The 71,336-nt window shown below is 46.0% G+C and overlaps 1 protein-coding gene, 1 long non-coding RNA gene and 1 other non-coding gene across 6 annotated transcripts; 1 reads left to right on the top strand and 2 right to left on the bottom strand.

Annotated features, from left to right (window-relative positions):
- Window positions 1–31,072: 31,072 nt before the first annotated feature.
- On the bottom strand, window positions 31,073–31,236 carry LOC128109201 (U1 spliceosomal RNA). Its single transcript, XR_008217741.1, has one exon. It is a non-coding gene; the product is annotated as a U1 spliceosomal RNA (small nuclear RNA).
- A 2,983-nt stretch (window positions 31,237–34,219) lies between these two features.
- On the top strand, window positions 34,220–60,718 carry Hopx (HOP homeobox). 2 transcript variants are annotated; one of them, XM_052735238.1, is made up of 3 exons: window positions 34,220–34,472; window positions 53,501–53,657; window positions 59,927–60,718. In XM_052735238.1, exons 2-3 carry the CDS (start codon window positions 53,514–53,516, stop codon window positions 60,002–60,004), a joined length of 222 nt encoding a protein of 73 aa, XP_052591198.1. In that variant the 5' UTR covers window positions 34,220–34,472; window positions 53,501–53,513; the 3' UTR covers window positions 60,005–60,718. The 2 variants fall into 2 exon arrangements, with proteins under 2 accessions (XP_052591198.1, XP_052591199.1); XM_052735239.1 differs by lacking the exon at window positions 34,220–34,472 and adding an exon at window positions 53,071–53,302.
- LOC128108558 (uncharacterized) lies at window positions 42,459–53,082 on the bottom strand. Of its 3 annotated transcripts, XR_008217516.1 has the most exons (3): window positions 50,420–53,082; window positions 49,623–49,711; window positions 42,459–48,930 (listed from the first exon to the last, which is right to left on the bottom strand). It is a non-coding gene; the product is annotated as an uncharacterized LOC128108558 (long non-coding RNA). The 3 variants fall into 3 exon arrangements; XR_008217517.1 differs by having other exon boundaries at window positions 42,459–48,906; window positions 49,623–53,082; XR_008217515.1 differs by having other exon boundaries at window positions 42,459–49,711.
- Window positions 60,719–71,336: the final 10,618 nt, after the last annotated feature.

The following is a 71,336-nucleotide window of genomic DNA, read 5'->3' as shown; positions in this document are numbered from 1 at the left end:
TAGTAAGCGCAAGGCCCTGGGTTCAGTCCTCAGCTCTGAAAAAAAAAAAAAAAAAAAAAGAAATAGAAGGACTTTTCCTGTGAGTTCAGCAGCTCCAACAGATTCTGCAGAGGTAGAGGTACCAGCTCCATCACCTACCTTCCAGCCTCACAGAGCAGCCCCAGACCTGCAGCTCCAACCAGGTGGCCTCCACAGCAGGCCGGTTCCTCACGTAGGATGTGGAATCTTTGTCTCTGGAGAATGGCGCCTATGTTTCAAGTCTGGCCTAGTCATCGCCAGTGTCCACCAACAGTGCGTCTTTAATCTGACGCGAGCCGAGAAGTAGGCTTCTTTGGTCTCATAAGGATGCTGAGAGATAAGCTAACTCATTTCTAGAGCCTTCTCCCTCCTGTGTCAATTTTAGTTTGGATCAGCAATTAGCAGTCAGAACTAGGCCACTCTACTCAGACAAGTGCAAGACAGCAAAAATCCGGGACCTCAAGCATCAGGGGGACCTGAAAGATTGTTGTCCTACCTTCACTTGCTTTTGACCACTATAGGAAAGAAAAGAAAAGAAAAAAGAAAAACCCTGGGCAGTCTGGTTTGGAATAAAAACACACAGCCTACAAGATTTTTGTAAAAATTAACTTTGGCCAAAGCATTTCAGAAGCCAGTGACTTCTAAACTAAAATGTGTAGCAGGAATCTTAAAAGTTCTTATTGATAAAAACAAACCCGGTGCCAGGTATTGGGGTGAATGCTGGAAGATCAGAGAAGCAGAACAAGCCTCAGCCACCTCACCTCGCTAGTTCCTCAGCTGATCCTGTTTCTTCAAACTGGAAGACTCTGTGTCCTCATCTGAATGGATCTCAGCTGAACTGCTTCTCGAAAGCCTGAAAGCTTAACCAGCCTAGTTCCTGGTTTTCACGCCTTATATACCTTTCTGCTTTCTGCCCTTACTTCCTGGGATTAAAGGCGTGTGTCACCATGCCTGGCTGTTTCCAATGTGGCCTTGAACTCACAGAGATCCAGGTGGATTTCTGCCTCTGGAATGCTAGGATTAAAGGTGTGAGTGCCACCATTTTCTAGCCTCTGTATCTAGTGGCTGTTCTGTTCTCTGACCCCAGATAAGTTTATTAGGGTGCACAATATTTTGGGGAACACAATACCACCACAAAAATGGGCAGGTGCGTGGTAGTAAGCCTGTGTAGACTGACAAGTACATGCCAGTGAGGAAAGGGGACAGTCTCTGTAATCCTAGGAAGGTGGTAGCCAGGAAAGGCATGTGGTACCCGGATGAGGGCAAAGCGCCTCCCAGAGAGGAGGGAGACAAGAGATTCTTGGCTCCATGAAGAAGCTAAAGAAAGCAAGAAAACCAGGCAGGAACTGCAACAATATCGGAGATGTCAGATGATCTGTGGGGTGTCTGCCCTTGCTTAGCGACATAGCCTAGAGGAGTCCTTGCAGAGCATGGGAGCTTGATTCTGGAATGAAAGCCCTTATCCACAGCTTTGTGGGGCTTGGCGTCATGTCCCCGCAGTAAACCACAGTCTACAAGTATTATATGGAAAACTCTAAGAATAAGTAACTCCTGAACTTTAAATGGCAGGCTGTGTCAGGAACTCTGGTCCCATCAGTTCCCTCCGGCCTTGGATGTGAATGATCCCCTCATGCAGTGTATCTCATCCTACCTGTCAGTGTTCACTTAGCACCCAGGCATTTCAGCTCTCAGGCCTACTCTGGTGGTTCGGTTACTGAGAGCTACAGTAAGTTCAGGTTGTTGATCCTGAGCTGTGCTTAATTTATGAATGAAGTTATCTTATGTGTGTTTGTATAGGAAAACATGTGGTGTGCATTCAATGTGGTGCTTTCTATGGTTTCTGTCATCCTCTGGAGTCCTTGAATTCCCCCCATGGGTAAGAGAGTATGTCCAGTGGGGCATGGTGGTACACACCTTTAATCCCAGCACTCTGGAGGCAGAGGCAGAGTGGATCTCTGAGTTCTAGGCCAGCCTGGTCTACATAGTGAGTTCTAGGCCAGCCAGAGCTACATAGTGAGACACTGGAGAGAGAGAGAGAGAGAGAGAGAGAGAGAGAGAGAGAGAGAGAGAGAGAGAGAGAGAGAGAGAGAGATTGATTATGTCCAGACAAAATATTATATTCTGTTAATTAGATTTCTTTTCTGACGACCTTGTAGAATGCACATTAGCAAGAGGCCCAGACTGGGTCCGTTTGTCTCATATTTCAGCTGTTCCCAGGAATATTTAGCAAAGGACAATGTGGGTAGAAAGAGTGATGCTAAATTGCCTTGGGAATTTGCAGAAGGGCGTGCTTCTGGGCAGGAGGATGATAAAACTAATGTGTGCTTATTGATTATTGTGGTAGGAGAAGACTCTGTCCTTTGCGTTTCACAGGTATTAACTTAATCTTCCATGGTGAGTATTTTTCCTACTTAATGGATGAAGAAGCATACAAAGAAGTTAAGTAATTTGCCCAAGGTCATAGAGAGTAAGCCGGGTTTCAAACTCATACTTCCCAGCCATGTCACCTTTCGTGAACTGGAAGCAGCACTCTGTCTTCATTAGAAACTGGGGCAGACGCATGCCGTGAAAGGGAGGCAGGTTTGTTTTGACCCGAGTGGTTTACCCCCAGAGAGCGGTGCAGCTCAGTGCGTGTAACAGGAAAGATTTGGGGCTGGAAGCTTCCGAAGGAACAGAAAAACAAACTGAAAGTCCTTATAATCAGGTACTTCCGTAAACAAGCTTGGTTGCCCTAACAGCGCAGGATGTGCTGGATCGTGTGTAGGCTGCGGGTACATAGGCAGGAAGTACATCAGAATGTGTGCTTGCCCCTGATTGGACAAAGGTAGGAAGAAGGTACATAGCCTTATGGATTTTGCCTTTATAAGCCCCTGACTCATATAATTTGGCGTCATACACTGGGAACCCCAGGCAGGGACCTGGCCATATCCATGGTCCTGGTCAGTATTTAATAAAGCTTGCTTAAAGTTGGGCTCAAAAATTGTGGTAGTGATCTTGTTCTTGCCCACTGGGATTAACACTTCCTTTACTCTGACATCAGGAAACCACACAAGCGCTCTCCTTTATAAGTTGCCTCGGCCATGGCCTTGTATCACAGCAGGAGAAAGGTAACTAAGGCCCCTCTGGCTAGGCCTTCTCACTTCCTGGCCTCTGAACTGGGAATGCACAAAAAGCTGGCCCAGGTCAGGACTGGACACGAATTGCTGAGTCGTGACAAAACCGTCCACGGCCAGCTCCAGATGTGTTTCTAATCTGGGGCTGGGCTTCAGATGGACACAGCTGGAAACATCCGTTCCTGATGCAGAATACAATAACTCCCTGGAGGGACTGTGGGGGCAGTGACGCCCCATCCTGCCTAGTGTCTGTCCCTCCGCAGGGTGTGATCCCGGCTGTCAGTTGACAGTCTATTCTGCTGGCCCTCACATCCCCTCAGGAGCAATCTATGTCTCTCTAGCTCTTCAGTCTCATTCCACTCTGCTTCGTATGAAGAGATTTCTCAAAGTGGAAAAGACTTACATTGGGTCATTCTCTATCAAAAGGAGTTTTGGGAAATACTAGCACTGGAGCTGTTCGTGGTCACCAGAGAGAAGGCTAGCTGTTCCCAGCTCCCCGGCCCACAACATTGTGTCCTTTAAGGTTCGTGTCAGCTGGGCAGGGACATTCAACCGTAGCTTAAACAAGATTGGGCTGTATTTTTATCTCAAACAAAAGCCCTGGTAGGAAGCTAACAAATACACGCCTATGATATGGAAGCAGGAGAATCAGGAGTTCAAGGTCATCCTCAGCTACATATGGAATTCAAGTCCAGCCTGGGCCTTGTGAAGCCCTCTGTCTTAGAATGAGGAGTTCGAGGCTTGGGGGGCTGGTTAGAGGGGGCTGTGGTCCCTTAACTGCTTTGGATTTCTGCTTTGCTGCTATACTGTAGTCCATGGTGGCCCTTCAGCCACGACATCTGCCTTCTAAACCACAGGAAGAGCAAAGGAGAGCCGGCAGGCCAAAGGGCAAAGGCCACCACTTCCTGGAAGCTGCCCCCAGAGCAGTGTGCCTTACGCTCTGTTGGCCGGACCTTAATCTCCCTGGCACATCTTGCCACAAGGGAAGATGGAACATGACATCATACCTTCCAGGGTTCTCCGCAGAAACAAAACCAATGGCTGTGTATGTGCTCGGAAACTGCCTCCCGGGGTTACAGAAGTTACTGAGTCCAAACCTAAAGCATGCACAGGCAGACTCGTCGAAAGACAAACTATTGTACATTCAGAAAGATCCAGTGATGGGGAACGAAGCCTGAAGCAGCCTGCTAAACAGTTCTCTCCCGATCCACAAAGCCAATCTCTCTTTTTTTTTTTTTTTGGTCAAGCAAGCTTTCAATGGATTGGATGAGGTAATGAAGGGCTTTCTTGCTGTGTTCAAAATCTGCTCAATCAATCTCATTGAAAAACGTCTGCATAGAAATTCCTGGAATAATGTTTGGCCAAATGTCTGGGCCCATTACGGGCCATCCAAGTTGACACAGAAAATTAACCATCATGGCATCTTTATTCGAGTCAGCCAATGGCACGGTCATGTTAGGCCAAGTGGCAGAAACCTGCAGTGCCCAGGACAGATCTGACCAGCTTCCTGCTCTGCGAACAGGGCCACCCTCACTCACACACACTGTCCTTGCCTGCTTGTGCGCTGCCATGGCAAAGCCAAGTATGAGCAATGAGGCCACAGGCCAAACCTAGAATACGTCTTGTCTCCAGCCTTTCTGGAAAAGTTGTCTGACGTCTGTTTTTGTTTTCGTTTGAGACAGTATCACTTGGTACTCCAGACGGCCTTCAACTCATAATCTTCCTGCCTCCACCTCCTGAGTCCTGGGATTTCAAGCTTGTGCCACCATCTAGAGTCATGGCCTTTGCTGCAAGTGGCTAGCTGCTTTAGTTAAACACTGGAGGTCTGAAAAGGATGCAGAAGGAAATCGATGATGGGCAAACAGCAGTCGCAACACACAGGAGCATAACGGGCTTACCGGTCTGGTCTTCTAAGGAGTCTCTCAATTGTTCAGCAACAAATGTGCTTTGAGCAGCTTATGAGACACTGAAGGATATAAAGATTCGAGAGCCTTCTCCTTTGCTTCAGGATTGTCCTGTTGCAGGACTAGGAGGAACCAATGGTCCTTGATCTCACAGGGGCTGAGCATGAACTAACCACCAGCCACATGACTCAACTCCTCAGACCTTCATATTTCTCATCTCTACCAGGAGCAGGGTCCCATTTTGTGGCTGGGTTGTTCAGGAATTTAACAAGGTCACTTACGTGGTATCTAGACCATGACAAGCCCTCTCACTTCGCTTTGATAATGAAAGAAATAGTATTACGTGCACTTCACGAGCATGCCAGGCCCTCTAAGGACTCCCTGCATACTAATTCATAGTCCTCATAACGGCCTTATAAGGTGGGTGTGGCCATTACCCCCATTTTCTGATAAGGACATGGAAAGTTCCGGGATCTCACTGGTTCACAGAGTTGGTGGTTAAAATACAGCCTGTCTGATTTCGGAGCCCCAGAACCTCACCACCAGACTGTCCTGTCCCTACATCTCCTCTGGTCACAGCCCTTGAGTCGTCTGTCTGTTTAATCCTCTGGCTACAAGGCATTCACCGGTAACAGGAAAACCTAGCGCATGCTTGAACAAGAGGCTCATTGACAATACAAGGCCGTGGAGAAGGCGACAAGCAGGTCATGTCCCTCAGATAAGAGCAGTTTCTACTTCCCTGGAGTTGGCGGGGAAGGGGTCAGTGGGGATGGGGCCAAGTTGAGCCATGACAGAGGAGCAGGATGTAGAAGACCTGAGGACAGTGTGCCAGGCATGGTGGGGAGAGAGCTGCTTGAAACTTCATCAGATGAAGAAGGGACTTGAGTGTGGGTATAAAAAGCTGCAGTGTGCTCGAAGGCTTTGAGCAGGGAACTCCGGAGATTCGGGCAGTTTCTTTAGGAATGAATTGGTGGTTGCAAGAGGTGTGGCAGGCAGGAGGTCAGGCGTTCAGAGTCCTTTGGCATGATCTAGACGTGAGGTAATGAGAATCTGAAGTAATGAAGCCTTAGCACAAGGTGCCGATGGAATGACAGGGATGTGAGAGACATCACGGGAACTGGGAGTCACCGAGGACAGCTGCCAGGATGTGAGCCTGGACACTGAGAGGCTATTGTTTGGAACAGGGGAGGCTGAGGGGACCTCCATTTGCCCCAATCCTCTGTGGGGTCTCTGTATCCACCGAGCCCCTCACCATCCAGAGGTACCAGCAAACCCTTGCCCAGCTTCGGCTTTCTTCTCTGATGCCAAGTGTTGCCTCTGGCAGAGAGGGCTCGTGGACAGGTGAAAACACAAACCTTGTCTAGATCGAATGAAACCTGCTCTGCCCATGACTAGTATTGCAACCAAGGGCACATTTTGTTTTCTTTTTTAATTTAATTGCAACCTACTTGGTGGGGGCATTTGGCACAGCGTCCGATGCATAGTAGATAGATGTTCTATAATGAGGTCTAATGAGCTGTGCTCACTATATACACTTCTCCAAGTGATTTGCATATACTGTCACCCTCACTATCTGTGGTAGTGAGTGTGGTCCTAGGACTTCCACAGGTACCAAAATCCGAGCGTGCTCATAGCTCCAAGGTAAACTGGCACTGTATTTGAATATGAATGAGCTTGTCATTCTGCATACTTTAACCCATCTCTGGATTAGTTATACTACCTAATATAATGTAAATAGTTGCTGTATTGTTTAGAGAATAACGGCGAGGAAAATATGCATGCTCAGGTGTAGCATGAACCTTAAAGGTACTTATTAATAAAATTAAACCTGAGGCCAGTTATTGGGGTGAATGCTGGAAGACCAGAGAAGCACAACAAGCCACAGCCACCTCACCTCACCAGTTCCTCAGGTGATCCTTTTTCCTCAGACTGGAAGCTTCTGAGTCCTCATCCAAATGAATCTCAGCTGAACTGTGCTGCTCAAAGCCTAAAAGCTTAACCAGCTCTAGTTCCTGGTTTTCATGCCTTATATACCTTTCTGCTTTCTGCCCTCACTTCCTGGGATTAAGGCATGTGTCACCATGCCTGGCTGTTTCCAATGTGGCCTTGAACTCACAGAGGTCCAGATGGATTTCTGCCTCTGGAATGCTAGGATTAAAGGCGTGAGTGCCACCATTTTCTAGCCTCTGTATCTAGTGGCTGTTCTGTTCTCTGACCCCAGATAAATTTATTAGGGCACACAATATTTTAGAGAACACAATACCACCACACTCAGGGGACAGAGAACCTAAAAATGTTTTGAGAACAGGGGAGATAAGTCACTAGGGAAAGGTGCTTGCTCCTAAGCCCTTGACAACCTGAGTTTGATTTCAGGACCCACATAGGAAAAGGAGGGAGCCAACTCTTGCAAGTTGTCCTCTGCTCTTCACATATGCTCAGATACACACACACACACACACACACACACACACACACACACACACACACACACAAACACACACACACACACACACAGAGAACACGTATTTTCAAAAATGTAATGTAAAACAAATGTTTAAAGTAAAAAAGTTACTGTCATTTGTTGTTAGTTAAGATTGAAGATGCAGACTCTAAGGATATGGAGGCCGACTATATTCATTCATTTACTCCTCCCACGAGAACGCGGTTCTTACCCCAAAGCATATGAAGAAATAGAGCACACCGTGGGTACAGAATTTGCCAAGGTCACCGGGTGTACTTAAGGTTGAACTGGGTCTGCACTCTCTGCCACTGTCTTGGACTTGTACCAACAAGGAAAGCTACTGTCCATACTGACAGGGAAGAAGGGCAGAGTTCCCTCTGCTAGTGTCCATACTGACAGGGAAGAAGGGCAGAGTTCCCTCTGCTAATGTCCATACTGACAGGGAAGAAGGGCAGAGTTCCCTCTAGGAAGAGTATGACAGTTCTTAACCAGAACAATAGAAACTCCATCTTTGAGAAGGACTAGGACCCCAGGCTGGGGCTGGTCTTGATCATCCCTTTTGGTCATTGGATCCTGGGAAAGAGTATAAGAGGAAGTAGTCCCAGGAGCCAGATAGGGTTGAGTGGCCGGCTGTACAGGGTGTGTTCTGGAGGTCCCGGAGGCGTGGCCTTCAACAATCAGCAAAGAATTCTTCCATTATCTTAACTGTGAGTGTGGAGATGCAGTGTGTTCTCACTAAATACCAGTGCTAGTTATTTACCAGTGTTCTCTGATCAGCCTCGGGGCAAAACAAACTGCGGGGTTTTTAAGGACATTCTTACATTGCACATAGTGCGGCTTGTAGGTGTATCTTATTATAAAAAATGATGCTTAGATTATTTTTAAAAATTGTTGGGGCAGCTTGTAGTAATAAATTTTTAAAAATAAAAGAATTGAGACACAGGAAAGTAGGGTTGGGGATATAGTTCAGCTGATGGAGTGTTTGCCTAGAAGGAATAAGACCCTGGGTTTGGTTCTCAGTAACACACACACACACACACACACACACACACACACACACACACACACACACCACTAAATATGAGTACGTCACAAACGTTGTTGTATGTCTACAAGTGTTTGTGGTGTCCTGGATGTTAGTGTCTATCCAAAATTCCTACGCTGAAATCTTAACCTTCAATGTGACAGTGCTAGGATATGGGGCCTTCGGAAGTTAATGAAGTCCTAAGGGTAGAGCATCCTTATGAAGGAGACCCTGCAGAGTACTCAGCCCTCCTTTGCCATAGGACACATAACACAAGAACTGTCCATGCACCCTCCCTTGACACCCCCAGAACCATGATCTTGGACTTTCCAGCCTCCAGAACTGAGAGAAATATGTTTGTTGTTTGCCTATAGAATTCTGTTAAGAAATCTGGAAGCAGACAGGTGGCGGTGGTGCACGCCTTTAATCCCAGCACTCAGGAGGCAGAGCCAGGTGGATCGCTGTGAGTTCGAGGCCAGCCTGGTCTACAGAGCAAGATCCAGGACAGGCACCAAAACTACACAGAGAAACACTGTCTTGAAAAACAAACAAACAAACAAACCAAAGAAATCTGGAAGCAGGTAAGACAGTTTTATAATTGAAAACCTAGACTGAGCACATAGCAAAACCGAGCTCCAAATTTGACTGTGAGATACTGTCCAAGATAAAATGAGAAATAGGGTGAATTTCCTTACACTGATTATGAAAACTGACTTAAATTCTTTTAAAAGTTTGTTTTAATGATTTTTACCTTTTGAAATTATAATTACATCATTTCCCCCTTTCCTTTTCTCCATCCAAACCTTCCCATGTATCCCACCTTGCTCTCTTTTCAAATATTAATGACCTGTTTTTATTCTTTAATTGTTGACATATATATATACATATATATACACACATACACGTTAGTAATATATACTAATATATCACTAAACAAATACAACCTGCTCAGTCTGTATAATGTTACTTATGGCATGTTTCCAGGACTGACCATTTGGTATTGGATAGCCAATTGGTGTGCTCTTCCCTGGGGAAGGCTGTTTCTCCTGTTCTCGGCATTTCTTAGTTACCAACAGTTCTTTTGTTAATCCCAAAGATGTGAGGAGAAAGACCACCATCCCACATCACCATGGTCAAACTATTAAAGCAAGCTTTTTCACTCTTGTAATAGGCTGTCTCCCCCTAAGGCTGGGTTTGAGAGGTCAGCACTGGATGTGAGGAAAACAAGGGTTTTATAGCTCAGGGGCAGGGGGTTTCCAAATGGGGGGGGGTTGTCGGGCAAAATAGGCAGTAGTAGAAGAAGAACATACACATAACAAGTTAGTCGTAACGAGCTTCTGAAACAAAGACATGATTGCAAGGTAGTCATAACAAGGTAGCCATAACAATCCTTTGAAACAAAGGTGGGTTTGTACGATGGTTATAAACAACCTTTCGAAACAAAAGACATGGCTGCCATGTCCTGGAACAGGCAGTAAATACAGAACCATTTGTAGTTAAGGTTAGGAGTGGGGGGGCATAGCCCAATTCTTGAGAAACAGTGATTTAATCATAAACAGGAATGAACCTAGTTTGTCTTAACTATAGAATGGCTTTTAAGTCTAATATGGAGGCATGCTGGTTCATCACTTTGTCTAGGGTTGAGGACCCATAAGGCTCCCCCCTCCCCCATTTCCATGTTAACATGTCTGTTGGTGCCCTTGTTCGGATCATGTTTGGATAACCACGTTGGTGAGGTTTCATGGGTATAGCTTCTGGAGTTTCTAGGTGATATGATCTCACAGCAGACACCCTGTTCCTCTTACACTCTTACTGGCCTCTCTTCTGAAATGATCCCCAAGCCTTAGGTTGTTTCTGTGACTGACCTAAATTCTTAAATCCTTATGCTTAGCATTTAAATGTGAGGATCAACACGGCATACTGATATGAAACCAACAGGCTTTCTTGTTCAGAAAGAGGTTGGCTTCATGTTCCATTGCACAAGAGCACCCCACAATAAAAGGGACGGACACACACCTCTCTGGCTTGCTTCTGCAGAGTGGAAAGCCAATGGGCTTTGACTGACAGAAAAGCAGGAACAGAGTCAGCATGACCTCAGAGGAGGGGAATGTGTTTTGGAGAGTGTGCTTTTTGCTTCAAGGACCTGCCTAAGTGTAAAATGCTAGTCTGGGTAGGCACTTCACCTAACATAATCTGCATGCCAGTGATTTCTCTGCACTCAAGCATAGGTAGAACGTGGCAATTAGAGTTCCTTAGAGAAAAGCAAGCTACTTTGTAAGTACTAGAGAGGGTTGTGGAGCCTTCCAGCTTCTCCAGGAGAGGCAGGCACATAAATGGTCTGAAATTCTTCCCTTAAGCACCTTGCAACATTAGGAACACAATGTTAGAGAACATAGCCCTATGACCTATGACAGGAAACACAGCCTTGAACAACACCATGCAACTTTCAAGCTACATAAAGAGAGAGATTATGACTGTAAATCTGTAAAAGGAAAGGAGGCTAATGTCTGATAATCAATTTGATAGTATTTATTTTTGTGGTGCTGGGAATTAAACCCGGTCTGGAAAATTCACTGCTAACATCTACTAAGATGAAACCAGAGATTTCCAGCTTGTTTCTAACGTACTAGAAGGAATGGCTTCTGCCTCACTTCCTTTGTTCCCGTGACAAGTTGCCCAGATCTCAGCACCCCACATAGACCAAAGTGCCCACCTGCTGACTCAGAGGTTCCCCTGAAAATCCTGGGACTCTCCAGGGTATCAGCAGCACTGACACCCAGACTGCTCCCAAGGGGTGTCAGCGGGAGCCATGTCCCTTCACTTCTGCTTCCTCAGGATATAAGCAAAGAAGAACATGGACACATGGTTTCTAGAAGAAGGAGAAAATGCCACGGCCGTGACAGCCCGTCCCAGGATAGCTTCGGTTCCTGAAGCGCCTGTCACTTGGATCTGCCCCCGGTTTCCACCTCACACAGGGTCACCTTGATGTTTTTGCTTTATTTTTGTTGGCTAAAAATGGCAAGAATTCTCACATCTCACAAGATGTAACAGGAACTGACTGTTTGATGGTTGGATGATAATTTGAAAATGCCAAGCCCAAGTGCTGGGACAGGAAAACCAAAGATTTGTGGCTTCCCTTAGAAGGCAGCTGGATATGTCTTTTCTCCTTTTACTCTAAATAGTCAAAAAAATTTCACTCTAAATATTCAATAGGTTTTTCAACATCTGGGCAATTGTTTCTCTCTTTTGAAACGCTTATGCCCATACTTGGGTGTGTACAGCTGTCCGTCCGTCTGTCCCTCCCTCCCTCCCTCCCTTCCTTCCCCCCTCGCTCCCTCCCTCCCTCCCTTCCTTTCTTCCTTCCTTTCTTTTTTTCTTTTTTTCTAAGACAGGGTTTCTATATGTAGTCCTGGCTGCCTTGGTACTATGTAGACTAGGCTGGCCTTGAACTCAGAGATCCACCTGCCTTTGCCTCCCAAGTGCTAGAATTAAATGTGTGCCACCACACCTGACCAGCTGTCCTTTTCTTAAGCATCATTCTCTCATTTCCTCCCTTAATGCCAGACTTAACTCTGTGTTAGAACCTTAACTCCAACTTTGCTTCAAAAGAAGAAAAAATAAAATATCATACTGGGCAGGAGGGGGGCAGAGACACCAAGTCAATGAACTGGCCCTCCAGCCTCTTTTTTACAAGTGAGATTTTTGTTGACCCGTGGGTGACAGGGAACATAGCCTTGAACAATTCTGTGCAACTTCAAGTTACATGAGGAGATATTATGATAACAAGCGATTACGACTATAAAGATGTAAGAGGAAACGAGGCTAACATCTGATAATCAACTTGATAGTATTTATTTTTGTGATGCTGGGGTTTAAATCCAGGACTTCATGAATACTAAACAAGTGTTCTGCCACTGGGCTGTGGCCCCAGCACCGATAGCTAATTTTATTAAAACGGATATTCAATCCCAATTTGATGGAATTAAGAGCCCATATTAATTGCTTTTCCCATCACTGTGATAAAATAATGGACAAAATTAGCCTAAGGAATCAAGGGTTTATTTTAGCTCAGGATTCACCCGGACAGTCCTCAAGTCATCGAAGGCATAGAGGCATGAGAACAGGTCACTCTGCAGCCAGGCAAGAAGCAAAGCTACATGAATGTTGGTACTTTTCTCTCTCTCTCTCTCTCTCTCTCTCTCTCTCTCTCTCTCTCTCTCTCTCTCTCTTTCGAGACAGGGTTTCTCTGTGTAGCTTTGCGCCTTTCCTGGAACTCACTTGGTAGTCCAGGCTGGCCTCGAATTCACAGAGATCCGCCTGCCTCTGCCTCCCGAGTGCTGGGACTAAAGGCGTGCACCACCACCACCCGGCTACTCCTCTCTTTTTTAATTCAGTTCAGGACCCCAACCCACAGGATGGTTCTGTGCACACTCAGGGTGGTTCTTTCCTCTTCTGTTCAACCTCTGGTAATATGCCCAGAAGTCTCCAAGGCAGTTCTAAATCTGTCAAGTTGACCACGAGGATTAACCATCACACAGCCTTAATGGAAACCTTGACTTAAACTTTAAGGAAGGCTTCAGGAGGTTAGAGAATAACAAAAGCTGTTGGGACCCAGCCCCAGTAACCTTCCCCCAGAGTCCCTGGAAGAATCTACAACCAGCTAGGAATCTGTCTTAGGAATATCAAATGAATCTCTTCACATTGTGCTCTTTTGGTCCACTCACTTTATTGTTCTAAGTAAGCTTCCTCATCTCTCTGCTGTTCTCTCCTTGTTCTCCTGCTTCTCTAAATCTATAGCTTCTTTTCAGCTCTCATTCTTAGCTCCTCTCCTGCCTGACTCTCCATGTATTTATTTCTAACAGGAGACTCCTCGCAATCCTGAGAAAAGTTTCAAAATCCTCGAGGTCATATCACATTGCTAGAATAGATGATACGGAGCAGAGTCATTACCATGGTAATGCAAGGTTCCAAGGTCTCAGGACCAGAGGGAGGAGCCACAGTGCCTGGTGCCACAAACTCTGAAACATAGCTTTTTATCAGGAGACTTGGCAAGTGAAGAATTGGCAGGCTGTTCTTAGGGTGTTTTGTGTTAGTAGCCTTGGTGAGACACCTGCGACTCTGACCTTGTGCATAACTGTAAAGTTTTAAGCTTATGAGCTATATACAAAGGTCTTTAGTCTAGTTTGAACTTGCTCTGAGGTATAAATGACCTAATGTGTGCAGTTTGTGTTAGACTGAGGAGAGATTATTATTTTCTGTGTTAGTCTGAGCAACAGGAACAAAGCAGACTTTAAGTGTCTACATATCCTGGGACAATGGATCTGGCTATGAAGCATCTCTTAGTATATTTTCTATATATCAAAATTATACAGCTAAGTGAAAGGTCATCTTCCTGACCACCCACAGATATATGTGCCCATAAGATTGAGATGTAATCATGAGATTACATATACACATCTTATGAAAATGCATGGTAATGAGGTGATGGTTAGGATTCTGCCGCCACTCCAGCTGCATGACTGCACATGCGCAGTTCAGGAGCTAAGTAAGGGGTCTTGTGTCTTATGTTTTTTTTTTTTTAAACATTTAATTCTTTTTTTTTTTTTTAGATTTATTTATTATGTATACAGTGTTCTGCCTACATGTGTCCTTGAAGGCCAGAAGACAGCACCAGATTTCATTATGGGTGGTTTTGAGCCACCATGTGGTTGCTGGGAATTGAACTCAGGACCTCTGAAAGAGCAGTCAGTGCTCTTAACCACTAAGCCATCTCTCCAGCCCTTGTGTCTTATGTTACCTATGTGCTGTGTGATTGCGCTAATGTGCACAGCGCAGTCACACAATTAGTGCATGTGTGGTGTAGCTCTGTAAGCCCACCTGTGCATGTGCACAGGAATCCTTAAAAAGCCGGACACAGACTCCTCCTCTCTCTTCTCTGTTCTCTCTCTCTTGGTGTGGGATGGTCTGTATGTCAAATGTGTTGCTCTGATTGGTCAATAAATAAAACACTGATTGTCCAGTAGCCAGGCAGGAAGTATAGGCGGGACTAACAGAGGAGAATTGAGAGAACAGGAAGGCGAAGGGAGACATTGCCAGCCGCCGCCATGACAAGCCGCATGTGAAGATGCCGGTAAGCCACGAGCCACGTGGCAAGGTATAGATTTATAGAAATGAATTAATTTAAGATATAAGAACAGTTAGCAAGAAGCCTGCCACAGCCATACAGTTTGTAAGCAATGTAAGTCTCTGTGTTTACTTGGTTGGGTCTAAGCGGCTGTGGGACTGGCAGGTGACAGAGATTTGTCCTGACTGTGGGCCAGGCAGGAAAACTCTAGCTTCTCTCTCTCTCTCTCTCTCTCTCTGCTCTCTTGCACGTGCTTCTTCCTCAGGCCTTGTTCCCTTGTCCCCACCCCAGCCCCCTCTTAATAAAGCTCTGATACTGGGTTTTGTTGTGGCTTGTGCCTCATGACCTTTCTGCACAGTAACCAGCGCCACTTATCATTTTTAAACAACAGAGATATCATAGCTATTATTGCACAAGAAGTTTACAACAAGAAACAACCAATTAAAAAAAAAAAGAAAAGAAACAACCAATTCATTCAAAAGGCAATAACTCCAACACACCTTGACTGGTGCCTTAATCCTCTACCAGAACCCTTGGTTCTGTTATATTGGCCTTCTGAACACTAGTTGTCACCTGCTGTATACTCCCATGGCCTTTTGCTATCAGCAGTTCTCAATAAGAGAAGGTGTCACGTAGCATGAAAGGAAAAAACAGATAGAAAATCCTAGATTTTTCACATGAGATTGGGCCTGGCTCCTCCATTCACATTTTCAAAATCGTAAGAGACACACTTTGGGCCCAGCTTCAACCCTGCCCATCCATATGTTGAATTCCTCACACTCCAGAACCTCAGGATGTGACCTTGTTTGGAAACAGGATCATTGCATATGTAATTGATTAAGATATGGTCACAGTGCAGTAAGCTAGGCTCCTAACCCACTGTGGTTGCTGTCCTTACAAAAAGTAGGAACTACACACACGCCGCCCCCCCCCCCCCCCACGGGATGTGACATGTGAAGAGGAAGGCCAAGGTCAGGTGATGCATCTACAGTTTCAGAGCTCCTATACCCACAAGCAAACCATCTGAAGCCAGGGTGGAGGCATGGAACAGAATCAGCCTGGCAGCCTTCAGAAATAGCCAACCCTGCTGACACAGACACCTGGACTTCACACTTCCAGCCATTAGATCTATGAGGGAGCATGCTCTGGTATGGACTGAATGGCGAGCACTGCTGCTTAACAAAGTTCCAGCATTTCGACTTTGTGGATCACAATTCTCCAGCACTCTTTTACTTTCACTTTTAGTGATTCTCACTAGGTGTTATGGGAGTTCCCTGATGCCTTTTCCTTTGGGAAATTCTGTGCACACTTTGAAGGATGAAAATGTATACAATGGCAGCCTCTTTAAACATAATAATTCTTTGGAAGAAATCCCCGCCACCGTGGAACCATCTAGCATGATAACTCTGCCTACTCCCACACAAGTTAACACCAAGCTGCTAAGAAATTTAGATACGTAGCATATGCTTGATAAATAAGGTATATTTGATAGTGAAGTTTTATAAATTCCCAAGGTCTCCTCAGGTTCACGGTAATATTTGTCTAGCTTTGTTTTTGGTCACTTTAAGCTTTAGCTATTTGAATAAACTAAGCTGTATAAGGAACAGCAATAATCTATAATGGAGTGTCTAATCCCCCAAGAAAGTCTTTTTCCCAAGGTCGGGCATTTAGACAAAAGCCCCCATTCCCTGGGGGCTTGAAGACAGTTCCTACTTTCTAAAAAGGGAGACATTCTTATCTCTGGCAAGAGGAACTCGGGGCCCTTCCATTAACACACGTCAGGTGTGTATTAACTTGTCAAGGTCAATGCTGGCTTCCCCAACCCCTGACCACAAGCCCCGCCCCAGCTCACATGCCCCTTTCTCCCATTTAATTCTTTGTGCAATTACGGAGGATAAAAGGTGTAGCCTTTTTTCAACCAAGTGGCAGCCATCACCATTCATTCAGATCTTGTCAGTGATAGATTCACAACACGCCCCCACGGTTGGGCATGCCCCATGGCGGACCTAGACACTTCTGCCTAGCCATTTCCGGGTCAAAATAGCCATTTCCAGGTCAAAACGTCTCACGTGACCAGGACCCCGTGGCTTTGCATGGTTGCGTAAAGCGCGCAGCGCAACCATGTGATCTACGCGCATGCGTGGAGTAGCCACATGAGCCTATGTACGCAGGCGCAGCCCAGCCTTTATAAGCCGGCGCCATATTCCCGGCTTCTCTCCTTATGCATGTGTCCTTTCCACAGGCCTGAGCACGTCTGTCTCTGTCTCTTAATAAAACTCTTGTTAGTGGATTCTGTCGTGTTTCGTGACATTTCCTCGCAGGGTAAGAGCGCCGCCAAATAACTAACAGTCAGTCTCCTCCCTCCCTTCACTGAGGTCACACCTCCTCTTTGGGACCGGAACCCCATTGGAGCTGGACTCCAGCACTGCTCTGTTGCCTACGACAGCTGGTGTCTAACACTTGATTACAGCTGACTCAGGAGGCTTCCACACAGTACCTTACACCTAGCCCCTCTGCTCTAAAGAGTCAGATGTAAGCCGGAGAAGACGAGTCTGAAAGCTGTGGACACAGGTTCTTCCATACATGCTTTTTAATTTATTAGGTTGACATCATTTCCTACAATACAAATGTTTCCCTAGAAAGTCCTGTTCCTTCGCATCTACGGCATATTGTGTTTTCCAGAAAAGGGCCCCAACAGTTTGCATTCTTTTTAGAACTGCCCTTCTAGAACCATCTTTCTATTGGGAGGTGATGTGGGCATGGCTGGTAAACAATAGGGCACTGCAGAAGTGACACTGGATGGCCTTAATGTTGATTTAGCTGCTGCCTGGATGGGATTGGGAGCATTTAAGCACTGGAGCATATAACTGCCTGAGGTCACCATGGTGTAAAGAAGCTCAAACTAAGTCCTAGAGAAAACTCATGGAAAAGACCTGGGACCAGGCACAGAGGGAGGTGCCCAGCAAGATGGCACTCTTCTGGGCTCCTCTACAGTTCTGTCTCTAGCCAGTGTCTCATTAAAACCACTTAGATGCAAAATCTCCCTACTGAGTTCTCTCTGAGTTCTTGAACCTCAGAGACCAGGAGAGGTAACAAACAAAACAACCTTTGTTCACTGAAATCTCTACATTTGGGGTAACTTCTTTTTGCAGGAACCAGTAACAAGGCATGCCTTAATGCGTTGCGCTGATAATTAAATTTCTTGACTTTTTAAATCAACTGTTTCAGGATTTAATTTTTCCTGGGAAAGGGTGAGAAGCCCAACAAAAAAAGGTGATTTGGTAACCTAGAAACTTCTGCCTTGTAGATTCTCCCCAGAGTTTGGTGAGTAATTTCATGACGGATAACACTGTCAGCCCATTGACATGCAGCCACATCGTTCATTTCAAAAGCAACCATCAACGGGGTACCTTAGGAGCGAAAACCCCTAGCTGCATTCATGTTTATGTAAATCAGTGAATTTACGTAGATTGGAGAGCCCCTTTTTCCTAGCTGTTTCCAAAGGTGTTCTAATTATGCAAAATTATGTCATCAACTGTCATGGACACAAACAAGTTCATTACCAGCCCAGGCGCCAGAGTCTTGTGTATTGAGTCTCCCAACTTTCAAAGGCTTCCAGTTTCAATGGGAATCTGGCACTAATTCTAATGATTTGTGATGGGGTGGGAGGGCCGTGATGGTAAAGGTGTTTGCAATCTGAATAATTCCCCCGGCCCTTGGCATACAGCTCTGATTTGACTCTGCTCAATAAGTGAGGACCAGAGCCCCTCACCCCCACACCCAGTCGTTTCCTTCCGTTTAGAGGAGGCCTGAATCCTTTTGACACGCTCCCTGGCTGCCTGCGGCTTGTTTTCTATGGCATCTTTGATTAGGCCCTCCTTCTATCAGGGCATTTGAATAAATAATCCCCTTGCTTCACTTTTGTTAACAGAGTTCTTGCCTGCTGTTTCTGGTCTCCAAGACAGCTCCCAGCTTTGGCAGCCAGGAATTAGGATGCCTGTGAAATCCGCCCTTGTGTGACAGATGCCTTGTGAGAGAGCCCTTAGAAAACACGTCTTTTTCTTGTTCAGTCACTAAACAGCAGTTACTGGGAAACAGTCGTTTATGGGGTTATTAGCTAAGAATCTCTGCAGACAACGGCTGAGGGGCGAGGAGGAGGCTGGGAAGAAAGGGCTTCCTAAGCTCCTATTTGTGACTCCTTAGTTGTAGCTGTTAGGAGTGACTTCTCTGAGCAGGCAGCTGCTTCTGCCATTTACACTTAATCAGATAATCACAGGGCCCTGAGAGCCCTTAATCTACTCTTCTGCATTAGTCAGGGCCTTTGAGGCTTTCTGAAGAGCTTCCAGAATCCTCCATGGCTTCTCTCACACCTCCGCTTGGAAAAGCAAAAAATGCACTTGGATGGGAGATGTCAAGTCCTTCCAATAGAGACAGAAAGGTTTTTTTTTTTTTTTGAGTCGATCCTCCACTCCCTTCCTGAACAACATGGTGACATATCAACCATAGTCCTTGTGATGGCTATTCTTGGTTGTCAACTTGACTACATCTTAAATTAAAAATGGAGGGCACGCTGGGCGGTGGTGGCGCACACCTATAATCCCAGCACTCAGGAGGCAGAGGCAGGTGGATCTCTGTGAGTTCGAGGCCAGCCTGGTCTACAGAGCTAGTCCAGGACAGGCTCCAAAGCTACAAAGAAACCCTGTCTCGAAAAACAAACAAACAAACAAGCAAAAAATGGAGGGCATACCTGTGAGTTTGTTGTGAGGTTTTTTTTTTGTTTTTGTTTTTGTTTTTTTGTTTTTTTCTTAATTTGAAGTAGGAAGATCCACTTCTAATCTGGATTTTTGAGTTGGGAAACCCACCTCTGATCTGGGCCTCACCTGCTGGAAGCCTATATAAGGACATGGAAAAAGGAAGCTTATGCTCTTTGCCTGCTTGATTTCACACTGCTAGCAAAGTCCATTCCTTCACTGGTATTAGAGCCTGCTTCTCAGAATCCCAGTGTCTATGGAAGACCAGCTGAGACATCCAGCCTCATGGACTGAGCAACTACTGGATTCTTGGGCTTTCTATTCATAGCCAGCCATTGTTGGATTAGCTGGACTATAGCCTATAAGTCATGCTAATAAATCCCCTGTCTACACATATATAAAGAGATTCATTCTATAAGTTCTGTTACTCTAGAGAACCCTGGCTAATACAGATTTTTGGTGCCATAAGTGGTTCTAGAGCAGCAGAAGTATAAGGATGAATCTTTTAGGTATCTGGAATAGGCTTTTAATTTGCCAACATCCACAGTTACTAAAGCTCCCCCCAGTTACTGAAGGCTCTCCTAAGAGCTTGGAGAGCACTAAGAGCCCATGGTATGAACTATTTTACAAATCTGAGATTAATGAATTTGATTATCCTGATTTACCAAATGTGGATTTGTTAACTCTGTATATGAAACTTTTGACAGTTTGGGGGGAAATAAAGATAATGATGCTGGTTCATTGCTCTTAGCATCTCTGGATAAACTTACAAAGCATAAAGATGAACTTAGTGATAAATTTGACCAGCTCCAGATGTGCATAAACAGTCTAAAGGTTTCTAAGTGTGAGAGAATCTTCACCAGGGAACTGGGTATTGCTGTGACAGCCCTGCCCATGCTGTCTGTTGGCGAAACGTGGACTTTGGGACTTTGGATAAGACAAAACAGGCTCCTGGAGGGAGGTAGAAAATGTAGTCCATGAGGAGGTGCACTGCACTACTAAAGAATTTAATGAGTTTGCTAATTCATTCAAGCAGAAGTCTGAGGGATAAGTTTGGGAATGGATTTTAAGGGTGTAGGATAATGGTGGAAAGAATATAAAACTGGACCAGGCTGAGTTTATTGATATGGGCCCTATAAGTCAAGATTCTAGGTTTAATATGGAAGTTCACACAGTTTAAAAAGGTGTCAAAAGTTTGTTTGAATGGTTGGCTGAAACATTTATCAAAAGTTAGCCTACTGAAAAGGAGTTGGAGATGCCTGGTATGCCTTGACTTAGTGTGGATGAAGGGATTTTAAGGCTCAGGGAAATTGCAATGCTGGAGTGGGTACACTGTGTAAACCTAATCCTCCACAATGGGCAGGCCCAGAAGACATGCCCCTCACTAATCCTATAAGATGCCAAATGGTGAGAGGGGCACCAGCACATGCGAAGAGCTTTGTTGCTGCCTTTTTTCTTGTGCCAGGTCTTAGGGTTGGAGATGCTGCTGCTCAGTTGAACTAAATGCAATGGATTTAATTGCACCCCAAGATAGCAGGGGCCGGGTGGCAGTACTGACTAGCCAAAGGCAAGGTGATTGTAGTTATTATAATGGGCAGCATAGAAAAAGCAATGTCCATAATGGCCTAGCCTGTAATGGTCAGCATAGGCCAAGTGAATTTTATGGTGGCATGACTCATAAGGACCATTAATACTGGCTTATCAATCATGGTGTTTCCAGGCATGGAATAGATAATAAGCCTACTGAATTTTTGTTTGATCTGTATAAGTGGAAAAGTTCTCTAACAAATGAAGGAAAGGCTATATTAGATTGAGACAAAGGGGACTCTTGGCCTGTGACTCAATTTTCAGACTTGAGTCAATTTGTAGACCCAGAACCCCTTGATATGAAAGATGGTCAGGTTCCTCTGAGGAAGAACCCTGATAAGATGCCTAAAGGTTTTACAGTTAGCCTTTGTCCATTTCTTCCTTAGAGGGACCTGAGGCCTTTTACAAGGGTAACTGTACACTGGGGGGAAGGGAACAATCAGACTTTTTGGGGTCTATTGGGTACTGGTTCTGAACCGATGATAATTCTGGGAGATTCTAAGAAACATTGTGGCCTCCGGTTAAAGGAGGGGCTTGTGGAGGTCAGGTGATTAATGGAGTTTTGACTGATGTCTGACTCACAGCAGGTCCAGTGGGCCCCTGAACTCATCCTGTGGTTATTTCCCCAGGCCCAGATTGTAGAATTGGGAGAGATATACTGAGAAGTTCTTAGAATTCTCACACTCATTCCCTGACCTGTGGATTATTATGGCTGGAAAGGCTAAAATGGAACCCTTTAGAGTTACCTCTGTCAAGGAAAATAGTGAATCAAAGAGTTCAGAGTGGTCGCTGCCTCCTGCTCACTTGGTCCAGTCATCATAATGTCATCAATATAGTGCACCAGTGTGATATTTTGTGGAAGAGACAGATGATCAAGATCCCTTCTAACTAAGTTACGACACAGGGCAGGAGAGTTAATATATCCCTGAGGAAAAATTGTAAAGGTATACTGCTGGCCTTGCCAACCGAAAGTAAATCACTTCTGGTGGTACTTATGGGCAGGTACTGAGAAAAAGGCACTTGCTAAATCAAGAGCTTCATACCATGTACCAGGAGATGTGTTAATTTGCTCAGGTAAGGACACACATCTGGTACAGCAGCTGCAATTGGTGTCACTACCTGATTGATTCAAGGACCTTCTACCTTAGTGAAATTCTTAGGAGTGATGTGGGGCATATAAAGATATTCCTTCTGAGGTGAGGGATATGTGATTACACCTGGCCCCTCCCACCACCAAGGAAGAAGCACGATGTTCATTGGGCCTATTTGGGTTCTGGAGACAGCACATTCCTCACTTGAGTGTGTTACCTATATACCAAGTAACTCGGAAAGCTGCTGGCTTTGTGTGGGGCCTGGAACAGGAAAAGGCTCTTCAACAGGTCCAGGCTGCTGTGCGGGCTGCTCTACCACTTGGGCCATATGATCCAGCAGATCTGGTGGTACTTGAGGTGTCAGTGGCAGATAGGGATGCTGTCTGGAGCCTTTGGTGTTTGCAGGCCCCTATAGTTGAATCACAGACATGACCTTTGGGATTTGGGAGCAAGGCTCTACTGTCATCTGCAGACAACTATTCTCCCTTTGAAAGACAGCTCTTAGCCTGCTCTGGGGCCTTAGTGGAAAATGAACATTTGACAATGGGCTACCAAATTACCATGCGACCTGAGCTGCCCATCATGAGCGGGATGCCGTCTGACCCCCCAAGTCAGCAATCTATTATCAAATGGAAGTGGTATACACATGATCAGGCCCAAGCAGGTCCTGAAGACACACAAGTTACATAAATAAGTTGCCCAAATGTCTATGGTTTCTATTCCTGTTACAATGCTGTCTGCTACTAAATATGTCCCTAGAGCTTCATGGGATGCTCCCAAGACCAGTGGACTGAGGAAGAGAAGACTAGGCCCTGGCTTACTGATGGTCCTGCACATTATGCAGGCATAATAACCCCTTTCTGGGACAACCCTGAAAGACACCGGTGAAGATAAATCTTCACAGTGGGCAGAACTTCGGGCAGTACCAATGGCCAGACATTTTGTTTGTAAGGAAAAATGGCCAGATGTATGATTGTTCACAGAGTCATGGATTGGCTGGATGGCCAGGGACTTGGAAAGAGGATGACTGGAAAATTGGAGAGAAGGACATCTGGGGAAGGTGTGGATGGATCTCTCCAAATGGGTGAAGGATGTAAAGATACTTGTGTCCCATGTAAATGCTCATTGAAAGGTGTCCAGCTGAGGAGAAGTTGAATAATCAAGTAGACAGGACGGCCCCTTCTGTGGACAGTCAGCCTCTTTCCTCAGCCATTCCTGTCATTTCCCAATGATCCCATAAACAAAGTGGCCGTGGTGGTAGAGATGGGTGTTATGTATGGGCTCAACAACTTGGACTTCCACTCATCAAAGTTGACCTGGCTATACCTGCTGCTGAGTGCCAGCTTGGCCAGCAGCAGAAGCCAACACTGAGCCCCAGATATGGCACCATTCCCCAGGGTGACCATCCAGCAACCTGGTGGCAGATTGACTACATTGGACTACTTCCTCCATGGAAAGGACAATGCTTTATCCTTACTGGAGTAGGCTCTTATTCTGATTATGGATTTGCCTTTCCTGCATGTAATGCTTCTGCCAAAACGACCATCTGTGGAATTATGCAATGCTTTATCCACTGACATGGTATTCCACCTAGCATTGCTTCTGACCAAGGAACTCGCTTCACAGCCAGAAAAGTGTGACAGTGGCCCCAAGATCATGGAATCCACTGGTCTGCCATGTTCTCCATCATCCTGAGGCAGCTTGTCCAATAGAGAAGTGGAATGGCCTTTTACATACACAGTTACAGTGCCAATTAGGTGGGAGCAGCCTGGAGGGTTGGGGCAGGGTCTCCAGAGGTAGTATATGCTTTGAAACAGCATCCAACATATGGTATGGTTTCTCCCATAGCCAAGATCCACAGGTCCAGGAAATCAAGGAGTGGAAAGCGGAATAGTTCCACTCACTATAACCCCTAGTGACCCATTAGTAAAAATTTCGTTTCCTGTTCCCATGACCTTAAGTTCTGCTGACCTAGAAATTGTGGTTCCAGAGCAGGGAGTGCCCCTTCCAGAAGCCACAACAAATATTCCATTGAACTGGAAGCTCAGACTTCTGGCTAGATACTTTGGGATGCTGATGCCCAGAGGGGTAATAGGTCCAGATTACCATGGGAAATTGGATTACTTCTCCACAATGGAGGCAAGGAAGATTCTGTTGGGAGTGAAGGCAATCCTTTAGGGAGTGTCTTGGTGCTACTGTGTCCTGTGATTAACATCAATGGGAAACTGCAACAACCTAATCCAGGCAGGATGACAAAGGGCACAGACCTATCAGGAATGAAGGTATGGGCCACTTCTCCAGGAAAAGAGCCAAGACCTGCTGAGGTTCTTACCAAGAGTGGAGAACATAACAGAATGGGCAGTAGAGGAAGGTAGTTATAAATACCAGCTGAGGCCATGTGACCAGTTACAGAAACAAGGATTATAATCAACATGAGTTTTTCTGTCATATTTTGTTAAGAATGCAGTTCGTACAGATATTTGTGTTTTCTTTCCTCCATTTCTTTATCATGTGATGTAAAATCACTGAACATCAATGTTATCAATGAATATCAAGAATATCGGTGGTTATTATACTTAAGTTTGAGATACTAAAGAATGTCCCTAAAGGACTATTGTCACTTATTCTAAATTTATAATGCATTTGTGGTTGTACAAGGGATAACTATATCATGTTAGGTATAATTATGACCTAGTCAAATGTGGGAGATTGGCTCCCACATTTTATAACAGGGTACTCTTGAGGACTGAGGGATAAAAGATATTAGACAGAAGGACAGAGGGGAGAGAAACAGAAACACAGGATAGCCTTGGGAGGACCTGCATCATTATCCACAGGCCCCTTCTGTCTCTTCTAAAGGGCCTTTTATAGGAATGCCAAGGGGTGGAGCAAAAGACCTCCCCCTAGTACAGCCAAGTGCCGCCCCTTTCCAATCACCTGGTAACCACACACATGGTCAAGCAATCCTCTAATGCAGTCCTGTTGGGTAAAGCAAGCTCAGATCTCACCAGGAAACCTTTGTGGGCCTCCACAGTCAAATATATGAGTTTGCAATTGTAGGTGGGACAGTTATATTGTATTTAGTTGTTATTATGACTTGGTTATTGTTTCATTTGGAAATTAATCGTGACTTAAGGAGATCTGATTGTGTGCCTAGCTGACTTATGAAGGGGTGGACTTATGATGGCTACTCTTGGCTGTCAACTTGACTACATCTGGAATTAAAAATGGAGGGCACACCTGCTGTGGGATGGTCTTTCTGTACTCTGTGAATATGTGTTGCTACCATTGGTTAATAAAGAAGCTGCTGTGGCCTATGGAAAGGCAGAATAGAGCCAGGTGGGGAATCCAAGCAGAGAGACAAGGAGAAGAAGGCGGAGTCAGAGGAGACGCTGAGCGCTGCCTGGGGAGCAAGATGTAATGGAACACAGGTAACGCCACAAAGCCACATGGAAAAACAGATTAATAGAAATGGGTTAATTCAAGATGAAAGAGCTAGCTAGTAAGAAGCCTGAGCCATAGGCCAAACAGCTTATAATTAATATAAGCCTCTGTGTGTTTATTCAGGACTGAAAGGCTGCAGGACCGGGTGGGACAGAAACTTCTGCCTACACATACCTGTGAGAGAATTTTGCTTAAATTAGAAAGAACCACTTCTAATCCACATATTTGGGGAAGGAAGACATGGCTTTAATCCAGATCTTTTGAGGTGGGAAGATACACCTTTAATCTGGCCACACCTTCTGTTGGAAGCCTAGATAGAACATGGAAGAAGGAAGCTCTTGCCCTTTGCCTGCTTGCTCTCACCTTGCTAGCAAGTCCATTCCTCCACTGGCATAGAGACTACTTCTTTGGGATTCCAGTGTCTACTGAAGACCAGCTGAGATATCCAGCCTCGTTGACTGAGCAACTACTGGATTTTTGGACTTTTGGTTCATAACCAGCCATTGTTGGATTAGCTAGATCACAGCCTGTAAGTCATTCTAATAAATTCTCTCTCTCTCTCTCTCTCTCTCTCTCTCTATATATATATATATATATATATATATATATATATATATATATATATATATATATATATATATATACACACACACACACACACACACACACACACACACACACACACACACTATTATATACTATAAGTTCTGTTACTTTAGGGAACCCTGACTAATACAGTCCCCAAACACTAAGACTATCACTATAGTCATTTCACAGGTAATCAATTAATGTTCAAAGAATTGTGTTACTAGGAGAAGGTTCTCAGGACATAGGACTTAGAGTGTTAGAATCAGGGCAGTCATAGGAAAAAGCCAAAATGTGGTGTCACCCTAGGCTTAACTGAAGGCCAGACTATTTCCAAACCCTTTTCTCAAACCCCAACACCACCCTAAATTGCTCTTGGCTCAAGGGATAGATAGGGCATCCATTGGAGCACACTGAAGAGCACAGAGTCCATTCTCTATGAGTCAGAGGTGTGTCGGCTTTGTGAGACCAACCCAGGGCAGCAGGCCCTCTTACTGGTTCCTCAGAACCCACTGGAAAGCCTAGTCTAGAAGCTGACTCTTAAAAGATGTGGAAGTTGGGTGTACTAATGTGGTAGTTTGAAAGAAATGGCCCCCAAAGGGAGTGGCACTATTAGGAAGTGTGGCCTTGTTGGAAGAAGTGTGTCACTGTGGGGGTGGGCTTTGAGGTCTCCTTTGCTCAAGCTATGCTCAGTACGGTACACAGTTCACTTCCTGTTGCCTGCGGATCAAGATGTAGAGGTCTCAGCTCCTTGTCCAGCACCATGTCTGCCTGCATGCCGCCATGTCCCGCCATGGTGATAATGGACTGAACCTCTGAAACTGTAAATGAGCCACCCCAGTTAAATGTTTTCCTTTGCAAGAGTTTCCGTGGTCATGGTGTCTCTTCACAGCAGTAGAAACCCTAACTAAGACAACTAGCATCCATGCAAGACCATTTATGTAACATGCCACATCAGAAGGCGTCCTAAAAGAGACTATAAATCCTTACCCATAGTGATGCCAGTGCCAGAGACTCAGAGATGAGCGTGAAGGCATCAGGTTTCTGCCTGATTATATGGAGCAGAACTGCATTGGATTAGTAAACAAAATCTCACGATAGTGCATTCTGACCACACATTCTGCCCAAGCCAGAGATTAGGACCTTTAGACACTTTCCAAGGATAATCAGTCTTCCCTCTTCCTTTCTTCTCTCCATTTTCCTTTCCTTTATTCCTTCCTCCTTTCCTTACCACAAGGGTCCGCTCTTCCAGCACGCCTCTGTGGACACAGTGGAAAGCCAGGTATTAACCATTTTTTTTAAAGATTTATTTATTTATTGTGTATATTGTTCTGTCTGCACGTGTGCTTGGACACCAGATCTCATTACAGATGGTTGTGAGCAAGCTACCCTGTGGTTGCTGGGAATTGAACTCAGGACCTCTGGAAGAACAGCCAGTGCTCTTAACCTCTGAGCCATCTCTTCTGCCCTGGCACTAACCAATTTAATGGTAGAAGGATAGAAGGATGCAGTTGAGACAGAGTTCTGTTTCAGTGTTTGAGAGACAACCCCCCCCCTCTCCCAGTGGTGTCCCCTATTGAAGGATGCCAGGAAGTATGGGGAGCCCCAGAGGAAGGCCAGGTTGTTGGGAGAACCAGGGGTTTGGGTCTAGTTGCTCTCGGGAATCTGGAAGGAGATTACAGTCAGGTGACAAAGTCACACCTCTCCACAGATCTTCTCTCCTTCTGCCCTGAGTTGGGGAACCGTCCTCTGAGCCCTGCGCTAGCTCAGTCCTTCCCCGGTTGGAGAGCCAATGCCTCTTCCACACTTACTTGTGCCTGACAAGGTCACCTTAGAGGACGGGAGTTCAAAACAAAGGTCCCAGGGCACAAAGGGCAAATCAGGGTCTCTGGAAGCCATACCAGAGTCTGCCTTAGTGCCTCAGTGTCTCTGGAAGTCATACCTAGAATCTGCCTTTGTGTCTCTGGGGTAGAGACAGAGGGTGAAGTAAAAGCTCCATGGCTGTGAATCAGGACCTTCCCCCTCTCAGCTAATCTACAACTTTAGCTCGAATCAATTTCCACCTTGTCTCTATTGTGTCAAACATTTTAATTTTCCTGTAGCTTAGTCTCCAAACTTCGTGTTTAGTTGGCTCGGTTCTCTTTCTTTTCCTCTCTGTCACCAAATAAAGACCATTCACACACATCAAATGTCTCTCACACAGGCAGAACCCGGGGGCCCTGTCTCTCCAGCCTGGATGCTGTAGGACACACAAGCGGCTTCCTGGGCTGTGCTGGCCAGCGGAACCAGAGTGCCCGGGTTGGGTGCCCAGTTTGTCCGCTCAGCTCCCGGCCCACGGCTCTCGGAGAACACAGGGCCCATGCCTGACGTTTCAGAAGTGGGTGGGGGACACTCTCCAGCCCCTCCCTAGCATTCGGAGATTATAGTCAAGTTGGGTGGCTCCGGCCTGGCCTGCTGACTACTCCCGCCATTCACGGAGGGAGGGAGAGGTCTCCAGGTGAGGCACCACCCCCGCCCCTCTTGAGAATGCCACCATGCTGCTTCCTGAGCAGCCTCTGCCAGCAGCTGGCAAAGCTTGGCACTAGGGACAGGAGCTGGGCTTTGGATGTGCAGACTGAGGCCTCCCTGTACTTTTCCTCATCAGTGGGGTGATGCCCCCTCAGTCAGTAACCCAAGAATCCCGCCTCCAACCAACCACATGAATAGTACGGTAAAGTAAACTGAGAATTGAGACTTCCTTGTTCATTCGACGCTGGGGCAGGAATTGGGAGAACTTTGGTTCTTACGGAGGACAATGAACACACTATCACAGGCCACCCTGGGTGGAACGCCTCACCCAGGCACCTACTGTAATGTGTGGCTGTGGGCTGCCATGTCTAACCCCCCAGCGTCAACTGACTTAGGACTCCATAGGGCAATAAGTGTGTCACAAGTAGGGATAAGTTGATGGAACCCAAGCCTTGGATAAAGCACACACCACTCACTGAAAGGGCGATTTATTGTTCTTGTATCTGCCACAAGCCACGAAGAATCAGTGTGGGCCTTTGCTAGAACCAGGGAACCGGGAAACTCTTCTTCCAGGAGCCAAGGAAAATGTCTCCCCGCTTGGCCAGTCTCCATCCTCTTGGTCCAGGTACCGTGTCGATTGCCAGTTCCTCTTCGGCTCCTCACACTGTTCCAGTCCCAGCCAGGTTAGACTCCCCGCAAAGCCTTGACATCCGATCAACACACAGCGGCAGAGCTGCCAGCCTTTCCACGCTCAAGTTTATAGCTTGGGGGCAGAACATTGAGGGGGTGTGTTTCCATTCCTGGACAGAGATGCTTCCTAGTGGAGGTCAATAATGGGCTTCTGGAGAGTAACATTCATCACTGAACTGTCTGAAGGGTTCCCCAAGAACACTCACCTTCTCTCTCCCTCCCTCCCTCCCTCCCCCTCTTGCTCTCTCTCTCCTTCTTGGTTCTATGAGCTCTCTATTCATCAACCAGCTTCCTGGCAATCAGTGCCTTTGAGCTTCTGGCAAGATGAGAGGGGCTGTTCCCTTGTTTTATAGGTGACTCTGCCACCATGTCTTCTGTGGCACCTGGGCAGGTGACATTTAACCACCTTTGCATGAGTTCCATGGAAAGAACTATGGACAGGTTGCAAATATTTATTGTTGCTACGTCTTACATTATGCTCTAGTATGATGTAAGTACTGATAAGTACTTTCCACGTATAACCATTAGTATTTGTAATACGTCGATGCGATAAATAGCATCACTTGCATTTTGCATAGGCGGAAACAGGCCAAGAGAAGTTTTGTAAGTTTGCCGGGATCACACAGTTGGTAAACAGAAATGGTGGGACTTGAACCCATGTGATCTGAAAGCCCACCACTCACTGAAAGATTTGTGTGTGTTGATCGGATGTCAAGGCTTTGCGGGGAGTCTAACCTGGCTGGGACTGGAACAGTGTGAGGAGCCGAAGAGGAACTGGCAATCGACACGGTACCTGGACCAAGAGGATGGAGACTGGCCAAGCGGGGAGACATTTTCCTTGGCTCCTGGAAGAAGAGTTTCCCGGTTCCCTGGTTCTAGCAAAGGCCCACACTGATTCTTCGTGGCTTGTGGCAGATACAAGAACAATAAATCGCCCTTTCAGTGAGTGGTGTGTGATTTCTTCTTTCCCGGAAACCACCTTTCCAGCAACTCAGCAAACATGGATCCAACACCGACCATTTCCCAGGCATTCCCTCTTCTCTGGAGCCCTGGCTCTCAGCTCACCCTTCTCCCCTTTCTGTTCTCCGTGGCCATGAAGAAAGGGGTTCCCAACAAGAAAAAGACCCACAGCAGTAAATGGAAGGAAAAGAACAGCCCATTTGCCTGTGTTCACTTGCACTTCGTTAGCTACCGGGAGAACAGAACCATGTATCCTGTGCGGTGGCTGGAGCTCACAGGCAGAGGCAAAGTGCTGACTATGAAATTCCCTGAAACAACGGATGAGGAGGAGTAGGAAAAGGCACCTCAAAGCACCAGAGCCTGCTTCCCCATCTTCTTATAAGCAGTTGAGTATCAGAACCGTCCTAAGACACCAGTAGCATCACCATCTGGCCCAGAACACTGGCCCATTGTGTGCTGGTCTCTGGGGAGCAATGTTGATACAAAGACTGTGGAGGCCCAAATCACTCAGGGTCAGAGAATCTGAGCTTGCTTTACCCAGCAGGGCTGCAGAAGGGGATGATTTGACCACAGGTATGGTTACCAGGTGTTTGGAAGGGTCTACACTTGGCTGTGCAGTGTGCTTTGATCTAGCAAGGGGGAGGTCTTTTGCCCCGCCCCTTGGCATTGTTATAAAAAGCCTTTTTGAATAAACGGAAAAGGACCATTGGATATTGACCCAGGTCCTCCTGAAGCTATCCCGTGTTACTGTCTTTTCCCCTCGTCGTCGTCTAGGTCTCTCTTTCTTTTTTTTTTTTTTTTTTTTTTATTTACAGGGGAGAGCGCGAACGCAGTCCCCCACTACCACAAATTATGCAGTCGAGTTTCCCGCATTTGGCGAAATCGCAGGGGTCAGCACATCCGGAGTGCAATGGATAAGCCTCGCCCTGGGAAAACCACCTTCGTGATCATGGTATCTCCCCTGCCAGGTAAGTATTAGGTTTCTCTTTCTATCTGATATTTTCTTATCCCTCTCTCCTCCTCATAGGAACCCTGGTAAAGGTGGAAGCTGGCCTCCCACAGAAGACTTGGATCTAAACGTGCTTGTGAAGGATCACTGTAGCCAGCAGCTTCCCTTGTCTGGGAGCTATTGAAATAGTCTTAAGTTACTGGGAGGCTACACAAGGTTTTCTGATTAGATTAACCAATCAACCAATCCATCTATCCATCCATCCATCCATCCATCCATCCATCCATCCATCCATCCATCCCAGAGAGAACTGATAGAAAACTGTTCTGGTCTGGTGCCTAAGCAGGAACACAGCTTAGATAGTCACTTAAACCACCTCCTGGTTTGATAGAATTGTTGGTAGCCATGATCCCCATTAGCCAAGTCCAGATTGTGATAAGCATTCAGAAGAGCATAGCTAGATAATATGGATCCTTTGCCTGAACCTGGGAGATGAGTCATGGTCTGCCTGCTTGCCTTCCTCTCTGCAGATGATGGAGTTAGTTGCTTTGGTAGCCATGTGACCCAGATATCACAAGTGGAAGTCTGCACATGGTCTCTGACAATCTTTCCTCTAAACCAACAAAGAAGAAGACTCAGAAAACACCCCTGGCTTTTCCTCACAGACACGATGCACAGAGCTACTGTAGTTACCTTGCCACTGTGATAGGAGATAATGCCATTGCACTGGGGGCCACAAGATGAAAGAGAAAAATCTAGGGTTTCTGGGCAGATCACTGCATCATTGAACACTGAAATCACATGCCTTCAGAATTCTTAAGTGATATAAAAACTGCTGTGAGAGCCAAAGTTACATTTTAAGTTTTAATGACTATGCCTAAGAGATCCATGAAACAAAAACGCCTCTGATCTGCAAGCCCCTTACCCAAGGACAGATAGTTGCTGAAACATTGGAAGCTCTTGTTTACAGGAGATAACAAGTCACATGTTTTCACTCCACTAAACAAGTTTGTTTGACCCATCTGCACTGACGTGCTTGATCACATACTGGCAGGAGGTCCACAGAATGGAGGTGCGTCAGGATGTATGCTTGCCTCTGATTGGACCTGATGGGAAATGCAATGAATTATGGGTTTCCCTTCTTAATCTGCTACAAACTGGGATTCTGGGCCATTTCCCAGGAACCTGGGTATGGACCTGGCCAGAGCCTATCCACCTGGCCAGTATTTAATTAAAGCTTTCTTCAAATTTGGCTTTAAACTGTGGAAGTGGTCTTATTCTCGATCGGTGGGATTAACACTGCTTCCTGCTTTCAGCCATGTCTGGGTTCACTTCCATGATGTACGGGGAGATCAAGAGAAATAGCTGGATGCCAGTGTGCTGCACGAGAACAAGACAAGCATGCCTGGACCGAGATAAGTCTTCGCTGATGCCAACCCCTTATTGATCGGCTTGTGTGGCTTCTGAAAGAATTTAGAATTGGAACAAATGACACATATCCGCTGAGGACCTACTATGTGCCGGGTACAATGCCAGGTTCTAGGGTTGCACAGAGCACACCAGGTCATTGGGATCATGGAAGTCACCTTCTGGAAGCCAGATGAGAAGTGGCCAAATGAGAATAGGTGAAAAGATTCTCTGGCAACTTTTCTAAATATCCATTTCAATCATTCCTAAATGTAAACCCAGGCTCTGAAATCAGATCTGGATTCCAATTTCATTCCCGCCACTTGCTGTGGCTCCCGAGAATGCTATTTAATCTTTCTGGCTATCAGTTTCCTCATCTACAGGGTAGATAATGAAAGAACTTAATTCATAGTGTTGTGGTGAGGACTTGACAGATGAGGAAACTCTGAAGGCTGGCACCCAGTTAGTCTCTCTAGATCCAGGTTGTCATCGTCACACAGGAAGGCTTGTTTGGCTTGTTTGTCCCTTGCCCTGCTGTGGATGAAACATGGAGCTTCACACATGCTGGGCAAGAGCTCCACTCCTGAGCTACCCACACCCTCACCCCAGACTATGACCATGACCATCACTATAACCCTGGCTGTCAGGAGATCAACAGTAGATCGTGTATTGAAGAACCCTGGAAGGCAAGGGTCCAGATGTGGTCATAGAAGAGTTAGAAGAGAAGAAACCAAGAGACAGGAAGCAAAAGAATTCCCTTGGGAACCGGGATGTCTCTCTTCTTTCTCCTACACAAGTATTGGAGCTATTATCTCCCTTTGTCCAAACAGTCTCTGCTGTTCTTCCAATGTGATTCCAGTTCCCAGGAGAATCAAGTGGGCTTTTCTTTCACCAGGCAGGTGAGACACACAGGGTGAGGACCTGGGGAGGCTCTAGCTTGTGCTACATACACAGATACTCCCATAAATGATCTCAGTAGCCCGGAGTCCCTTCCTTCCTCCCCTCCAAGTCACAATCTCGTGTGTTCACTGCGGCAACTGCCAACGGCCTATCCAGCTAATAAAACAAAAATAGACCTGGACCCGTGGGGTCCTCACCCACATCCACACTCCAGCATCTCCGCCTCCAGTCACAGGAGCCTTTGAACACTCACGCCTGGCGCTACCTTCGCATAGCCTTGCGTGCACATTACCTTTTAACGCGAGTTTCAGCGAGGAATCTTTGAACCCTCAGATAGGAATTCCATTAACAAAGGGCAAATGCAGAAAAAAAAAAAAGAAATGAGTATTTGAAAGGAACCTCAAATTGTCTCATACCGGCCCTCTGATTCAGTTTTTCCTTGTTTGTACATTCTGTGTCCGAAAGAAAACAGCTTTTCATTAATTGGGAATCAGTCCAGGCGCTTGGGTTTGGCGCATTGCCCGCAGAGCTGTGAATGCAGCCTGGCAGACCAAAGCTTTGAGAGGCGGCAACATCTAACCCAAGCCGGCTCCAAATAAGGAAGCTGGGGAAAGAGCCAGGGGCTTGCTGCTCTCTCACGTCTCTCAGAGGCACCCTCCAAGTGATCTTGGTGGCTAAGGGGACAGCGCTGAATGAAAAGTTCTAAGGAGACTCTCAGAAGTCACCGCCTGAGCGAGCATCAAACCTGAATAACCGGGAGAGACGTAAGGCGGGCTGACTTTCAGTGGTTCCCGCCTGCCCACGCTGCAGGTTTTTCAGGTCCTTGCTGGAGCGTGCACTCCCAGGCGTAAATAAACGTGCGCTCGGCAGCCGCCGCCGCGTCAGCCAGCAGGCTATTTAAGCCGGCAGGCACCAGCACCCGCTGCTTCCAGCGCAGAGCTCGCCCAGGCTTCCACGTAAGTAGCTTTCTGACGTGGGCCGTGAATGCGGAGAATGAACTTGTATAGAGATGAGCCCCAAATGCTAGAGTGCTGCTGGGGGAGAGAAACCAGGTCTTTTGCAAAAAGTGTCTGCCAGATTGTAGTGAATTTGGAGCAGTAAAGCAGAGCGGTGTTTGTTGTTGCGGTTGTTTTACTGTTTCTTGTTTCTGTTTCCATTATCTGTGCAACTGTTATTTATCGTTTCATCATTCAAATACCAACTACTGCTGCTCTACATCTCTAGCTTTTTATCTAAAAATCAAACATAATAGTGTTTAAAATATATATATATATATATAGTTTGTGTTTGGTGTAGGTGGAGTGATTATCCGGCTGGGTTTTGAAGTGCTACATGCATATTACTACTTCTTGTTCTCCATATATCTACAATCGTGAAAATATCTACCGTATTTGTAATGAAAAGAAACCCTGCACTCTGAGTTTTCCAGAAAGTAGACTTTTGTGATTTTTTTTTTTTTTTTTAGCTCAAATGGTGTCCAGGTATTCAAGGTCAAATGTTGGGTGGAGGAAGAGTCACTGGATAAAAGGAATAGTATATCGTGTATTTTAGGTGAGAAAGCCTTGGAGAGAGAACCAACCATTTCCTGCAGCTTGTCTCAGGCAGGGCTTATCTATCCAGGGCAGATACTGAAGAAAGCCCAGGCTGGGGAGGTGGGAGAGAAGAGGGCAGCCGAGCTCACAGAGGACTGGACACATGCTGAGGAAAATTGCAAACAGGGCAGTAAGGAGGAGAACTGATGGTATTCAATAGTTCACCTGCGGAGGACTAGAGTCCAGAGAGGAGGTGTATGGGATAGCTCATGCCTGTACTCAGCTCTTGGTAGGTTGAGGCAGGAGAATTGTCCTGAGTTTGAGGCCAGCAGAGTTTCAGAGCAAGACTGCCTCAAATCATCATCAACAACAACAACAAAACTAAATATTTGGTGAAGAAGCTTTGGAATGTGATGGAATCCCAAGACCTTTCCCAGGTATTTACCACCAAGGAGCCCTGCCCCAACAATTTTTTTTTTTTTTTTTTTGAGACCATGTTTCACAGTATGTAGCTTTGATTTGCCTGGAACTCTCCATGTAGATCAGGCTGGCCTCGAACTCACAAAGATCTACTTGAGTGCTAGACTTATGTTCAACTCCAACACACATTTTTTTAAAGGTCTTATTTTTAAAAAAAAAAAAAACACGTTTTTACTTGAAATAGAATCGTATGGCATTCGCCTTCCTTTCCTCCTCCAGTCCCGCCTAGCTACCCTGCCTTGAGCCTGTCCCATGTCCCCCCTTACTCTCAAGTGGACAGCCTCTTTTTCTTTGATTATTATTGTCACATGTGTTTGTGCACACATGTGTGTGTGTGTGTGCACAAAAATGTGTAAATGCAAGCCGAGTCCATTTTTGTTGAAAGTATATATGTGGTTTCAAGGCTGACCACTCTGCATGGGACAGCCAATAAGAGGGATCGTCCTCCAACACATATCTTGAAGACCATTTTCTAGACCCCTGGGATGTCCGTGGATGCTAAATCAAGGTTGTACCTCTATTTTTGTTTATTTCTTTGTTTTATTTGCATAGAATTCTTTCTTTCTCCATATTTTTTTGCTTATTTATTTTTGTCTTTATATCCTAATCTAAGTTTCCCCTCCCTCCTCTCTTCCCAGTTCCTCCTTCCTCCTCCCCACCCATCCACTCCTCCTTCGCTGTTGAGCCTTTTTTTTTTTTTTTAGGAGCTTAAAGCTATGAATCACGGAGCTAACAGATTTGTGGGGCAGGGGTGATGGGCTTAAACCTTTAACACAGCAGGCTCTCCATAACCACCAAACTGAAGCTGAGTTACATGTCTGTAAAGGTCTTCTGGTCAAGCTAGTGATGATTAAGGGATTTCTCTGAGCAAAGATCACTTGGGGCCCAGAAGCAAGAGAAGAGATATTAAAAGGGAGTGATAACAGGAATCGAGGAGAGAGGCAACATACGTTGTCTGTGACACGTGGGATAATGCACAGCAGTGGTGGCCTGGAGAAGGGGACCAAGAAGAAGAGGCTTGGGGGATGGGTGGGTGCACATGAGATCTGGGGGAGTGATGGATTTATTCACTTCCCTTTCCCTTTTGGTGTTTTTGAAACCCAGGCTGGCTTCAAACTCACAGTAATCCTCCTGCATCATCCTCTAGCGGTTCTCCCGGGAAACATTATGATGGGTCTATCTATCGATATAAAGTCCGGGCAGCCCCAGGCAAAAGCATTAATGGGTGACATTTGTCTTCCTGACTTCTGCCATTCCTACTACCCCTCACCTCCTCCTCACACCTGTGTGGATGCAGGTGCTCGTGTGGGAGTAGGGGTGGCACCACAAGGCCCCACTGAACCTGCCCTGGCTAGCTGCCTCTGTTTGATAGCATCCATCTGTGCTATTCCCAAGGCCTCGTTCTCTCAGGGATTTGTTTACCCATCTTTGACAAACCAATTAAGGTTATGATGTTAATAGACAGTAATTACTTAATGAACCCATGGTTATTAAATAGGTTCTAACAAGATAACCTATCTGGGAGTTCTTTCAAATGCTTTCTTTCTTTCTTTCTTTCTTTCTTTCTTTCTTTCTTTCTTTCTTTCTTTCTTTCTCTCTCTCTCTCTCTCTCTCTCTCTCTCTCTCTCTCTCTGCTGCTTTTGTTGTTTGTTTGTTTGAGGCAGGGTCTCGTGTAGCCCAGCCGGCCTCAGGTTGGATATATAGCTGTCTGGCACTGCCCTTGAACCTCCTACCCCTAACTCCCGAGTCCTGAGATTATAGGCTTGTGCTATCATGCCAGCTTTGAAATGTTATATAAATATAATTATCACTTGAATTTTAAAGTAAGCAATTAGGAAAAGCACTTTCAGGTAAAAATATATAATTCCCTCTTCGTCAGAATGAATTCCAAACCACTGAGAGAAAGAATAACCAGACTGTAGGTTTTCAGTCTCGTGCTATAGGCGCTGTCTAAGACTGGGTCATGCTAAACTGTCTTTTCTGAATTAGACAGTTCTTTGTTAAATACATTTGTTTTAGTGTGTGTGAGAGAGAAAGGGTGGGTGGGTGGGGGGAGAGAGAGAGAGAGAGAGAGAGAGAGAGAGAGAGAGAGAGAGAAGTAGTGGGAGCAGCAGACTGTTCAAGGATGACCAGGGAACCTGAACTCTACCCTGAGCCCCAGAAACTAGCCTGTCGGAAAGGACTAGGCTGTAAGTAACAGGGCAGTAGGCTAACACCGGGTACCACTGCTATTCTGAAGCCAAAACTACTTCCTACCATTTAGAGTTCATGAAAAAAGTTTTTAGACAAACAATGGGTTCACACAGCTGGTAAAACGTAAGTGTAGAAGTGACAGAATTTCTTCCTTAGATGACTCTGTCTTTGAACACATCCCCTGCACTGTTATTTCTGGGTATAATGACTTATTTCAAAGGTCACATGGATTTTTGTTTTTAATAGCTATGCTGTGTAACCTGAATTAAGTTTTGAACACTGACAAATTCCTTGGACTTCCAAAATGCTGAGTGAGGGGTTGGGGATTTAGCTCAGTGGTAGAGCGCTTGCCTAGCAAGCACAAGGCCCTGGGTTTGGTCCTCAGCTCTGAAAAAAGAAAAAAAAAAAAAAAAGAAAGAAAAAAAATAACAAAATGCTGAATGAATGGGAAAGGAGGCAGTAGAAATGTGGCCTGTGGTCTGGAGGGATGCACAGAGCCAACCCATCCAGTTAAAAACCAGCACGGAAGGAACCCTTTCCTGCCTGCCTGCCCAGGGCATGCTGGTGGGCACAGCCCTGATGGGGACACAAATTATCTCTGCTGTGCAGATCACAGATGTGGGTCCTGGTGCCAGTGGACATTCTCCCGGCTCACAGCCTCTGAACGTCAGCTGGTCCCAATGGAGATCTGCCGTCCTAATGCTGTGGACCCCAGGCATGTGTGAAATTTGGAGTGAGTGACATACACCAAGCAGGTGCAGGTTTGCCCATCCCTATCAGCTGCCAGGAAAGTCCCTGCATCTATCCTCAGCGAGATGCTGAATAGTCTCCCGCAGGCACCAGCACAGACTAGTCCTGGCAGAGGACAGCCCAGCCTTCAGAGCAGAGAGCACTTTCTCAGCTGCAATGCAATTTTAAGGCAAGAGTGAAACTCAAAGATTAGAAGTCATAGTTGGGTTTTTAAAATGCATATCTTTTTAAACACATATTATGGTGTGTGTGTGTGTGTGTGTGTGTGTGTGTGTGTGTGTGTGTGTGTGAGAGAGAGAGAGAGAGAGAGAGAGAGAGAGAGAGAGAGAGAGAGAGAGAGAGAGAGAGAAGACATCTTGGATCTGATTCTCACCGGCTATAAGAAGTTCTGGGGATCCAGCTCAGGTGATCAGACTTGGCAGCAAGTGCCGTTGCTGGCTGAGCCATCTCCAAGGCCTCTTCCCTGTCTAAAATACCTGTGGGATCCTGGCCTTATGACCCCACAGAGGCACTATACCCCCGAGCTGCTTAAGTTCTCTCAAGGAAGCCTTGTACTTACACTGAGAGAAAGAGGACCACTATTCATATGACTCAAACAAAAAGAAGTTCAGAATAAATGTAGGGGGCTTAAGGGGCTATTCCTCACTGTTTGGCTGGAAACTCCACCTTAGCTCCACTTCTCCCTCCCCAAACCCCACCCCCCTCAGGAAGACCTCCCCCGAAGCGCAGGACCACGCCTACAGGGTATTTAAGCCCCTGCCTCTAGACCTACCAGCATCTAGGAGATATATGATTTCTTCTGCCCCCTTTTCCCGCCTCACCTCTGAGGGCTGGAAGGTCACCTGAGAGTGCTTTTTCCAAATAAACCAGTTCTTTCTAATTCGGCTTGATCTGGCTTACTGTGTCAGCAGAGAAACCTATTATAGGGCTACAGAAAACCTATCACTCACAAGGTTGAGTGACTCTGTTTCAGACGATTACTAGTCCATTGCCATGTAGGCAACTGAAGTGCTGCTGTCCAACATAGGGGAGTTAGGTTGACCCATCTCCATGTTTCTTATAATTTACTCTTGTGGTTTTCATAAAATGTGACCAAACATGAAAACCCAGTCACTCTGTTTGCAAGTGAACTGGTCTATCCTCATATGGCGGGAACAAACAAAAAACTCCAAGGTAGACACTGAGGCGGTTCTAATCTTAGAGACCACTAATCAGGAAACTAACGACAGTCATTCTGGCCACTGGATCTAGACAGATCTAGATGGGTCTAGATGGAAATTTCCTGGAATTCTTAAGGTCATCACAGATCTGCTTACACAGCGTAGCCTTTGTTGATGTAATTCCATTTCCTGCCCGTGTGTCTTCTCCCTGAGGAAATTTATATAAGCAGGCCTCCTTAGAGCTCGTGTTCCCTCTCTGTCCAACTTCCTAGTCTGCTGGTGGCTGGGGGTGAAATGCTATGCAATAAATAAGTGATGCTGGAAGCATCTATCACCACATTAAGTGTTCTCTCGCTCTTCATCCTTTGGGGTTACCTGGGAACTCTGGCAGTCGGGTAGGACTGAAGGGGCAAGTGACCCCCTTTCATTTGCTCCCTCAATCTGGTTCAGAGTTCAGACTCCAAAGAGCTTCTAGATGACTAGACAGCCTCAGGGGCAGATCTGTAAGAAGCAGCAGGAGGCCCTGATGCTATTTAAGTCAACTAGGAAAAGACTCAGATTCATTGAACTATGCTGCTGGAAGGCATCGCGCCAGTGGCCAGTTACTCACTTTGACTTTCAAGAAAAAAATCCAAGGTCAGGGATGGGTGTGGGCCACAGCACAATGGATATTGCATGCCCTTAAGTGTCCTCCTGGATGCAAAGGTACAGGGAGATACATAGGCAAGTTCTGGAAAATAGACTGACCACCAGTCTGTCAATTATGTGTTTGTTCATTTATTTGTTTAACTTGGTCTCACATTAAGACATTTGTTAACTAGGGACTAGAGAGATGGCTCAGCGGTTAAGAGCATTGGCTGCTCTTCCAAAGGACCCGGGTTCAATTCCTAACATGCACATGGCAGCTCAGAACTGTCTGTAACTCTAGTTCCAAGGGATCCAACTCTTTCTTGGGGCCTCTTTGTGGACCAGGTCCACACACAGTGCATGGAGAGATATGCAGGCAAAACATCCATTCACACAAATTAAAATAATAGTAATAAAAAAAGACATTCACTGCTCGGGCACACAAAATCCTTCCTTAGGCTTTATATCTTGTTTCTCATGATATCTCACGTTTCCTGTTTTTCTTGTTCTTAACTCAAGACTGTGTTTTTGAAATTCTTATTGATGATAATTATCTTTTGTTCCCTCCTCCTCTCTCCCTCCCCATTTCTCTTTCTTTTTCCGTGAGACAGGTCTCATTATGTAGCATAGACGGGCCTTGGTTTCAAGATCTTCCTGTCTCAGCCTGCCAAATGGACATGCACCACCATGTCTGCTGATCCTATTTTTAACGTAGACTTGTAACTACTCATTCCTAGTTGTGTTTACAGCTTTTATGGCCATCTCTCCTGCCTCCAGTTCTCACAAATGATTCTGTAATGATCCTCCAATGTATGTTCAACCACTCTTCAGTTTCTGGCCGTTGGGAGACTGAGAGGGGTTGGGTTCTCGCTTTTCCTTAAAGCAGTGTGGAATCCGGAACTCACCATGAGAAACGGAATAATGATATAATAAGTTTTGGTCTAGTATTTCAAAAATCTGGGGGCCTCCTCTTGGTTCCCTGGTATTTTAATAAGAAGCTGGGTCACAGCTTCTTATTGGATTCTAGAAGCAATTCATATTTCCATTTGAGGCAGCAGTTTTCTGGACAAAGCAAATGAAGCATTCTAAGAAATCAAGTCGTTCTTCAGTTTTGAGTAAAAAAATGAAATCATTCTGCCATTTAATGATTTAATATCTGATGCCATTCAGTTGCCCAACATTGCATCTTGAGCCATTGGGAAAGCTCTATCAGTACCTTGAATTTATACAGTGTTTTTAGTCTGTGGTTCATGGGCATCTCACTGACTCCTACAAAAATGACGTGGGAGAGCTGGGGTAGGATTGCAATGATGAAAGATGCAGACCTGGAGGTCCACACCAAGTGTGGGCTGTCCAAAGTCAGTCACAGGGAGACTGAGTCTGGTCCACACCAAGTGTGGGCTGTCCAAAGTCACATGGAGACTGAGTCCGGTCCACACCAAGTGTGGGCTGTCCAAAGTCACAGGGAGACTGAGTCCGGTCCACACCAAGTGTGGGCTGTCCAAAGTCACAGGGAGACTGAGTCACACTTTGAAAGTTCAGATTTCCCGAAGCTCCATCCACTGTCTTCTGCAACATGTCTGAAGGTTAAAGAAATACTACTCTAGGTCCAGCAGAACTTTCTAGTGTATCTGTCCTCCTCCGTCTTCTTGTGATGTTAATGACCAGGCTAAAGCTGTTTGTCCCACTAGCTAGAGCACCTGCTCATAAAAAAAAGTGTAACTGAGTATCCTGGCAACAGGCAGCTTGGGGAGTTGGACTTTGACATGATTTGGCATTGTACAGGTGCAGTGGTGTGCCGCTTTATCGTTACCTAATCATGGTCATAAAATGGTAGTTGGCTCATAAAAAGTAATAATTTATGAAAGTGTGTTTGGGCAAAGCGATAACCCCATTTTGTCAGAGTCTTCCCTGGACTTCTCAGAACGCACAGATCATCTGGGGAAGCATCCTTGCTTGCTTTAGGCAGAGTACAAGGACCTAAGAAAGTACAGACAGAGCCCTCAGCACCTGATCGGCATCCGTGTGCAATATTACAGGTCCCTAACTGCTGTTTCTTACCATGTAATTTGGTAATTGGAGTAAAAATACTCTAGAACCCAGTGTAGATTCTCAAAATAAATCAAAAAATCATAGTGCCACATCTCCAGAATTACAAATTCACAACCATTTCCAGGGCCAAGCAATGAGGCTGAGAACATTTTCAGAAAGAAACTCTAATTTTTAATATTTGAAAGTGACCAAATGGCTACAGAACACAAGACAAGTTTATTGATTTCATTCTCCATAGTCCATGTATAAATTACATTTATTATATATATATTTTAAATTACCAAGCTGATTTCTGTCATCCACTTTTACATTTGATCATTCTTACACTTCTGTGTGATAAACATATCACCATACGTGCAAGCTATAGATCTAATAAAGCTAATTAATACTTTTCTAAACAAATTTAATTCAAGAATTAAATGAGCAACTACATTTAATAACATACTCTAAAACATATAAAGAAATTCATTAGTTGCAATTTTTGGCATTTTTGGGACTTTTTTTTCATATCAAACTGCAGAAAATTGATCTGTTTGTTATTTGTTTCCAAGCTCAGTCATACAAATATTTTTAGCTTTAATGATTCTCTTCAGGGAATATGAGAATTTTTGTCTCATGAAAAATCTGTAATTGGTGCAATGAACTTCAAATGTTTTTTAAAGATGACTTTGATCGTTCTGTGCATTTCACAGATAACACCAGTCTTTTATTCTCTGGTCTGGAGGTCCCTAAGCACATGGATGCCCATAGAATTCTCTGGGATGAAATGTTTTGAGCCCTTTGTTTACGCTTGGTGTCAGGACTCACTTTCTTTGAGAAGTAGTGGATATCTGCAATTGCTAAGCTTTAGCACACATGCTCTTAGTCCCACAGTGAGCAGAGACCCTGAGCTGGCCTTACTCTTCCTCCCAGACAAATGTTTATAAACTGCAAAAGAAACCAGCTTTCAGGAGATGTGACGCCACAGAATGTCTTCTCACCTTTAACCGCAGAGTTTCCGTGTTACTCTTCCTTAAGAGTCAAAGCGAACCGGGCGGTGGTGGCGCATGCCTTTAATCCCAGCACTTGGGAGGCAGAGGCAGGTGGATATCTGTAAGTTCGAGGCTAGCCTGGGCTACAGAGTGAGATCCAGGAAAGGCACAAAGCTACACAGAGAAACCCTGTCTCGAAAAACCGAAAAAAAAAAAAAAAAAAAGAGTCAAAGCAAGCCTCATCCTCCTTAATGTGGCCTGCGTCTTGCTATTCCACAAAGCAGCAGAGATGATGAAGTCCCATAGGAGCTCCTGTCCCATACCTAAGTGACACATCTGACAGATAATAAGGGGACCAGATGCTCCAGTTTGCTTGGGATGTGTCTGCTGTAGCCTATTACAGAGGCGTGCTTATTAAGAGCATCCCTTTTATACCAAAGTGTTCTAGCTTAGATGACAAATTATATGGCTGCCTTAATTTAACAGGCCGAATATGAAAAAGCACCTGATATTGCGATGTGTCTCAGGCCACTCAGCAGTCCTTTGGAGCAGGAATTTGGTACATCATATTCATCAAATCAAGGCCTCTGTAGGCCTCAGACTAGGTAGGTCTCTTTCTCCCATTAGTGTTAACAGTAAACTCTTAATATCTGCACTACTCAGATCACCAGGACTCTAGAACAGAGACCATCTCCAGATCCTCCGGTCCAAACCTTGCTTTTGTGGATGAAGACATAATTATGACCCTGTGGAAACGTGTGTCATCTTACACTATTCTGAATTGTCTCACGGGCGTCGTCACCACTGGCCATTGCTCCTTGCCTGTCTGCGCCAGCTGGGTTTTAGACATACTTTACTGTGAAGAGAACCAAGTTTCAACTAAGTTAAAGGACGTAGCCAAGGTCCTGTGAGGACTGGGTGGAGAGTTTAAAATGGAATTGACCCTCTGACCCCCCTGCCAGTGTCCTGCCCATCACTCCACACTGGTTAATCTTTTCATTCAGGAAGGAGGATTTAAAATGTATCTTGTACAATTTACTCAATCCAGATGCACGAGCATTCTCTCTGTAATGAATGCTACATACTCAAAGCCCATGGCTTCTGCTTTTCTCTAGCTGCCAAGAACCCTCCCAGCGACTAAACTGTCCTTATCCGATAGTGCCACTTGGTGGCTTGCTAAGAGAATGTGACACAAAGTCACAACCTGTGCCCTTCTCTTGGATGTCTTGGTTGGATGAAAAGGAAAGGAAGATGCAGAGATACCCGGCCTTCTCGTTATCACTGCTGTTAACAGCATACTTAACGGTGTCTCAGACAACCTGTGTCCACTCTCTTCCTCCCCTGGCCCTCTTTTCATGGCCCAGTACAGGTTTAACGATTATGAATTCACGCCGGGCGGTGGTGGCGCACGCCTTTAATCCCAGCACTCGGGAGGCAGAGCCAGGCGGATCTCTGTGAGTTCGAGGCCAGCCTGGTCTCCAAAGCGAGTTCCAGGAAAGGCGCAAAGCTACACAGAGAAACCCTGTCTCGAAAAAACAAAAAAAAAACAACGATTATGAATTCACAAAACACCTGATAATGCTTTAGGGACTTTCTAGGTATGAGTATAATAAGAATTGTGCTATAAACCCCCAAATCTTCAAAAGTTTCTTGCAAGTCCCATCACTAGCTACACCAAAATCTCATTTGCCGATCCAGTTTTTAATTAAAATGGCCTTTTAGAAAAGCATTTGTGTTCCAAATAAGCAAATGGCTTCACTGGGCTGTTTCAACAGGATAATTTCCTTTGGTAGTTGCAATCATGCAGTGTTTTAGCTATGCCCCCTGTTGTGATTTGGCCTGGGAGTCTACAGTTTATAATCTTCCTGGAGAAAACTTTTGAGTTCGTGAACATCATTATAAAAGGCAGATTGCTTACTCATGCGGATCTCCCTCTCACTCTTGACCATTTATTTCCAAAAAGATTGGCTGAACTCGTCGCTTGTTTCACGGCATGCTCAGAGAAGCCTAAAGCTTTATTATGATCTTCTCCTGTTCCTGGTGCTTCACGTACAAGATTGAAACAGCTAGGCAGGCCTTCAGTGAAAAGAACTGGGTGTCTGTGAGAAGAATTGTATGTTAAGGGTCAACTAATGGTTGACTCACGGCTGGAAGTCATTCCCAGACACCCGCCCCTCTGGTAGTTTTCTTTTGTTTTTTTTTTAATAACATCTTCCTGTTTTCTGAAGATGATATAGAAAAAATCTAAACCTTTGCAACGTAAGTTTCAGGAACTTCCTTGATCGGTTCAATACAAATGTACAATCCAGGGACGGAATTGTAGCAACAGATAAGCCCTTGTTGCTCTCACCAAAGGTAAGCATTCCACTCTATTCTGTTGAACGCTGCAACTCGTTCTCATTTGTATGACATATGCATCACCAATGTCATCTCTCAGCCATATCTGCACCAATGAAAGAAGAGCATGTGAGGTAGGGGAGCCAACCTAGCTGGTGGTGTGAGCTGATTTTCCAGAGTCATCCAGTGGGCTGGGTCATGCCACAGGCACACAGGGCATCACTTAGTCCTATTTCCTCTTTTACACAACTACCCGACAAGGGTCGTCTGTTCACTCGGCTACTCAGTACAGAGCAAATACGGTGTGGTAGTTAAGAATGTGGATGGAGAAGCCGGGCTTTCTGGGTTTGAAGCTCCACTGTGCCCTTAAAAACCTTGAGATTTGAAGCGTCTGCCTCCATTTCCCATCCTGCCATAGAATTGTTGGAGTTAAGATGCACGTCACCACATCAGCCTTTGGTGTAAAACATGGGTTCTGGGGATAGGACTGAAGTCCTCAGCCTTGTGCAGATAGCCCTTTTATCTGTCTCCCTGGCCTCCTCCTCCATGCTATGAATGTGGTCTCATAAATAAAAGGGAAGGAAGAGAGAGCAAGGAACCAGCGGTGAGGAATGAGTAGAAACGCAGTTTTTACAGTATCTACAATGAAGCACAACTCGATGGGTAATGTCCAGAAGGCTCACTGAAGATGAGAGCATCGCTCTACCCATCGGCTTCCACCACCATCTACTCACAATGAAGCTACAGCCACGGCATTTGACTTTTAAAGAAAGGTTCTAAGTTCCACCATTGGGCTTTACCTTTCCATAAAGACTACAAAGGAGAGACTGGACCCCAGATAAAGTGAGACATAAATGGTCCTCTCTAGTTGTCGGACCAGGAGAGACTTTGCTGAACCCTTAGCTCCCATCCATTTAAAGAGCAGTAGCATACCACACAAGAAACACTTTGTAGTTGTGAGTAAGCGCCATGTTGTGAACACAGCATGGGAGGTTACCACAACACTGAGTTGGGTAAGGTGTGACCACTCCACTGTGGTGTGTCTCCTCCTCATAGGAGTGAGCAAAGTGAGCTTTCCAATGCTTAGCGTTGGAGATTTCAGAGAATTTGATTTTTTTTTTTACCATATTAACTCACATTTCACTTTGAAATTTGTGTGTGTGCATTTCATGTGTACAAATGTATGTGTGAGTGTGTGTGTGTGTGTGTGTGTGTGTGTGTGTGTGTGTGTGTGTGCGTGTGCATACACACACGTGGATGTCAGAGGACACTCTTGGGTTTCATTCTTCAGGTATTTCCCATCTTCTGTTAAGACAGTGTTGGTCACGGGCCTGGAACTTCACCAGGTAGATTAGGATAGCTGGCCAGCAAGCTTACAGGGGTCTGCGTGTCTCCACCTCCCTCTCATCTTGCCATTGCTAGGATCACAAGTGTGTGCCACAACATCTGGCTTTTTACGTGGGTTCTGGGGATTTGAACTCAGGTCCTCAGACTTGTCAGCAAGCACTTTTCCAACAGAATCATCTCCCCATTTTGTTCTTAATTCCACTATATGTCTTAGAGCAGCAGGATTTCTAAGGCAAGAAGAAAGCAAACGTAAAGGAAGAAATATTGGGAAACAGCGAACTGAATAGGACCTTTAGGAAAGCTCAAAAAAATGCAGAACTAAAAGGAAAAGGGCAACACTTCATATTTTTAAGTCCTGGATTACCCATTGACTGATGCTCAATTCTGTGGCAGGGCCAAAGTATCAGAACTCCAGCATGACGTCACCTCTGCCTGGCAAACCTTGCAGGAATGAGGCTCTGGTCTGGCCACTGGCAGCCGGTCGGTATAGCATAGACCCGAGTGAAGCAGATATTTCGATCTTTTAGTCTTGAGTCATATGAGGCATGTTCCAGAACAGTGTGCATGCATGGCTGTCGTTGTGAGTTAGTGGTTCTGCCTGTGTTGTTTGCTGTCACAGTGGTCAAAGGTGAAGGTCTCTGGTCTCACAGACTATACTTCAACTTCTTCAATGTCAAATGGCATCTGAACAAAGCTTTAAAGGAGTATATTCCATTACCTCTGTTGAGTAATGTCAAGTAAAAGACAAGGGTTTTTTTTTTGGTTTTGTTTTGTTTTGTTTTTTTGAGACAGGGTTTCTCTGTGTAGCTTTGGTGCCTGTCCTGAATCTCGCTCTGTAGACCAGGCTGACCTCGAACTCACAGAGATCCGCCTGGCTCTGCCTCCCAAGTGCTGGGATTAAAGGCGTGCACCACCACTGCCCAGCTGACACAAGGGTTTTTAAAAGAAAGCCATGTCATACCAGAAGCCAAGAGAATGAGGCTGGAGCAACCACAGGAGGTCAGCAATGGCTCAGGTCACTTTGGTAAGGATCTTCAGTCTTCATCACACTACTTCTTCATCAAAGGTGAAGATGGATGATTAAGTCAAAGATTCAGATGGGTGGTTCAGTGAAAGCCTGGGATTTGTGACATCAGCAGAGCATACGAAGAATATATTTGGAGGCATAAGTAAACCCTGATGCTCATGAAATCACAAGCTACCTTTTCTCCTTCCTGTAGCTAAGATAAAAGACAGAGTTTTCAGCCCTCCCATGACCCCTGTAGACAAGTTAGTTAATGTTTCTCGATTGCAAAATAAGAAACCAATTCCACTATGGTTTCAAAGAAAGAGTTTTGAGAGAGACTAAAATGACAAAGAAAAAGCAGAGCTCGGCACACCATGATCAATATACAGTGTCCACAGTCTAATAATCTCTCTCCACTTTGTAGTCTGTCCATCATCCTTCCTCTTTCCATCCATCACTTAGTGTCCATCTGGAGACTGAGTGTTACTTGGTATGGGTGGGGTGCTTAATTGACTAACCCATTTTAATTGCAAAATCAAGTTCTGACTTCTAAGAGCTCTGGAGAAGTAAAATAATCATGCTTTAAGCACGCCGTAGACAGGAGCTCCTCGTAACTAGCTTTCCTTCCATCTTTCATCATTGTTCCGGTGACCAATGGGAGCAGCTAAGCTAGCTTAGAGGCCAAGCGCAAACTCTCAAAAAGAAAATACTTCAAATCCCATTGTGGGTTGGAACAGGAAATACTTTTCCACAGTAAATAGTGATCAGATGGGGCCTTTAACCCTGAGAGGTCGCACAAGCTGTAAGTGGAAATGGCAGTCGCAGATGACCAGAGCCCACAGCTCTGGCAAAGGTCAAGGTTGACAGTACAAGTGGTGATGAGGCAGAGAACCGGGATGTTGTTGCTGTTCGAAAGGGAGCCTTACTGGAGACCCCTGGGAGAAAATGTTGATGTTAACCTGCAAGGAAAGACAGCCGCACTTCCTGTAAGCCAACAGGTCCAGACCTCATACTCTAGAGAACTCCTCTAACGGGGCTTCAGAAGGCATGGGCAAGAATGGTCAACCCCCCACCCCCACCCCGGCACCGCCAAAGAAACAAAATTATTTTTAGAAATTAAGACTTATCTTTCAAACATTTCTCTAAAACTATCTCAGTTTACCATCTACTCAAATATTGAGATGACGCACAGCCAAGAAGAGGGAGGTCAGCTGTAAGAATTTCTGAATGCTTATAGTTAATTTCAGTAGTTAAATTGGGAGATATGAGAGTAGTTGAAATACTCTCCATGTCTCTCCCACACTAGGTTCCTAAAGAGTGGTTCTCATTTAGGAGGTGTGGAATGGGCCTAGACTTAACCCTGGATGATTCTGAGACTCAGTGAGGCTTGACAGCCATTGCTCCTAGCTCAAGGACAGTAATAATGAGGCTTCTATTTAAAGGGACACCTCTTCAGGCATGCCTATCATGGGTGCCAGAAGGTAGGGGCAGATCCATTCAGGGCTAGAGACAGAACCTAGGACCTTGCACATGCCAGGTTCTACCCACTGAGCTTTACTCCAAATATTTTAGTTACTGTTCTATTGCTGTGAGGAGACACCATCACCAAGGCAACGTATAGAAGAACGCGTTTAATTGAGGGCTTGCTTACAGTTTCTGAGGGTGAGTCCAGAAACATCAAGGCCAGGACTATGGCAGCAGGCACGGCACTGGAGCAGTAGCTGGGAGCTTGCTTACATCCTGGTGGCAGGTGGAAGGTTGGGGGTGGGGTTAGCACAAGACTGGGCCTAGTGTGGACTTTTGAAATCTCAAAGCCCACACCCCAGTGACCCAGTGACACATCTCCTCCAACAAGGGCATACTTCCTAATCCTTCCTAAATTGTCCACCAACTGGGAAACAAACATTCATATATGTGAGACTATGGGGGCCTTTCTCATTCAAACCATTACACAGACTCTTCCTTCTCTTCAGTTTCTAAGAGACACTGAAAGTTTGGGTGAGCCCCCTTTGTCCTTCTGTAGAGTGGTAGTTAAGTAATCTATGAGTACGAAGATCTCCAGCCTTCGAAAGCAGAGACCCATCACTTCTCTTGGAGAAGTAGCCACACACCATCTTTTTTTTTCACTTGAAAAAATAAAATATTTCCAGAACCAATTACTTGCAGGAAGTTCACAGTGAACACAAGAAAAATGCAGGCAAGGAAAATTGGGAAATAGCCCCTAAAGAATGATCCACCTGGATTATCAATGTAGGTCACAGTTGATAGGTAGCATGCTCATCCAACATGCATAAAACCTTGGGTATACTCCCCAGTACACACACACACACACACACACACACACACACACACACACACAGGAGGTGGAGTTAGGAGGCTCAGAAGTTCAAAATCATAAACAGTTATATAGCAAGTTTGAGACCGTGTCTTAGAAAAAAAAGAAATCACCTGCTTTTCCCCCTGTGGCCAGCTCACCACTGGAGTGGGTTCCTGAGGAATTTCTTTCTCTCTTGTTTGGGTGTTAGTGGCATTACAGAGAGGTAGGTCATAATTCTGGGAGAGGGAGAAGGTATTTTAAAAGGTAGCCAAAGTTTACCAGTTCATAGAACTTTGTGTGAGCTAGTTAATGTAGACGGATATGTGCAAGGTAAAGGACCACGGGCTCATGGGACATAACGCTGTTGGACCCACACCACTGTCAGCCCTGGCTTTGGAACTGATTTTTTAAAAAAGCCAGCTGGTTTCACTTAACCTCTCGAAAAGGCTTGTGCAATGACTTCCCCAACCACAAAAGAAAAATACAATGACAGGACAAATTACTCTTCAAAGTGTTTCATAAGATGTGAACAACCGCAACCGTAAAACTGGTGTTAAGATGAAATGTTAAATTGCTTCAAAATAGTTCTTAGTTCCTTGTGTCTGAAATTGTTTAGACTATCTTCAGAGCAACTGCTCAAGAGTTTCCTTATTTCCTTACTGGAAACAGTTGAGAGCCTTTACAAGGCCAAGGTTACCAGGGCAGTGTCATTTATACAGTAAGAGAGAGAGAGAAAGGAACACAGCAAAAGCAAACATTTGCTGACGAGAGAGAGCTGAAATAATAACACCTAAGCTCTGCAGAGCAATAACAAATACATGTGACGGTAGAGCTCTTTCATCCCCACCGCCAGAAGCCAAGTACACTTCTTCGGTGGACCTTGGACAACTAGGTAAATTGTGCAGAGGACCCGCCTACAAGTCCTCTTAGCAGTCGGCAATGGTCCTCTGCCGACCAACCTTAGCAATCCTTTGAAGTCAACCAGGACGTCACCCTTATAACCCCACACAGTGTGGTAAGCGAAAGCCACAGAAGTCTAATAAAGTAGAATACACTGATTCCACGTAGGAACGTTAGCAGCCCATGAGTTATATAGCAGCAGTTACAAAAAGACGGGAAAACACGTGTGTGAGTCTGAACTGGGTTCCGCAGTGTGATATTTCTGGAGGCCGGAGGATCCCATAAGACAGCAACAGACGTTCTGGGGGAAGAGCCAGCAGGACCGGAATAAATGGAAGGGATGGAAACCTTTCCAGGGCAGGAAGTAAAACCAGAGGCAGCCTTGCCCTTGCTATGTTCTTTTAGTTGACAGCGTGAACAGTGGTGGGTGGCTTCCGTGGACAGCTTTGGCTGGGATCAGTGTCTAACTAGAAACACACCCACTGGAAAAGGCAACAAGCCCCTCCCTGCACTCACGCTGCGACCCTCCCAACTTTCTCCCACTAAACTAAAGACAAACTGGCTTACTGAAGGGAGGCCAGCAAAACACTGGCCTTGAACCAACGCTCAGCGTTTCCACTCTAGAGTGCCGGTCATCGTTGGATATCGGCAGAGCTCTGGGTTCTCTGCCTCAGTGTCCCTGGCTGTGAGGAGATGACTTTCCAGAGAGTTGTGTCATAGAAAGGGAGGATTCGTGCTAATGGGAGAGGTATTACTGACCTGATGGACCCCGACGGCCTTGGTACAGAGAGTTGGTACAAATTTTGACTTGAACATCTAGTACCCTTGAAAATGATTTGATGGTGACTTGGCAAATGGTTTGAACCCCGGTCCCACACAGCCAAAAAGCTTCTTGTCCTGTCTGGGAATCTCCTCAAGGGAACTAGAGGAGAGGTAAAGACAATTATTTAGGAAGTAGGAGGTATAGGTCACAGGTAAAAATGTCCAAGGTCTGGGGACGTTATCCAAGTAGCTCACCTCCCACTCCTACCCTCAGGCACAAACCACATCAAAACATGCTCATCACTCTGCTGAGGATTTTTGCAATGTTTGTTAATGCAAACAAACCAGGGTGATTCCCACACTTCTGCTGGGCCAAACCTGTAACGAAATCTACAACCAAGAATATCTTGAAGACCAACATTCCCTAACTCACAGTCTTCAAACGGGGTTGCGTAGGAGGGAAGTACAACTGTCGGCTTTCTTAGTCCCGAGTCTGAGCTACACAATGGGGAGGGAACACAGCAGAAAAGGTCGTTGCCCCAATCTGCGGGCAATATTTGTCTTTAAAGTGAAGGCGTGCAAGAGACCTTGAAGCCTGAGGTGGACCTATTTTCCCTTGAGGAAGTCCGAGGTTTTAAATGACAGTTGATTTTGATACTGCTTAATTGTGTTGGTTTTGAAAGGGATCGCCCCCACACAGGGGAGCACAATGGGGTGGGCTCTTGGGATGGGGGCCGGGCAATAGCAAGCCTGGGGTTCACAGCTTAAGTTAAAAAGTCACCAGGCAAGTGGGTCGCAGTGGCCCTCCACAAGGCATGCAGGTGACTCAGCCTCCTCCACTCCATCTCTGTATATCATTATCTCTTGTGGTTCCATTTCCATATCTGTAAATTGGAAAGATCTTTAAAGCGTCGTTTAAAATTTTATAGCTGTTATTTGTGACTATGTGGGCAATTTAACTTTCCCTCTGTGATTTCAATGTACTTCAGATTTTCTACAGTATGTGTTATTTTGTAATGGGCGGGGGAGGGAGTAAAGATCTATTGTTGTTATTCTTTTTTTAAAACGTACGGTCTCCATTTCCCCAACTTGTGCTGTGGGCATCTCTTCCCCCAAAGTGTTCCGGTGCCCAGCGCTCCCTGGCGAGGCCCCCACGTGCTCGCCCGCGGCGGAGGCGGGGTGCGGCGGCCGGGGGAGGCGTGCCCAGGCGGCCCGGAGCCCTGCCCCGTGTGTGTCCTCGGTCCCCAGGGCAGCTCTGGATCTCCAGAGGCAGCTCTGAAGGCGCTTCCTCTACTGTGCCTTCGAAGTGACAGCCGGGAGGCATCTTCGTTCTCTTCTCCATCCTTGCCCAGGTTGGGGACCGTGCCGGGAGGCCGAGGACGTGCTCTGTAGTCCGTCCTCCCGGGCTCCGGGGAGGGCGCCCTGGAGCTCGCAGCCTGCAGCGCGCGGCGAGGGGAGCGGGCAGGGGACAGGAGGGAGCTCGGTGACACGGCGGGAGGGGACAGGCCGGCCTTGCTGACCCAGCGCCTCTTCTTCCCCGCACACCGCAGCCGCGCCAGCACCATGTCGGCGGAGACCGCCAGCGGCCCCACGGAGGACCAGGTGGAGATCCTGGAATACAACTTCAACAAGGTCAACAAGCACCCCGACGCCACCACGCTGTGCCTCATCGCCGCCGAGGCGGGCCTCACGGAGGAGGAGACGCAGGTGAGTCCCCAACCCTAGCGCATCCCCGCGGGGCCTCCGCGGCGTGGATCCCAGTCCATGCATCACCACTCAGCAGCTCCCTGGGCGCCCAGTCCACCTCCACCCCAGCCCCAGCCCATCGCCACTTTCCTTCTGGCTTTCCATCGCCTCCCAGAGACGGGTCCCTGCTTTCTCCTTCTGTGGTGGGAGCATCTTGCTTGCTCTCCTTTCAGTTTCCCAGCTCCGTAACTCTCCCTGCTGAGCTGGGGCGTGCAGGGGTGTCAGAGTTGGAAGGGACTTTGGCGATCAGCTATAAATTCAGCCCTTGGGTTTGTCAAACGAGGAAACCAAGGCGGGGGCGGCGGGACACCTGCCAGGGTTGTTCGGTTGCTCTTCCCGCCACATTACCACTGCGCGGTGCTGCATGTGTCACCTCAGCTACACAGCCTGACTGGCACGTTGCCATGGTCTGGTTTGGGTTTTGTTGTCGTTTTTATTAATCCCCTGGTTCTGAGGCTTAGAGTCTTTCTCTGGAGTTTTCCAAGAAGGTAGCCCTCTGACGCTTTGGCGCACAACCCCCCAGCGCGATGATAATGTGTCTATTTGTAAAAGGCCCCCGTGTTAGCCCATTATCCTGAAAATTGTTTAGGGTAGAGATTGCAGCGCCGCCTGGTGCAATGTTGGAGCTTTTAGCCGACTTTCCCTCCCCAGCCTTCTCTAAATCTGACCTCGCTTTTCCCATCTCAGCGCTACTCTGAAACTAGGATATTCTTATCCCTCCCAGTTAGACTGGAGAAGGAGGGGCTTTGTCCTCTCTTCACCCTGCTTAAAACCTTGTAATGAGTGCTCTCTGGGATCCTGGGACCAAAACCCTGAGCCCCAAGCCCTGGATGATCTTTACTGAGCCTGGGCGACTTGGAGAACTTACCCATAGGTAATCCTCTCGATCTCAGATCAAACGGAAAGGCTATCTAACCAGAATCAGAGCCCAGGAGAAGATGATTTATTGTAACCCAAGTCTAAAAGCTCATGTTTCCTGGAACCCATGAAAAGGCAAGCTGTTCGAGTATTAGCCTTTTAAAACCCACGCTTTATTTAACGGTCATAAAGATGTCTCATGTTTTAAGAACTAGGCTATTGGGTATTATGGACACAGTACCAACTAGGGATCTAATCCTGACTCTGTCTCTAAGTCTCTTCACCCTGAAAAACAGTCATGTGTGTCCGTCATTTACCATCAGGTGTGCATGTGCGGGGCTGGAGATCAAGGCGGGGTCCTTGAGCATGCTAAGCATGTACAGTACCACTGAGCCACCAGTCCCACGCTGACCTTTGGAGTGATGGATACTTGCCATGTGTTGTTTTGGATACTCGCTGAGTGTCACTATCTTAAGAGAGACAGCACTGTTAGCTCGATGAAGGAACCGAGGCTCAGAAAGCTTAGGTTACTAACCCTGCAACCAGCAGTCTGTTTCCGTGCTGAGCCTCTGTGCTATACTGCCTCCCCCGGGGAAGGTCGGAAACAGCTGTGAGATGGGAAAGAAAGAGAGAAAGAACAGTTTACCCGTGCATCACGCCATGGTCATCCCAGGCCCTTGCTAACTTTTCCTCCGGATGTACCTGCTAGTAGAGAATTGAAGTCTAGTAGGGGCTGAAGGAACGGGCATCTGCCTTTTCATGCTTGAGATCAACGGATGCAGAAACCTGCACAGTGGGTCTCTCTCTGCCACGGCAGTTCTTCAGTCTGGCCTCTTCTGACATCCTCAATTGAACAACTGGTGCAGCCAGCATGACGAGGGTGGGTGTGGGTGAGTCAGCCTCATGGGAGGGCCTGGCTTCCTTTTCCTGCCATGGGCCAACACCTTCTTCCTCCAGAGGAGGCCGGCTGCAGCTCAGCTTACCCTCATCTTCCTGTCTAGACCTGCGGAGAAGTACCTGGAACCCAGAGCTCAGAGTCTTAGCGTAGCAAGTTCCAGGGACGACCTTCTGCTTGCCCTGTCGTTTCTTGTTGGACTGGGTCCCATCTCCCCATCCTTTCTTAACTCCACACACCGCCTTCATGTGCGCGGGCGTGTGAAAGTGGTTTGTAATCTTCTCTAACGTTTGCGTTTTAAAAGATGTCTTCTTCAAAGGAAAGTATCTTCTGCAGATACAGAGTCCAGTGATGAGATGGCAATCGTAAGATAATTGCTTTTGTGTGTAGCAGGTCTTTAGGGATGCTGAATAGAACTCCGTGGAGGCCAGCGCCTGCCGATTCTTACCTAGGCCTGCTGTCACACAGCCCCTGTCTCTCTTCTTTACTGGTGTGGTCCTCTCCCAGCCAAAATGATACTCATGACATACGCCAGAATCCACTTCCCATCCCAACACCGGCCATCTCCAGAGACAGATCAGGCCCCCTCCCCTTTTTTAGAGAGCGAGACAGACAGGGTCTTCCTCTGTGGTCCAAACCAGCCATGATCTCACAATCCTCCTGCCTCAGCTGCTGACTATTGGGATTACAGACAGGTATCACAATACCCAGCATCATATTCTTATTCTTTCCCTTAAACAAGGATTGTGTTGGTAACAGAGGAATGCACACGATCCACTCTTGAGAGGTAGTTACTGGTTCACACTGTTGGCACTTTGGTAAAGGCGAGAAAGACTAGAGGCAGGAACGTCCTGGCAGGGACTTTTGCCGACCTCTTTTTCTTTTTGCCCCACCCTACATGAAATGGGTAATATACCAACAACCTAATACGGTTTGAGGTAAAATGGTATGAAAAGCCAGTCCTCGGGTTTGTGAGTCACCAGTGCATCTGCAGACCTCCTTGTAACGGTCCCACTATCAAACCAAATTCTCCACTATGGGAAGGCACCTGCAGGAACTCAGTGTGCAGTGAGGGCCTCATCGTCAGAGGACTTCTTAAATTGTGTTGTTGGGATTCTCGGAGGAGCTTTTCTCACTACCAGTGCACTGTGTAACTCCTACATTTAAGTTAAGTGAAATCCTACAGAATCCCACTCCTGTGGTTTTTTACTGTATGGAAGTCAGTGTAAAGGGGGCTGGGATCACTACTTCATTTCCACCCTGAGAGGCTGGGATGACACAGTCTTCTACACACACACACACACACACACACACACACACACACACACACACACACGTACAGTGTAGTTGGCATTGCTTCTTGAAGAAGTTCCCAGTATTTTTATCTCTTTCTGGTGCTCTGGACTTGTTCCCAGGACTCGGCGTTTTCAGTTGTTGCGTGTTTTATCAGTGGGACAAGACCTCTAAAGGTCTCGCTCTGAAAAGAATGAAATGCTAGCTGTTAGAGAAAAGGACAAGAACGATGTTGTTTTGACCCAACCCCTCCCAACCCCAGTGTCCAGTTATCATCCATTCACGCAGAGTAAATAAACTTCCATCAATGAGCAGGAGTAATGAGAGCACCCATTCACGAGCAAGCAAGGGATGAATGTCTTTCCCAGGGGATGGCTGGAACAAAGAAGAGAGAGACAAAGCCAGGTGGAAAATTAGGATTTTATGTGAGTCAGAAGCTACAAGATCCAGAACTAGACAGGAGAGGAGCTAGCAAGAGATGGGGTACATTTTGTTACCAGCAACTAGTCTGCTGAATTATGATGTACAACCTTCATTGACAAGATATACAAATATATATGTATATGTATGTATGTATATATCCAGAAAACAGCTGAGATTTTCTCACACCTCTTCCCATCTTTCAGTTCCAGGGCTCAACTTGTTAAGCATTTAGATTGTACCTTGCAAATTCCCAAATGTGGTCCAGGTCGAAGCTATTTTGGGTAATGACCCATCAATATTCTGCATGTGAAGATGCGGGTGGCTCTTTTGAATGAGGCCAGCTTAACCACTTTGTCTTAAATGAGTCCTGATAGAAAGTGTGTTTTTCCCCCCCTTCTCCCATCTAGGTTTTAATTAGTCTTTAAAATGCTGCCATTTATTCAGCTCTAGTCCCTGGAAATCCTATTTAATCAGCACTTGCAGCCTCGAAACCCCCACAGTTACCTCATTAATGAAGTTGGCACCATGCTGCTCTCAAACCAGACCCAGGCTTGACTGAGCACACACACAGATTAAAAGAAGAAAATGTGCCCCCCTCTTCACAATCAAAGTTGGGTTGAAGCCACTGCCCCATCGGCCCTCTCTTCTCCTTAAGATTAGCGATGCCCGTGGGGATGTGGCTCATTTGGTAGGGCACTTGCCTAGCATGCACAAGCCACGGGTTCCATCTTCAGTACGGAATAAACCAGGCACCGTCAACATCTGTAACCCCAGGAGGATCAGAGGCTCAAGGTCTCCGGATTCGTAATGAGCCCGGTTCAAAAGCAGTAACAGGAAAAGAAAGGAAATAATAATAATAATAATAATAATAATAATAATAATAATAATAATAATAATAATAATCTAGACAGAGAAAAACAAAATTAGCGAGTCTTCAGAGTGAAATGAAGTCCCATAGAGAAGTCTGGTGGTCCGACACCCTCCCTACCCCCCCACCTGGCCTTCTATGGCTTTTCTCTGCTGCTACTCCCAGAATAAGGGTGGAGAGACAACTGGTTCTGGCGCCAGGGTGAGGTGGAGAGGCTCAGCAGGTGGGTAAAGTGAGTCCTGACATGGCACATGCTCAGCCCACTAAGCAGGGATGGGAGCCTTTCTCAGTCCCGAAGCCTCAGACCCTCTCCTGAGTGACAGCCTGTCCCCAGCACTTGCTTGTTAGCAGCTCTTCCGTCCTGGGGTTCACATCCTTTCTTCTGATCTTGGGCTCCTTAGATCTCAGGAGAGACCAGCTTTTCTCCAATAGGGCCCAGCCGACTTGTGAGGCTGAACATGAATGCTGAACAGATGTTTCCCGCTGGGGCCACCTCTGTCCCCGCACCCCTGGGCGGCTGTATTACAGCTCTACTTCTTCCTTTTGGCCCTGCCGCCTCCTTACCCTGAGAGTAGGGAAACCCGAGGAAACCCCGCAAAGGACAATAGAGGCCTCCAACGCTCACCTCTTGGTCTGCAGATGAGCCGACTGACTGACACTGTTCTTGGGGACTTCTTACAGCCAGCCAGTGACAGTAGAGTTGACTGTGGGCTGTACCTGTGAGCAGGTGCTCATCTCCTCTAGCAGCTTGACCAATTAGACCAATGCTATGTGATCTGACCACTACCAGTGTCCCCCATGACACGTGAGATGCCAGGCTCAAGGGGAAACTGCTCGTTCTGTCTTCCCAAGAAGAGAAGCCTGCTGCTTCTGTTTCCTCAACGGTGCCTTTCAAAGCTGGTTTCTTCAAACCCCAGCTTCCTTCTGACCTCCTGGTTCAGATCTGGTCTTGGTCCCCAGCACAGTTTTAATTTCTTCGTCTCCAAGGCCCTCAATCCGAAGTACTGTTGTGAAGGCAGCCAATTTGTTGAGACTGTGCTACACTGCTTTACAGCTTACAGAAGTGTCTTGAGCCTCCCTTAGTTCCATTCTAGAAGCATCTCACTGAGGCCTCCCCAAAATTACCATTGACATTGGTAAGGTGCAATTATTTGAGTGACATTGAGCTGGATAATTCTGAGTCATGGATAAACTCACTTCTCTCACGGCTCAGTGGTCCGCTCCATGGATTCCTAAGGAGGGGTGATCCAAGGTTGCCTAGTGCTTAGTTATAGGTCGTTTATCGAACACAACTTTACCAGGATACTACTAAGGAGCAAAGCCCATGTTGACATCGGCACCCATCATGAGATGGCGAACCCCGAGACTAGAAATCCTCTGGGGGTATCGAGGAGTTGTTCTAGTTCCTTTTATTCACTCATCAGACATTGATTAATCTGTTACATCTTAAGACTTGGTGTAAGGGCTAAAGTGCAATGATGATAGATGAACACAGCCTTGGCATTCACGGACCTTACGTTCTAGAAGAGTGTGTGTGCAGACAATTAATGATAGTGAAAGTCCTATGGAGTGAATGAAACAGTCAAACAGGAAATAAGGAGAACCTGCTTTTCATAGAGTGGTCTTGTTTAAGCTGAGACCTAAAGGAGAGAGAGAGAGAGAGAGAGAGAGAGAGAGAGAGAGAGAGAGAGAGAGAGAGAGAATTAGAGGAAGAATATGGGGCATGCGCAGAGTTCCTGAGGCAAAGAAGGTTGGTGTCGTGCTGAGAGAACCATCCTGCATCCCTTGCTTCTCTCCTTCCCAGTTGGGCCACTCCGACTACCCTTAGACATGAAATAGACGTTTCAGTGTTTCAGTCTGTGACAGACAATTTTCCTCATTTCTCTCCTTCAGAAATGGTTTAAGCAGCGCCTGGCCCAGTGGCGGCGGTCAGAAGGCTTGCCCTCCGAATGCAGGTCTGTTACGGATTAGGGAGCCGGGCACCCACAGCCCCGCTGGATGGCTCCGTGAACGCCACCTGCTCCTCCTCGCCCCGGCTCACCCAGGCTGTTTTGATGTTTCAGAGCAGTGTTGAATGTCCCATTGTTTGCTGTCCTGCTATTTAATACGATGTATTTTTTTAAATGTATATAACTAATAAAGAAAATAACAGGAAGCTAAATGCAGTTCTGTGGAAAGCAATGGTTTGGCTGGGAAAGGGGCGTGGCTTGCATTCCCCCTTTGGAATTTAATGCAAGATGACAGTGGAAAAAAATTTCTGTTTGCCTTTCGTCATTACCTTCTAGTAACAATTCACATGTCCCATCCTCTTCAGAGCCGCCAGGCTTCTATTGAGACGATATCAGAACAAGTCGGTCGGAAAAACATCTCCTGAGTCCACTTCCCTGTGTCTTTCCCCCTCTGCTTCATTTAATTCACTGGCAGTGGAATGAGAACACGGGTGTATTTGAGTCATTGAAATTTTATATATAACAGTCCCTTCACTTACGGCTGTGTTACCTCGGAGAGACCCCTAGGCTAGCAACTTCGGACTCCAAGCGGTAGAAAAGCAAGTAGCTAAGGAAAAAATTTACAGAGTCTGCAGTTTATTTAAATGAACTTGTTGGGCTTATTTTGCTGAATAAAATGAACTGCTTTTTGTTTCAAAAATGATGTTCTAAATAAAAGACTTTCGTTGAAAATTCATGGAGTTTTTTGTTTGTTCTATTTGTTTGTTTATTTTAAGCTGAATAGGAAGCGAATGAAGAGACAATCTCCAAAAGGGCATCTGTTTTCCAAATTTTTGCTACTCCAAATGTGGTCCAGGATCTACCCCATCAGTATTAGCTAAAAGCTTGTGAGACCATGCAGAATCTCAGACCACAGGCCTGACCTACAGACTCAGAATCTGCGTTTCCCACAAGGGCCCCCAAATGAGCCACATTGTTTCAAGGGGCTCTAGCCTTTTGTATTCCCTCACTGTCTCAGCACACAAATGCCTGAAGAGTATCTCTGTTGATGGTGTACCCTATCCCACAGAAGAGTAACTTGGTTACAGTGGATTAAACTCAGCCGGGATGTTTGTTTGCTGGCTTGATTTTTTAAGAGACATCAGCTGAGCCTAGAGTGGTGGTGCATGCCTTTAGGTGGATCTCTGAGTTCAAGGCCAGCCTGGTCTACAGATCCAGTTCCAAGACAGTGAGGGCTACACAGAGAAACCCTGTCTCTGAAAAAACAAAACAAATAAACAAAGGCATCAGCTCATCAACTTGTAGGTAATTTTGGGCTGTCAGAGTAACTCCCTAATGTCACTGGGGTCATCCTGTCTTCACACTTTGCTATTATTGATTGGTTGGTTGATTGATTGATTTTTGAGACAGAGTCTCACTATGTGGCCCAGGTTGGCCTCGAACCAAGATCCCCCTGCCTTCTCCTCCCAAGGGCTGGGATTTCAGGTGTGCAGCATTTCCACTTCAAAATCTTTAGTGCCTGGCTGGCTATTAAGTTGATGGATGCTGAGATACTGAGTATGCATTTCACAGGGAGGTGGGAGGGAGCTAGTGCCCCAAAGGCCAAACAGTGACTACTTCCCATTTAAAAAGGTTTCCTTCCTACCTTGCAAAAAATGGGGTGAGGGTTCCTGGAAGCCCCCACCTAGCAACTTCCAACTATATCTCATTGGCCAGAGTGGGTCATATGACCAGCAAGATCAAGGTTGTGAAGGTAAGAAAGAAGGAAAGGATGGAGATTGGAAAGGGCATTTGAAACTCATGCTAGGCCACCCAAGAGTGATACTGGGCACACTTCTGAGTTTTTACCTACCATTCTGGCTCAGTCTTTGAATTTCTTTAAAATAGATCCCATGAACACTAAGAATCATCACCAACACAAATGTTTACAAGATCCTATTAAACATCCTTGGTCAGCTTCCTCTCTCTCTACCTTAGAAGAGTTCTTCTGTTAACAAATACACTATGAACCAGAGCCTGAACAAAATGGCCTGGCGTCTGGCACACTGCCCTGTAACCTAATTCATGTTCTAAGCAGTTGTCAGCACCCAGGCTAAATTTTGACTTCCTTCTGGACACGAAGGCCAAAGATGGGGCCAAGCAGGAATGTGGACATACAGTGACAGAGAGCAGAGAGAGAGCAATTTTCCATTTTCTAAGCACTCTCCTAGATACCATCTACACATGGAGGGAGAAAAGTGCTGCCCAGACGGCTGTGGGTAAAGCAGATGTTGCACAGATCTGCCCACGGGCAGTGAGGAATGCCAAGCGAGCCCTAGGACTGGGTCAGAAACCGTTTTACACTTGCGTATTGGGGGGCGGTGGGTCACTCCGCCAATAGACATGCTGACATACACGAGGGAGGCACAGGAGGAAATATCTCACAAGGCTTCAGCCCTAGACAAGGAACTACAGGCAACTAAGGGACGCTGACAGCCAGAGAAACCATCTTCCCTGGGAAGAGCATGCCAGCTGGTTATTCAACGTCGTGGTCAACTCTGAAACCAAACAATTCAAGTAACATTATATGGACTGAGCAGGTTGTATTTATATATTTAAGGGTGCAAACACACACACACACACACACACACACACACACACACACACACACACACGCCTTCCTCCAGAGGACCAGGCTTCAATTCCCAACATTGTATCAAGTAGCTCACACCTACCTGTAACTCCGGTTTCTGGTGATCCAATGCCCCCTGGCCTCCGAGGGCACCTGCATACATGTGGCACATACAAACTCAGGCAGGCACACATATACACATAAATAAAAATGAATAAATAATCTTTAAAAAATAAAAAGGAAAGCCTCACAGCAACGGCTTCATACGTACCCCTGCCTAAACTCAATGCCAAAATGACTAGCAACCACGAGAGTAATAAAAATACATGGGAACTTTGCATTTTCTTCCTGTGATGGGAGTGCTAAGAGGAATGACCTGGGCACATGTCAGACCAGGATTTAGGAGAGCAGCCACTGCTTATACTGGCCAAGCAGGTGTTATGATCCCTGGAGCTGTGATGTGTTGCTCTCTCTATAAACTAGCATGGGAAGAAGGAAGTCGCATTCCTAAGACCCGCTTCCTCTCTTTCACCATCTGGGTTGCACCAAATGCAGAGGATACTGCCTGGAGAGTTACTCTTCTAGACCCACAGCGCCCGTGGCTTCTTGTAAGAGTTTGCTGGCTAAGCTTGGGAAAACATAAGAAGATTTGAATCTCAACTTAGCTAACACATCTGAGTATGTCAAACAGTGATGAGCTGACTCATAGTTCATGGGAATCACCCTTACAGTTCAGCAATGAAGAAAGATGCTCTTTCTTCTTCTTCCAAATGGAAGTTCCTTTTCTACTCCTGAGTCTTGTTTTTGTTTGTTGGTTTTGTTTTGTTTGTAGAGACAGGGTTTCTCTGTGTAACCCTCCTGGCTGTCCTGGATCTCCCTCTGTAGACCAGGCTGTCCTCAAACTCACAGAGATCCACCTGCCCCTGCCTCCCGAGTCGGGGATTAAAGGCATGTGCCACCACTGCCTGACTTCCACTGCTAGTTTTTAAAAAAGTTTTCTGCGTGGGAATTTGACATTGCCCATAAAAGGAAGAATTCTTGGGTGTGTATGACCTAGAATCCTTGTGGGTACAGGTGCCATGATCCAGAAGTCAGAATATAGACTATGTGAGAAGTATTTATGTACTCAGCGGAGAGAGTTGAGGCAGAGAATCCTGGCTGCCCCCTAGGTCCTTCCCACATCCTGAGTTTTGCTTAGGAGTTGGCTGCCCAGCAGGAGATTGTGTGCTTACATTCTATTCCGTTAGGGGTTTTAGCAGCCCCAAGATGCCACTAACGTCATCTGCCTCCAATCGTCACACTTTTACTGAGTGGCCTCTCAAGTTGTACGCAGCTGCGTTGGTTAGTTTTGTTCGTTTGTTTGTTTGGTTTTTTGGTTTTGTTTGTTTGTTTGTTTCATCAACTTGACATAAACTAGAGTCATCCGGGAAGAGGAAACCTCCATTGAGGAATTGCCACCATCAGACTGTCCTGTGGGCGTGTCTGGGAGGCACTGTCCTGATCAATGATGGATGTGGGAAGGCCCCACCCACTGTGGGCGGTGCCTCTCCTGGGCAGGTGGTCCTGGGCTGTGAAAGAAAGCAGGCTGAGCAGGCTGGTAAACAGCATCCCTCTGTGGCCTCTGCTTCAGTACCAGCTCCAGGTTCCTGACTCAAGCTCCTGCCTGAGCTCCCTTGATGATGGCCTGTAACTGTGAGATGAAATGAGCTGTTCACTCCCCACATTGGTCAGTATTTTATCCCCAAAACAGAGAAGTGAAATAGGACACGTCTTCCTCTGCGTCTCTGTCTCTTTACCATTTCTGTGGAGAAGAGTTGGGCCTGAGGAACTTCCAAAGAAAGGGAGCTTTCTTAGCCTTATGGCTCTGGAAGGTGGGAAGTCCAAGTTGAGCAGCCACATCTGTAAGGGTCTTGTGTCCCTTCAAAACAGGGAGAAAGTCAGAAAGGGGCAGGGGTCATTATAGAAAGGTAATACAGGAGCTGCCCTGCTCATACAACCCACTCTTACAGCCCCAAGTCCTGCCCCACTCCCCCAAGGAAGGTATTATTCTCTTTTGTTAACACAGTCACCTCTTAAAGACCCCAACTCCCAACCCTGCCACAGCAGCAATCCAACTTCTTGTAAGTTCCAGAGGCAACATACCATAGTAGTCTGTGTGATGGATAAAACACAGCCAAAATTATGGAAGGAGTCACTCCTGATTAGGTTCTAAAAGGCACTGGCTGCCATCTCTTCCCCCTCCTCTCTGACTCCTTGATCTAGGAGAAAATGTCGGTTCTGCTGAACAGCTCTCAGGAGGTCCCAGCTAGCAAGGAACAGAGGCCTCCAGATAAAAGACAGAAGCCATGAGGAGTCTTGCCAACAGCCGTGTGTGAGCTTGGTGAGATATCCTCCTGCCCTTGGAGGGCATCCTTCTGCAGGAGTCAGATCATGGCAGCTTTTTAATGGCTACTTCTCACCTAGGCTACTCTTGCAATTGTTTGATCTACTTAAAGTTGGTTGCTTTAATGTGCTAAGCTTTGGAATAATGTTCTATGAGGTAATAGATAACCAAAACACCCAGCATGCCAAGGATATAATACGTGCCACTTTGGGATCTTAGAAAGGTTCCTCTCAAATAGCCCAGGTTAGCCTCTAATAAGGGAGCCTCAGCCTCTCAAGCACCGGGATTACAGGGTCGCTGCTCCCCCTGTTCCCATACTTGGTCAAGAATGCACTCTTGTTTTTCCTTCCTATGTCCTAAGTTGGAATTCAGTCATTCTAAATCATAATGAGTCACCTTAGATCACGTGGATGACAGCAACACCTTGGGCTTGGAAGATAACCATCCAGAAAGAGCTCACGTTCTGTATTCGTCAGGAAACACCAGGCTTAGCTGCACTAACACTTAACCTCGATTCCTAGTAGCTCAAACACAGTGGTATATTCCCTGCTCCCCCAAATCTTTTGCCCTCAGAGTAATTTTTAGTACAGCTTCCCTCCACACTGAAGTACTTTCACAAAGTTCCCTGGAAGAGGAAAAGTGAGAGGTCTGCCCGGGGAACTAGTTACTTTCCTGACACACGTGCTGGACTCGACATCTCACTGGCCAAAGTGAGGTGGATGGCCATATCTAACCCCAAGAGGGCAGAGATGTACAGCACTCTCATTTCAAGAGGGAAAAAAAATATATGGGAATACTTCTTCAGCAGCAAGACTAGGTTCAAGGGAACTCAACAGAATCACCAAACCAATTCTCCAGTCCTAGACTTTTACGCAGTAAAGTACCTAGACAAGAAATAAATGTCTATCTTATTATTGACTCAAGCCTATGTCCTAAACAATAAAAGCATACAGCTATTAAAGAATGGATCAAAATGCTGCCTACCTACTAACTGGTTCTAGAGTCATCGACAAGGAAAGACATGGCAGCCAATTAGAGAGTGTCTACTTGCCCTTCCGGATCGACTAGCCATTCTTCTCCCTACTCTGTGGCAAGGAAGGTGACGTGATTGCCTCAACCAGGATCCCTTGCCTTCTGACATTAGGTCAGGTCAATGAGAGGCACTAGCGAGAGGTCACAGGAGGAGTGCAGAGAACCCCAGGGATTAGGTCAGCTACAACACATTCCTGGGGCCCATCTTCCCTGGACAGGCTGCTGCTTGATACCTGAAGAAAACTGGGTTTTTCTTACTAAGGAAGAACCAAAAAACTCTGCCAGTCGTCATTGGTAACAGTGTTTGCCACATTGTCGCTTCTTAAAGCCAGCAATGGCTCAGGGGAAAAGGCTGTTGCTTCCTAGTGGTTAAGAAAAGGTTTTAAGATTCCCTAAGGAGGGCCTGCAGAGGTGGCTCAGTGGTTAAGATCACTGGCTGTTCTTGCGGGGGACACTGGTTCAATTCCCATCCTACAAGTTGATGAATAGCCCTAAAACACCAACACACAAAAAATAATAAAATAAACCTAAAATAATCAAAGGTTGAACAAACTGTTCATGCAAGGGTATCCATCAGCAAACAAGTTTCCATATCCTGAAGAGACACGAAGATTCTTTATCACCGGGTGGTGGTGGCCCAGGCCTTTAATCCTAGCACTGTATTATCAGTGAGTATTATTGTATTTATCACGCTGGCTTGTTCCTTTACCCCAGTGACTGAGCCATTAAGGTGTTTACCAAACCCTACTCCCTACTCCTCCGTATAGAGAACACCCACGCAATCTCCTGGCTGTCTCCAGTTGGCCAGATAAATGGAGATGCTATGGATCTAGAAGACAGCCAAAGGAGCCTGGCACCCAGGATGATCACATGAGCAGAGCATCTTGTCCTCGCACCAGCCCAAAGTCAACTGAGATGAAATGTATGAAGAACTCTTTTCTTGGTGTAAGCCACCGAGAGTCACGGGCTTTGTTATGGCTTTCCTCCAACACCGGTAAGCACAGTTTCCTATTAAAGTGAAAACCTCCTCAGAGTAGATGCCACCCCTACCTATTCTGTTCCCCATGCTATTCCTTGCTCTTCGGATTCCTGTTTCTTTACTCAGTCAAATCTTCTCCACCAGTTGACTCCAGTTTCTGGGGAAGACTGAATGAATAAGAAAAGCTCCTTCTTTAATGGGTGGGTTTGATTAGGGCCCCTGTGGTTTGGAGCACCATCCCAGACACATTTGCCAAAATGGGTGGACATGGCAGCCAAGAAGCATGGTGAGAATCTAACAAGGGAGTACACAGCACCCCGGAGGCCAAGCCCACAGAGGCCAAGGTTAGGTCTTATTAAACACACCAGGGTGTCTGAGTCAGACCATTAAAGAGGGCGCACAGGCATGTGTTTGCACTTGCATGTCCCTGGCTCTTTAGATCTTGAGTTTCTGCCAAGAACTTCACAAACTATAAAATCTAGGGTTTTCCGAGCACAGGTGCCAGCACACTTGGATGGACTCCAACTTTTGCTCTCACGTGAAACAAATGCATGCTGGCCCACAGTTGAATCACAGGAACCGAAGACAAGGAGGAAGAGGAAAGCCTAGCATATCAGTTCCTCCAAAATATTGACCATCCCAAGTTTCCATGAAAGTTAAAAAAATGAATTAGCAGGAGTTCAGGGGCCATTCTGACTTCCAGCTGTGAATGTTGTACTGCTGTGAGTGGACAGGAAGACGTAGACAGGAAGCAAGAACGGTCACTTCACCTGCACAGTAGCACATACCTGTAATTTCAGTATTCAGTGGGTTGGTCAGGAGGCTCACATATTTGAGGGCAGCCTGAGCTATGTAGGAAGGTTTAGACCAGCTCTGGCTACGTAATGAGACCCTGTCTAAAATAATAACAATAAAACAAACAAAAATGAGAAATCATTTCCATAATAGATGTAACGTGCAGGCTGTGATTCTATTGCTGTGAAGAAACACCGTGACCATGGCAGCTCTTTTAAAGGAAAACATTTAATTGGGGCTGGCTTACAGTTCAGAGGTTTAGTCTATTATCATCATGGTGGGAAGCATGGTGGTGTGGAGGCAGATGTGATGCTGGAGATGTAGCTGAGAGTTCTACATCCAGGTCAGCAGGCAGCAGGAAGAGAATGAATTTCATTTCCTCCAGAAAGGCCACACCTACTCCAACAAAGCCACACCTCCTAATAGTGCCACTCCCTATGGACCTATGGGGGCCATTTTTTATTCAAACCACCACAGTGACTCTCAACTTGGCTGTAGAACAGATTCACATAGGATACTTTCAAAGCCACTTTTGGTCTGGACCCTACTGTAGGGATTCTGGTTTCACTGCTCTGGGATGTGGTCCGAGCATCAGGACTTTTTTTTTTTTCCCTCCGAGACAGAGTTTCTCTGTGTAGTTTTGGTCATCATGATATTTTTAAGCTCACTTGTGATTTTTAACATGTAAAGGAAGTTAAGAACTATAACTCTCGATTCTAGAAGCTAGATTCAGGAATGTATTCAGCAAGCTACTGAGCATACACGTATCTGTTGCATGTACAATAACAGTAATTTCCAACTTGAACTGAGATGTAATTCACATAAAACTCATCTCTTAAAAGCGTAATTTAGTGACTTCTCTTCTACTATGCATGAATGTCAATCACTGTTATCTACTTCCAGGGCATTTTATCACCCCCGTGTTGGACTGAATATTTGTGTCCTCCTGATCCTTAGGTGTTGAAATCCTAGCCTCCTATGTGAGGGGATGGAGGTGGTGTCTTTAGAAGGTCAAGAGAGTTGAGCCCTTGTGAATAGAACAGAATAGAATTAGTAACACAAAAGCTCCCTGCTCTGTGCCAAGCTAAAATGAAGACAGCTACCTGCCATTCAAGAAGAGGGCTCTCCGAACACACGGGACCTGTTTAGCACCTTGCCTACTGGCTTCCTCATCTCCAGAGCTGAGAAACAGTCACTCACATAAGCCACCTAGTTTGTGGTAATCCATTACTCACCTCAACTAAATAATGCTTTCAGAGGAACTAAGGGCTGTGGCAGTCAGTCCTTCATCCCTCAGCTCCCGGCAACTGCCAATGTAGTCTCTACTTTTGTTCATTTGCCCCCTCTGAAACATTTCCTTTTCTTTTCCTCTTCTTCTTCTACTTCTGTTTCTTCTTTTCTCTTTTCCTTTCTTAAGCTAGGATCTTAATCTGCGGCCCAGTTGGCCTTGAACTCTTTGGCATTTTCTGCTTTGGCCTCCCAGTACTAGGTAGAAGTGTGAGCCACTGTGCACAGCTTATTCTGGGCATTTCAATACGTGGAATACTGTGGTATGAGGTCTTTCCCTCTCCTGGTATAATGTTTTCAATGTTCTTCTGTGTTGTAGCATAGATCTGTTCTTTATTCCAGGGCTGGGCAGGACAGTATACACCTGTAATCCCAGCACTTGGGAGGCTGAGGCAAAAGGGGTGTGAGTCCTGGGCCAGCTGGCTCTGTATAGTAAAACCTTGTGTCAAAAACAAAAACACTAACGAAAAAAAAATCAAGGACAAAATCCTAAATGAATCAACAAAATAACAAATCAACAAAAATGAAAAACTCTTTGTACAGTGAAATAATATTCTATCACGTGGCTCAGTAATGTTTCACCTGCTCATCAACTGAAAGCCCTTCATGGTGCTTTCTCCTCTGCTGCTCTGAATGGCACTGTGGTGAACTTCTGCATCCAAGCGTCTATTTTCTCAATGTGTATTTCCCACTCTTCAATACATAAGCGTGGCCTGGTTAGAGCCCCTGGTAATTTCCTGTAACTTTCTGAAGAGCTGGCCAGCTGCGTTCAGCTGCATCATTCTGTATCTGTACCAGGAGAATGCCAACATCCTCCATTTGGAAAACAAACACACAAGGCAAGCCACTCAGGGAGGTGTAATGTGGCATTCACGGATTGGCGTTTCGCTGAGGACGAACACTGTTGGCCATTCACATACATTCCTCGGAGAAAAGGTGATGGGAATGCCTTGTCTTCACATCTCCCTTCCGTGTTGGAGACAGAGTAGCCCAGGTTGGCCTTGAACTCTGTCCTCCTCCTACATATACCAAGTTCTGGAATCCAAAATGTGCATCCCCGTGCCAGGAGCTTTCTTTGTTCATTTTTAAATTGGGTTGCTTATCTGTTTACTGAGTTGTAAGAATTCTTTATCATGGGTTGGGGATTTAGCTCAGTGGCAGAGCGCTTGCCTAGCAAGTGCAAGGCCCTGGGTTTGGTCCTCAGCTCTGGCGGGGAAAGAAAAAAAAAGAATTCTTTATCTATTTTGGATAGTAGATCCTCACCACATGTATCATTTGCAAATATTTTCCCCTGTTCTGAGCAGAATCACCTTTTAAAAAAAATATTATTTTATTTTACGTATATGAATATTTTACCTATCTGTATAGCTGTGCACCGTGTGCATGCCTGATGCTTGTGCAGGCCAGAAGAGGGCATTGGATCTCCTCGAACTGAAGTTATGGGTAGTTGTGACTCACCCTGTGAGTGCTGGGAATCGAACCCAGGTCCTCTGGAAGAGCAGCCAGTGGTATTAATCACTGAGCTACTGGCTCAGCCCCAGAACCACTTTTTTTGTTACTGCCTTTAGAAGCACCAAAGTCTTGGGTGTTGAGAAAATCTAATTTATGCATTTTTCTTTGATTACGTGTGTATTTGACAGCATAGAAATTTTGATAACAAATATAGTGGCCTGTTATCTCCCCCTGCCCCTTCTCAGAGCCTTAGTCTCCCCAGTTTTCCAAGTGCTGGGATTACAGGCGTGCGCCACCACGGCTGCTACAGGATGGCTTTTTGCAAAGGTAAAGTGCTGGGTAATAATGAGGGAAACAAAAATCCTGGCTGCAAAGCTGTCTAACTTGAGGTGAAGTAACAGGGATTCAGCTGACTCACAAAATGGTGCTCACTGCGCCATCATGAGCTAGCTTGTTCACTAAGGAAATCTCAATAGCAGCAACAACAAAACATGTTGATGCACGCTTTAAAGATTTATCTTTATTTTATGTGTAAGAGTGTTTTACCTGCATGCATGTCTGTGCACCGTGTGTGTAACCTGGAGCCCAAGGAAGCCAGAAGAGAGAACTAGATCCTCCTGAACTGAAGTTACAGACGGCTGTTCGCTGCCATGTGGGTATGGGGAATTGAACCTGGGTTCTCTGGAAGAGAAGCCACTGCTCTTAACCACTGAGCCATCTCTGTAGACCCAGTAAATGCATAATTTTGATCAGCAGCAACTGCATCTCAGAAACACACATTCAGAAAGTATGAACAGGTTTCTCTGCTTTTTCTC

This window comes from Peromyscus californicus, unplaced genomic scaffold (assembly GCF_007827085.1).
Source record: "Peromyscus californicus insignis strain IS unplaced genomic scaffold, ASM782708v3 Scaffold_13__1_contigs__length_99412109, whole genome shotgun sequence".
NCBI lineage: Eukaryota > Metazoa > Chordata > Mammalia > Rodentia > Cricetidae > Peromyscus > Peromyscus californicus.
Note: the sequence above shows the minus strand (reverse complement) of the source record. Positions and strands in the feature narration are given on the sequence as shown.

What these genes read in the sequence shown, in the direction of transcription:
- Hopx (XM_052735238.1), top strand. Translation starts at nt 53,514, where the DNA reads ATGTCGGCGGAGACCGCCAGCGGCCCCACGGAGGACCAGGTGGAGATC. An exon ending in TCACGGAGGAGGAGACGCAG is followed by an intron (nt 53,658 to 59,926) that starts GTGAGTCCCCAA and finishes TCTCTCCTTCAG; the next exon opens with AAATGGTTTAAGCAGCGCCT.